At 45.6% G+C, this 72,089-nt stretch overlaps 1 protein-coding gene across 1 annotated transcript; it reads left to right on the top strand.

Moving 5' to 3' along the window:
* The first annotated feature begins 42,352 nt into the window (after positions 1-42,352).
* ZNF697 (zinc finger protein 697) lies at positions 42,353-68,471 on the top strand. Its single transcript, XM_042993898.1, has 3 exons — positions 42,353-42,394; positions 65,327-65,607; positions 66,988-68,471. Exons 2-3 carry the CDS (start codon positions 65,364-65,366, stop codon positions 68,406-68,408), a joined length of 1,665 nt encoding a protein of 554 aa, XP_042849832.1. The 5' UTR covers positions 42,353-42,394; positions 65,327-65,363; the 3' UTR covers positions 68,409-68,471.
* Positions 68,472-72,089: the final 3,618 nt, after the last annotated feature.

Raw genomic sequence — 72,089 nt, 5'->3', positions numbered from 1 at the left:
AAAATTTTTTTTTAACGTTTATTTATTTTTGAGACAGAGGCATGAACAGGGGAGGGTCAGAGAGAGGGAGACACAGAATCCAAAACAGGCTCCAGGCTCTGAGCTGTCAGCACAGAGCCCGACGCGGGGCTTGAACTCACGGACCTCGAGATCATGACCTGAGCCGAAGTCGGCCGCTTAACCGACTGAGCCACCCAGGCGCCCCACAAAATTAATTGATCATTTTAAAAGCGCTAGCTAAGTGTAATGCAGTAAAGCCTCACAATAATTCTAAGGAATAAGTGCCACTATTATTTGTGTTTTATAAATGATAGATTTGATACACATATTTATCCCAGCTTTACAATTTAGAGAGGTAAAATGACTTACCAAAAGTTACATGACAATAGGTTGTAAAGTTATGGTTACAGCATTTCCTTAAATCTCTAGTCAAACTTCTTTTTTAAGTTTATTTATTTATTGAGAGAGAGAGAGAGAGAGAGAGAAAGCACAAGCAGGGGAGAGGCAGAGAGAGAGAGAGAGAGAGAGAGAGAGAGAGAGAGAGAGAAAGAATCCCAAGCAGGCTCCACAGTCTCAGCTTGGAGCCCAACCTGGGGCTTGAACTCACAAACTGTGAGATGGTGACCTGAGCGGAAACCAAGAGTCAGACACTTAACCAACAGAGCCACACAGGCACCTCTGTAGTCAAACTTCTAATTGTGCTGTCCTTGCATCTTTCAAAATAAAATCAAAAGTCCTTCCTTCTCTAAAACATTACACTCAACTTAGAAACAATATGACAGGCTTTCATGTTATAGCTATTTTTTTTTTAAAGTAAACTCTACATCCAACGTGGGGCTCAAACTCATGACTCCAAGATCAAAAGTTGCATGCTCTATGGACAGATATATGGAGCACACTGATTGGATGGGGGGCCACCAAATGTGGGATGTCCCAATTGGGGTAGGAGGCTGGTGGTGCAGGCAGTGTTCACCCAAGGTAGAACAAAAGAGATAGAAGTTTTCTGAATACACTGCAAGGGAGGGGTGGGCAGGATTGCAAAGAGAGACCAGGTGGTGATGAAGAGCCACAGTTATAGGGTGGAGTGAGGGAGTATAGGGACCTATGGAAGTTCCCTTTCTTTGGTTATCTTAGGAACTGTGCCTGGTTGTAACTGGTCAGTTAAGGCCTATGACTATTTCAAAATGGGTCGCTTAATGAGCCTATTTGTATTCAGCTCGGTGGGGTGGTTGCTATGGGCCTTTTGGCCTTGCTCAAGTTTCCATGGCTCAAGCCTGTTGCCTAAAAGCAGCCTTTACAAGGCGCCCCTTGAATGTGTTGTGATTGTTGAGGACAGGCAGAAATCAGGATTCTATGTTGCCTGAGAAATTGTCCAAGGTATTGGTATTTACTGAGAAATGTGAATCTTGGTCTGAGAGGCAGAATTATGGCTCCCCAGACGTGTCCACATCCTAATGCCCACAACCTGGGACTACCTTCTGTGGCAAAAGAGGCTTTGCAGATGTGAATATGCTACAGAATTTGTGGTGGTGAGACGATCCTGGACTGTCTGGGTGGTATGATTTAATCCTGAGGGTCCTCACTGAGGGATGCAAGGGGGAGCCAAAGGAGAGAGAGGCCATGTGGAGGGAATCAGAGGCTGGAATGATGTGCTTTGAAAATGGGGGAGGGCCACAAGCCAGAAGTACAGGTAGCCTCTAGAAACTGGAAAAGGCAGGGACCCGGGTTCTGCCCTAAGAGCTTCTGGGAGCAACCAGCCCTGCTGACACCTTGACCTTAGGCCTGTGAAACTGATTTCTGTCTTTGGAACTCCAGAACTCCAAGAGAATAAATGTGCGTCCCTTTAAGCCACCGATTTTGTGATGATTTGTTAAGCAGCAGTAGAAATCTAATACACTTGGAAATCACGCTAAATGAAAAGAACAAATTTTCATCCAGACAGAGAGATTAAGCAGCGGTGAAGCAAAAAGAAATTTGAGAAGACAAGAAGGGTAAAAGGAACATTAATGGACCCCTCCCTACCTTGCCTCTTATTAGCCAAGGAATTTACACTAAAACAAACAAAGAAACAAAAATCCTGGGTAGCCCTTACTTAGTTAAGCCTAAAATGAGACAGGATGGATGGGGTGGGAGGACTCTCTCCCCTTCTCCTCCATACTCCTCCTTGAGCATCTATTTCCAGGATGGCTGGTGGATAAAGGACGCCTAAGGGCAGAGATGAAAGAGACAGGAAATGAAGGACAAGGTGCTGTCCATCCCCAACCAGTTCAAGGGTTGAATTGTGAGCCATTGGAGAGCAGGGCGTGCCGAGCATCACTCTAATGCCTCGGGGACCTTTGGCTGCATCACTGGCAGAGATGCCGTCCCTGGAGCACCAGCGGAAGGAGGCAAGCGCAGACAGTAGTGTAGACAAGGGGGCAAGAACCAGAGAATTCAGCCTCTCCACGTTAGTGTAGTGTAAGAACATGGAAGCTACATCTAAATCAAAGAATCTTCTGCGGCTTCAGGTGCGGTCCTCCGATGCGCCTTTGAAGATGCAAGCACAGTGACCAATTTCTAGAGAAGGTGCGGTTTGATCCTTCAAGGGTCTTAGGGACTGGGTAGGGAGGGCACCCAGGCACTGTCACTCCTTTAATGATTGCCATGAAGGTAGGCGTGGGCACCAAAGACAAAATGGGCATCTCTGAGTAGGCACCAGACAGCAAGCTTCATCCCATTTCGTCTCCTGTCATTACCAAAATGAATCAGAGACCCGGGGAGGACAGAGCTGCTTTCCTGTAAATGCCATAGTCAACCTGGGCTGCTATAGCAAAATACTCCAGACTGGGTGGCTGACACAATATTTATTTCTTACAGTGCTGGAAGGTGAAAGTCCAAGATCAGGCTGTCAGTGTGGCTGGGTTCTGAAAGTCCTATTCCTGGTTTACAGGTGGCTACTTCCTTGCTAGTCCTCCCCTGGCAAAGAGAGAGAGCTCTGATCCCCTTAACCCCTTGTAAGCATACTGATCCAAGCATGAACACTCTGTCTCCATGACATCATTACAATCAAATTATCCCCCTCAAAGGCCTTATCTCCAAATGCCATCACTTTGGGGACTAGGGCTTCTATATATGGATTTTAGGAGGCCATAAACATTCAGTCTGTAGCACTCTCTAACACCTTAGCATTTCCCCCCCTACAAACACGAGCTCCAAGGTCAGGCTTCCTCAACATCTATCAAGCCCAATGGTCCATACTCGTATAGCACAGTGCACAGGAGATTCCAGAACACAAATATAGAGGAGGAGATGAGTTACAAATTCAAAGTGATTACACACCTATTACAAAGTGCTATGCAGGGTTGGCAATCTGAAGAAATGCAGGCGTAAATGAAATACAAGCTCTGTTCCCAAAGAAGTTTGTATTCTATTTGAGGAATCTGACATGGGGGGAAAAGGGGGCTAAATTTAGAGAAGGGCAGGGCAAGCTCGGCATCTGAATGGAGAGTGGAGCTCCACCATCAAAACTGCACATTTGGACACTGGTATCATGGGTCTACTTTGAAATCAGGAGCAAGGTCTCTTCATCCATTAGGCACTCCAGGCTCAGGGCCCAGGACCTGCGATGGTCCTAAAACAGTTCTCAGTGATAGTTCAAATGGAGTCTGCCATTTGAAGACTTAAACAAAATCATAACACTAGTCTTTCCTTTGACAAGCATTTATTGAGGGCTTCCTTATGAGTTATGGGAAACGTTGAGGATATGAAAACTAGTAAGGCATTATGTTATTATTATCGTTATTATTAAGTACCAAGAAAATGGAATGGCCCATATGTTTGGTGGTTTGCTCAGAGGTGGGCTAGTATTTCTGGAATATTTCATGGAATGGGTGGGCTGGGCCTTTAAAAAGGGATAGGATAGGATAGGATAGGATAGGATAGGCAGTAAAGAAGAGTGAACCTTTCCAAAGGGTTCTAAGCACAGGTGTGGAAGCAGCAATGCGTATTAGCGATTAGTGAAGGTGAAGGCAGGGAGAGTAGGGGACATTGGTCTGCCTGTAGTGGATGCCTTTTGTTGGAGAAGAAAGGAGATCAATTTGGAAAAGGAGGTTATGGAAAAACCTTTCATGTCGCAGAGGGGTTTTTAATTTAGAGATTGGCACAGGACTCAGGCTGTTGATAGGGAGGAAAAACAGACAAGCTAACTGGCAAATTCTAGAGTCAAGTCCATGATTATATCCTCATTAGCAATTTTCTCCAGCCATCTATATAACAAGTTATTAGACCGTGTATAATATATACACATAAGCACTTGTGTTTCTGTATTCTCCAGAAGGCAAACAGAGACTCTTAGGACATGAGACAGGCAGAGAAGGTATAACTGGCAATCCAATAATTAAAGTTGATAGACATTCAGGTTGGCCATATAGTGGCTATCGGATCTTTGATAAATCCCTTCTCTGTAGCTCATTGTCCGCGTCTGAAAACAGTTGTTGTGCACCTGTGCACGTGTCCTGAAAAAATAAAGTGAATGTGTTTTGAAAATAAGCATCCTTAACAACTGTTACTTGTTTTTACTGCTCAGTGATGAGAAAAAAGAGCCACTACTGTTCTGGGGGTGTTTGAAGGCTACCTACTTGATAAGAAAAAAGGCAAATATGTTCAAAGGTGACTGTTCATTTTCTGTTATTCTACAACCATTTTCATTGAACGTGTTTTCCTTATAGCCATTTTTTTTGATTGGCCTTTACTCCAGTGTCTCTCTTGACTTGCCCATCTGTACAAAGTTATAAGAATCACCTCAAATACAAGTCAAACAAACCAAAGAGTGAACCATATTGTGTAAATATTCACTTATTCCTCGGTGTATTTATGGTTCAATGAAAATATGCCACGAGCTATGCAAGCTAAGAGAGAATCTGCATCTTTTGGAGCTCACAGTGAGTGGCTCACGCAGTCACACAAATCAGCGACACTAATACAGAGCAATGTGGAAAGTGCTCTGGTAAAGGTGGTCTCAGATGCGCTAGTAGAAACCAGATCAGCTGCGGCACAGTTACGGCACTGGGCTGAGGAAGTCCCAGCACCGGGGACACTGAGCTGAATATCGAAAGCCTACAGGAACAATCCAGTAACTGTATCACACTTTGTACAGAGGAAATGGGATACCTAAAAGTTCCAGTGGGTGAGAAACAATGGCATGTTCTGGAAACTGCAAATCGATCAATAATATCAGAGCGTAGGATATGAGGAGGTGGTGATGTGAAATGAGGCAGGTGGATGGATACTGGCCAGGTCGGAAATAGCCCTGCAGTCAAGGAGGGTGCATATTATCCAAAAAGAAATAGGGAAGTCATAAAGGGATGGGGAGTTGATTAGACGGTGGGCTTTTATCTGGAATACGTCAAAGGGGTGCTAGGTATGGATGTGTGGACAGCATTCAGTTATGAACAACTGTGGAGCCTTAGATCCTGTTTGTCTTGTCTGGTCCTTTTACTTCTCTTATTGGCTACCGCTGCTGAATGTCTCTGGACCACTTCCATGTGGCAATCTTGTAACAAGAGCCTAGGGTGAGGAAAAAGAGAAATGAAGCCTGTGAATAAGTGAGGGAGCTCTACCACTGTCATCCAAATGACTCATGTGAAGGGGGTGGGCTGGATAGACTAAAATGGAAGCAGTTTGTGGGCAGCAGCATCTACCAAGTACCTGTTATTATTATTATACATATTTTGTGTCTAGAGCCTCTGGACAGAGAGATGATAACAGGTAGCATTTCTAGTCCATTTGAAAACTCAAAGGGCTATTATAAGTAAATCTGGCAAAACCATGTAGGGAGGCAGGAAGTTCTCTGCAACATCAGATACAGGTCTGTGAATCCTCTAGAATGGAGGGTTAGGTGCAGTCCTGAGTTTGATAGAGATGCATGGCAGAGACCTAAGAGACAGCCTATAAATCGGACTATTACCCAACCCCCTGAGGGTCAACAGAAGCCTACAAATAATTAATTCCAGAGAGTGGAAAAACTGGCTTGTGGAAGTGTGGGGGGGATATTAATAATGCTCTGTTTCTCCAGTGATCCTTTCCCTCAGGGGGAACAGGAGGGCTTGGCAAGCAGCCTCATCGCTCACAAACCCTGCTTCCGCTGGGGATGGCGAGATTGGGAGGCATCATTAGATATACCATCATACAGCAGTAGCAGTGAAAGGTGTAGACGGTCTTCCTCAGCCCACCTTAGGAAGTTAGGTCCATTCAACAATCAAGAAACATTTATAGAGTCTATACATGTCTGGCCCTTGGTAAGGGCTCAATAATGTCTCTGTTATTATAGCCCAGTGTCTAGTAAACGGTAAGTATCATGCAATGATTTATTGTTGGAGGGATCTAGAAATAATCTTACCACGCTCCCAGGCTAGAACTCCTGCTACTACATGTTCTTCCCCAGTCCCCTGCAGCAGATACTGCTAGCTGATAATCAATCCTGTTCTCCAGGGCACACAATTCTATAGGTACACAGACCAAAATTTTCCAGCCCTGTTGGATTTAGGTGTTGTCCCGCGACTGAAGTCTAGCAACAGAAAGCCAGCAGAATCGATGAGCGCCCATTCCAGTCCTGGCCCTTAAAACCAACCTCCTTCATGGTTCCACCTCTTGTAATGAGAGAGGAAGATGCTACAGAACATCCCCCTCCGCGAAAACAAGGATCAAGTCTGAACATAAGGCAAAAAGCAGCTACCTAAAGATATTAGAAAGGACTGGATAATGAAGAGTACACTCTTTGCTTATATCCAAAATATATAAAGAACTCATACATCTCAAAATTAAGGAGACAACTCAATTTTTTTTTAATGGGCAAAAGATTTGAACTGGTAGTTCACAAAATAAAACATCCAGATAGTCAAAAGGCAGATGAAAAGACGCTCAGCCAGTAGTTGCTAGGGCCATGCAAACGAAAACCAAGATTCTACTACACACCCGCTAGAATGGCTAAAGTTGAAAACACTCACAGTTCCAAGTATTGGTAAGGACATGGGGCAGCTAGAAATCTCAGGACTTATTGGTGAGAATGCAAGATGGCGCCACCATTTTAGTAAACAGTATAGCCATATTTTATAAACATAACCTTCCCCTATGACCCAGTGATCCCTCCCCGAGGTATTTCCACAGGAGAAGTGAAAATATGTGTACACACAAAGACATATATGCAAATCAGAGCAACATTATTCATAATAACTAAAACCTGGAACTCATTCTGATGTGCATCAACTGGCGAATGGATTAGCGAGTCACGGTGTGTCCATACAACGAAACACTGCTCAGCAGTAGAAAGAAATGATCTGCTAATACAATCATCAACATGGAGTGTGCTGAATAAAGGAAGCATGCCACAAAATAATACATAATGTATTCCATTTAAATGGAATTGAAGAACAGGCAAAATTTATCTTTACTGGCAGAAAGTCACCTGGGGCTAAGGGTTGGGAGGAGGGACCAGATATAAAGGGGCACCAGGAACTTTTTTGGGTGTTGGAAATATCTATACTTTTATTGTCACCGTGGTTATACATCGGTACACAATTACCAAAAACTCATCAAACTGTATCATTAAAATGGGTGAATTTGATTTTATGACACCTTCACATGAGCTTCTCTTTCCGACTTATTTGCTAGCTGAGGTCAGACAGGCTTGGGAAGCCATGTGCGGACAATGGTAAAGCCCACCACCCGGGTCCTTTAGTGAATAAGTGAGGCAGTCCCTCCCCTACTCCCCGCTGCTGACCAAGAATCCCACACTGGATGGTTCTATGAGTGAGAAATAAATGGTGGCAGTGTTACGCCTCTGAAATTTGGGGTATTACAGAAACTAGAATTTCCCTAACTAGTAGATCTCTAAAGCAAAACACAGTCAAGACCATTTAAATTTTCTTGCTGAATTCACCTTATTTATTCATTTATTTATTTTTAATATAATTTATTGTCAAGTTGGCTAACATACACTATGTACAGTGTGCTCTAGGTTTTGGGGGTAGATTCCCATGATTCATCGCTTACTTATAACACAATTCACCTTATTTAAACTGGAGAAAAAACCAGTAATAACCCAAATGTCCAAAACATGGGAACAATTAGGTAAATTATGGTATATTCATCTTATATAATACTTACTATATAACCACTTACATAATTACTTCAAGAACTATGTAGTAACCTGGATATACTCCCAAAATACTAAAGTGAAAAAAGGCAAAACCCAGGATTTTATCAATGTTATTGTATCAGGAAGCCCAGACACCAAATTATGTTCATCCAAGGCTTTAAACCTATTTAGTCCCGTCTGAAGGGACCCACATGGCGTATATCTATGCACATGGGACTGAGAACCTATTGAGTAAAACTCCATCATAAAGAGAAGAGACACGACTCAGGTAAGCTCAGCTCGGGCAGAGTTGGCAAAAAGAAAAGGGGATGATCAGAAATCCGTAGGTGTGAAAACAAGCGCAGTTTCACTAAAATCTTGCCGTTTGTACTGTCTCAGAGCCTGTGTCGCTGATTCTAACGCAGTGGGTTTGTCCATGGAGCAGAAACAAGTTAAATCATGCACTGAACCGGCCCTCCTTGGCGGCTGGAGGCAGAATGAAAAGGGAGGAGTCAGCCCCTCTCCTGAGGTTCCAGAACTTTCTGCAGCAGTTGCAGCAGCAGCAGCAGCAGCGGGAGACGTTACCAAGGGAGATGCTGAGAACTGGAGGAGAATTGGAGCTGGGTGCAAGATAGCTGGGAGGATTCCCTCCTGAGAACTCCAGAACTGGTGAGGAGGGGGGTTGAGGATTAGAACCGTTGCTGAATGAAATGGGGTGGAATCTTATTCCCAGTGTGGCCTGATGTTCACCCTCAGGCTGGACTCCCCTGTAGACACAGAAGATTTGTCTGTGTATGTTTGTGTTTGTGAGTATGTACGTTCTTTGTTGCATCTTTGTAAAAAAAAAAATAAGCAAACGTATGAATAGTGTGACACAGAACATATAAATTAAAGCATAGTGAAACAGTAAGATTATACATAATTTATCCTTTTTTTTTTATTCTGTTCATGTTACTATTGTCTTCATAGAACCTACAATGATACACATTTCCATCCTCCAGTTATTTGTCCTATAATTTCTTATTTTATTTTATTTTATTTTATTTTATTTTATTTTATTTTATTTATTTTATTTTATTTTATTTTATTTTAGAGAAAGCACGAGCAGGGGAGAGGGGCAGAGGGAGAGAGAGAGACAATCTTAAAGCAGGCTCCACACTAAGCGTGGAGCCCGACATAGGGCTCAAACCCACGACCTTGGGATCATGACCTAAGCTGAAATCAAGAGTCAGACACTCAACCGACTGAGCCACCCGGGTGCCCCTCTCCTATAATTTCTCAATAAATTATTCCTTCTGTTTTCATAGCATAGACATCAGAAGAACAGAAAGAAGAAGACATCAAGATCTCGGGCCAGCGTATATTCTTTTTTAAAAAAGTTTTAAATGTTTATTTTTGAGAGAGAGAGAGAGAGAGAGAGAGAGAGACACTATGAGTGGGGGAGGGGCAGAGAGAGAAGGAGACAGAATCCAAAGCAGGCTCCAGGCTCTGAGCTGTCAGCACAGAGCCCAACATGGGGCTCGAACTCACCCAACCGACTGAGCCACCCAGGCGCCCCTGACCAGTGTATATTCTAAAACAAACAGATCTAGTACAAAGGATATTTGGGACTTAACAAAAAAACAATTTTTATTTTAATTTTTTGCTTTCTGTTTATCATCTCATAGCAAGATTACTTTCTCTTGGAGTTTAATCATGGTCCTTTCTAACAGAAAGGGATCTTGTGCAGCAAACAAAGGGAGATTTCCCCGGGCCAGCAGCAACATTGTGAGTCAGCAAAGCTTAGAATTTATTACTTGGCATTTCCAGTCAGTTCTGAGGCCCTGGCTGACCAGGGCTCACCTTGATTGGTCACTAACACAAGTCTCATAGCTTAGTAGGAATGAAGGGCTGTCCGGACACCTGGAGATTCCGTGTGCTTTACCAATCCTACGCAGTCCAAGCTGCAGCAGAGAATTTCCTCATCATTCTTTCATGCATGCATGCATGCATGCATTCTTTGAGCATGTATTTATTTATTCACCCAACCTGTATTTCTGGGCCTGGCACTGTGTTAGATGACGGAGATAAACAGCTCAGGTAAGCAAATATTCCTGCGAAAATGGATATATGGAAACAATTAGGTATCAAAAGCATTTGCTGTTAGCGATGTGTACTGTGGCATACGGCTGACAGGTTAGCGCATCCCGCAGGGAGAAGAAGGGAGAGTGGGCTGCCTGCCACGAGGCTTACCAACTTTCTGGGCCGGGACAACCATGCTCACTATCTACCCCCACTGCTAAGCTGATGCTGCGTATTTAAGGTCTCTTCATGACAGCATCCGTCTCCAGGTACCAGTGTTTATATTATTAGGAAAGGCTAAGCTGTAGCAAAAGCCTCAAAACATAGTACTTCAACAAATGAAGTTTCTCTCATACGTGATGGTCCCCCAGTTGAGCAGTCCATGGGTCAGTGCTGTGCTCCACAAGGCCATCCAGGGTCTCCCCTTCCTTCCACCTTGTCGCTGTGCTATTTCCTTCGGTGCTTTCCTTGTTTTCACGATCGAAGGTGCTTTTCACGCAAGAACTCACCCCCAAACGATGTCCAAACTTTTCCACTACGAGTATACTGGTACACTTGTGAAGTATGTGTTAGAACAGAATAGCAGAGGGGCACCTGGGTGGCTCAGTGGGTTGAGCATCTGACTTCAGCTCAGATCATGATCTCACAGTTCCTGGGTTCAAGCCCCCTATCGGGCTCGGTGCTGACAGCTCAGAGCCCAGAGCCTGCTTTGGATTCTCTGTATCTCTCTCTCTCTCTCTCTCTCTCTCTCTCTCTCTCTGCCCCTTCCCTGCTCACACTCTGTGTCTCTTCAAAAATAAATAAACATTTAGGGCGCCTGGGTGGCTCAGTCAGTTGAACATCCAACTTCGGCTCAGGTCATGATCTCGGGGTTTATGAGTTTGAGCCCTGCATCGGGCTCTGTGCTGACAGCTCAGAGCCTGGAGCCTGCCTTGGATTCTCTGTCTCTTTCTCTCTGCCCCTCCCCTGCTCACACTCTGTCTCTCTCTCAAAAATAAATAAACATTTGGGGCGCCTGGGTGGCTCAGTCGGTTAAACGTCCGACTTCGGCTCAGGTCACGATATCGCGGTCCGTGAGTTCGAGCCCCGCGTCGGGCTCTGGGCTGATGGCTCAGAGCCTGGAGCCTGCTTCCGATTCTGTGTCTCCCTCTCTCTCTGCCCCTCCCCCTTCATGCTCTGTCTCCCTCTGTCTCAAAAATAAATAAAACGTTAAAAAAAATTAAAAAAAATAAACATTGAAAATAAATAAGTAAATAAATAAACATTAAAAACTTTCTTAAAAAAGAAAAGGATAACAGAAATGTATTAAATGTGTTATTTCTCTTTCAAAATAAGGGTATGAGAGCCATAGGTTATTTCTGGTTTCTAAGGGGACAGAGAGCTTGTAATAGATGTGTCGCCCTGGAGGGTGTTTGGGGATGAGGTTAACATTTAAATTGGTGAATCTTGACTGCTCAGACTGCCCACCAGAATGTGAGCGAACCTCGTATAATCAGCCTGTTCTTTTGAACGAAGAGACCAGTCTCCCCCAGCAAAAGGGAATCCTCTAGCAGACTGCCTGCAGATTTTACCTCCACCACGGGCTCTCCTGCTAGCTTTTGCACTGGAACTAGCATAGATTGTCCTGTGTCTCCAGTCTACCTGCCCACTCTGCTGATTTTGGACTTGTAAGTCTCCCCAATTTCATGAGCCAATTCATCATAATACATCTCTCTATACACACACACACACACACACACACACACACATCCAGTTGGTTCTGTTTCTCTGGAGGTCCCTGACTAGACAAATATAGAACCAGTGCTACTCTGTTTAATAACATGCTGGTTAACACAGAATCATTAAATCAGAATCTTTTCATGAGCACTGGGTGTTGTATGGAAACCTATTTGACAATAAATTTCATATATTTTAAAAAATAAAATAAAATAAAGTACATAAAAATAAAAATAAATCAGAATTTTTTCCTTCTTGACTCTTTTTTCCTTTTTCTTATTCTTTCTTTCTTCCTCTCCTCTTCCACTCTCCTCTTAGAAGTTCTCCCTCTTTCTCCAAGGCAATCCCTACTCCACCCATGGTTAACTAACGCTCAGTCTCCCAAACTTTTTTTTATTATTTTTAAAAATTTTTAGGTTTATTTATTTATTTATTGAGAGCACATGATGTGTGTGTGTGTGTGTGTGTGTGTGTGTGTGTGTGTGCGCGCGCGCGCGCGCACCAGCGGGGGAGGGGCAGAGAGAGAGAGGGAGACAGACAATCTCAAGCACGCTCCATGCTGACAGCTCCGAGCCCAGCTCAGGGCTCCATCCCAACCGTGAGAGCCTGACCTGAGCTGAAATCAAGAGTCAGACGTTCAACCGACTGAGCCACCAGGTGCCCCAGTCTTGCAAACTTCTTAAATCCTAGACACAAAGTAAGTATCAAACACCTTCGCTTCGTGTTACATACTTCATTCAACAGACACATCTTGAACTCTTACATAGTACAGGACCTCTACCATGAACAGGGGATAAAAACAAGAATTGAACATGGTTCTTGACCTTGAGAAACGCAAACTGGGATTAAGTAATATTTGGATTAGTCAAGCGTTTCTTTTTTACCCCCTTAAAAAGGGTATTCCCTTGGATTTCTATTGTGTGAGGCAAACAATGTTTTATTCCATTACCTTGTGAATTTTCCCAATTGCTTCTTCCCTTTGGTGTATTGACGCTTCGTCTTCATTCTTAGGCAGACACTTCAGATTCCAGAAACCAAGACCCAAATATATTAGGGACAAATCTCAATAGGTTCCCGGAGTCCTGTGGCTATCACCGCATGCCACCCCAGCACTGTCACCATTATAGACCATTTCTTGAGTACCTTCTTGTCCAAGAGATTTCATTTGGGACTCAGGATTCATATTGAGGTGGCCTGAGTCATAAATGTTTTCAGTTTCTTTATTTATATTTTAATACATACAGTGTTTATTATGTGCCAGACATTGTCATCGGCACTTTTATATGCAATCATTCGTTCGTTACTCATAACAATGCCATGAGGCGGGTACTAATATTTTCTATCACAGATTGGAGATTATATTAACCTCTCTATGAGGAATATAGAGATTTTAACACGTGCCCACGTCTTGCAGCTAACCTCATAGCAGAGTTGAGATTTAAACTCAGGGAGTCTACCTCCAAAGTTTATACTCACATCGAAAACACTACTATCTTTCTGCTAGCTTTGTGGAAAACAAACAAATGCATAAAACAAAACAAAAAAACTTCCCCACACTACAGACTTTCTGGTCTAGAATATGTTCAGTACTGACTTCCCATCCTGATATATATATATATATATATATATATATATATATATATATATAACCTGATATATATATTACCTGATATATATATAAATATTACCAACGATGGGCATGCCAGTGACATGGTTTGGGTTTTGCCTGGCTCTCTATCCCCTCGAAATCTCTGAGACGCCTTAGTAGATCCATTTGGTTCCCACTTGCAGACTCAGTTACATCCCTGACTCAGAGATGACTGATATGTAGGAAGAATGTAAGGTACTATAGAACCAAGGCTCACTGACTTAGAATCAAGTCAACCTACTGCTAGTCCTCTTGGGAACTTACACTTTTGTTTGAGGAGTACAGAAAAACCTTGGATTGTTCTGTGAGTGTTCCACAAGATGAGTAAACATTTCTAATAAATTTTAACTTGATAAACGAGCGATGTCTTGCAATACGAGTAGTAGGTGATGCTTAGCATCAGGTGATCACAACTGAGCCAATGGTTTTCTCTCTCTCTCTCTCTCTCTATCGCTCGCTGCGGATTGTGGGTGATCATCAATGCGATGTCACATTTCCGTGAAGTCCTCGAAAGGAGGCAAAAGCAACTGTCGTTGGGCAGGTTCCTTGCTAAAGTTGCACGAAAAGAAAAAGATTCCATTGTGCCAATAGACAGCAGTGATTCCATTAGTGATAGTGAAAGTCGCTCTACACAATAACCCTCTTCTCTCTGGTCTCCCTCACACCAGCCACGAAGGTTTTCAAAGGTAAGTGCAGGTTAGTTTTTTTTTCTTTATATTTTGCATTTTCTTTATTAGTTTGTATTATGTTACAGTACTGTAATGATTTTTACATGAATATTTTTGGGTTGCAGAAAAATCATCTGAGTTTCCATGATTTCTTATGGGGAAATTCGCTTTGATATACAAGTGCTTTGGATTACAGGCATGTTTCTGGAAGGAACTATGCTCACAAACCAAGGTTTTACTATATGTGCTTTCTCAAAATTGCCACTTCTACCATAACACTGGTGACTAGGGGTCTGTTTTATTTCCCTGTGTCTAATTTCCTGTCTTGGCTCCTAGCTTGGAATGCTAGTTCCTGTCTTACTTCTCCCAATCCTAGAGATTATAGTCCTGGCTTGACCTTCAGTTCCCTGGCTAGGTTCCTGATGCCACTTGATATCCTGTCAGGCTTCCTTGAGGTACTGCATTGCCCTCCCCCCACCCAACCCCCCCCCCCCCCCCATCCCCTGCCTGGTTACTTTCCTGATACGACTCCCAGGACAGCCTCATGGTACCTATTACTGAAGCCTATCCCAACATGGTAGAACAGTCAAGTTTGGGGGGTCTTAGCCTCCTGGTGAGCCCCTCATCAATGCTAACAGACCCCCAGTTCTGACCCTAACCCAGCCCTAATCCAGCTGAAGGAAGAGAGATACAGATAAATGGAGGAGACAGGACCCAAGCAAAAAGTCAGAAGTACGAATGCTTAGTGGTCAGATATGACCTTAATAGGCTATAACGACACAGGAAATTTTGTATGGTACAGGCCCTGAGTTAATAAGACAGTATAAAGTGTGTCTCGAGTCTTGGTTCAATTCTGTTGGAAGGTGTGATTGATGTATTTTGGGAGTTTATGGTTGACAGGCTACCTTCAAATTAAATTAGATCTATAGGCTCTGTGCGGTTGCCTTACTCCTCGTTCGCATAGCAGGGATTCGTAACCTGGGGTTCATGTATTCCTAGGCATCTATGAGCAGGCATTGGGAAATAGTATGACAGTATGCCTAGGAGTGTTTTCTTGAGGGAAGGCTAAGTTGTTTAGGTCAGATTCTCATAGGAACTTGTGACTGACAACTCTAGAAACTTTCCCACAACTACCAGCAATGCTGAGTGAAAGGGTCAGACATTTTCATTAACTTTTTCTTTCCACACTGAGTTCTCTAGAACTTCCAAGCCATGAATAAAGTGAAAACATGTAGTTTGAGTGAAACACATAGACAATTATATATGCACATTCTATGTAATATAGCCTGTGCATATGGAATATAATATACATATATAATTATACGTATACGTATATAATTGTACGTGCGTGTGTGTGTCGTGGGGTCTACATGCAACCCTGCTCTTTTTAAAGACCAATTGGCAAAGTGATTCACTAGCTTTAGCGCATGGTGCTTGATTGAAATTAATTTGACTAATTTGACAGCATCATAGGCTTCTAAGTTAATGAAAGCAGAAGTTTGAAAGACCGCACCCGGGGGAAAAGATCAGAATACAGAGGCTTGATCTAGTTCAGATGCACAAAACACAACATGCTGCAGAGATCTGTAGCAGAAAGAAACAGAGGAGACAGCTGGGTTTGGGTGGGGTTGGATTAGGGGGCAGGCCTGGGTTGCTCTGGAAGATATTTTACCTAAAGAGAAACACCTTGTTTTTTTTTCCTTAAAGCGAAGCTCATTGTCCTGAAACTTCAAAGACAGAGCACTCCCGACCTTGAGGTTCACACTGAGCCAGGATTATCAATTGACCTCATTTAAAAACCAGCCATGCATAGATGTGGGCGGAGGCCAGAGGCAGAAGAGTGAAAAGAAGCAGAGAGATCTTCTAGTTGCTGGGTCACTAACTACTGGCCAAAAACACACTTGGTTTTGGGCCCGCTGAGTGTTTCAAAAGTAACTTGAGCCAATATTGGAAAATTCAGGGATTTCACATGATAGTCAAGATTTCCTTTTCTTTTGAGAAGTCTGGAAACATTGCAGCGCCGGCCCTGTGTTCCCTTGGGGCCTCCTCATTGGCAGCTGTCCCTTCTAGAAGGGGAAGTGCCTGCACTCCCCTGGGGCCCACTGTCTGGAGGCTGGCAGTTGTGTTACTGGGGAATTGTGAGGGCAGAGCTGAAATGGCAGGGGCGAGTGAAATCACACAGGGAGAACTTGCGCCGCTGTGGCTTCTCATCACAGTGGGGGCCCCGTGTCCACTCTGTCAGAAATCGCCTGGAGTCCAGAACTCCCAGATTCCTGTGTGTGCCCAGGAGGCTGTCTGGGATCTCAGATGCTCTCTGGCCTGGAGCTGTTTTTTGTTTTTTGTTTTTTTTCCTTAGTGGCAGGCATTGCACTCACCCTTTACAACCAGAGTCCCTTATTCCTGCTTTTCAGCTCCTTCCACTACAGTTTCAGGCTTGACTCCAAATCTACTCCCAGCTCCTCATGGATCAATATTTATTCTTTCAACAATTTCTGGCTGCCTGTACTCTGTCAATTGCACACGGTGCTGAGGAATTGAAGACAAGTCTTAGCGCTACTGCGGAAGGAACTGAAAACGCAGACAAGAAGCTAACGTGACTGAAATCTTTGTGGGGAACACCAGAGCACGTCCGACTTGGTAACAGAAATCTGTCCACCAGATGGCGCTCAAGAGAGCCCAGTGTAACAAAACCACCCCGGGCATGGCGAGGGCGGGGCAAAATTTACCCTGTGGAAGAACATGGCACCATGACTTCCATTTCACGGTACTCTTATGTCCCATCAAGCCTCCAACGTTCCCCAACCCCCAGGATTCCGGGTGTGATGTTGGGACCGGGAGGAGCACCAGCTCCCACACGGCCGGCCCCTGCCCTGCCCACACTAATCTGAAGGCGGAGCCCTTTCCCAATGAGACCAGCAAAGAACTGCCCCGGCAGAGGGCAGGAAACACCTTTGGATAGGAAGGCTGATTGTCACCTGAGTTCATTAACCAGCTCCGCGGTGTCCTTTAGGAACAAGCCCAGTTTCTCCTCTTATAGCTGCTCTGGTCTTGGTCCCCATCTGCTCATCTGCTGTTTAATTTGATTAAATATATTGGTTGTTTTTTTTTAATGTGTCTATTCCAACCACTTAGAGCTTTTCAAAACGTTGGGTTTTTTTTTCTGATTATAATAAGCTCATTAAAAGAAATGCAAAGAGAAATTAATGACTTAGAAAGGGTCTAATACCTCTACATATAATTCAAGTCTTAGAGATACTCACTGTTGACAGTTTGGCACGTATTCCTCTAGAACAGGGTTTCTTACCCTTGGCACTATTTTTTGTTTGGAGGACTGCTGTGTGCCTTGTAGTGCATTTAGCAGCATCCCTGGTCTCTAACCACTGGCTGCCGGTAGTAACCCCACCACCGCCATCCAGTTCTGACAACCAAAAATGTATCCACGCATTGCAAAATGGCTTCCCACGATAACTGATTTCCTGCAACTTGATTAAAAAAAAAAAAAACAAAAAACTTAACGAACACATCTTAGTCAACCTTTCCATTTCAGAATACCTGGATCTACTATATTCTTTGATAAGAATAACTATAACAATAATAGCAATAATAATAGAGTGGGACTTAGTTGATTCTACCTGTGCTTCATACTAGCTTTGTGACCTTGGGCAAGTTTATTTGCCTCCTAAGTCCAGGCTCCCTCTTCTATAAAATGAAGGTAATGATAGTACCTACTTCATAAAAGTTGTTGTGGAATTTCGTTCATTAATGGCTGCAGGGTTTTAAAAGATTAAATCAGATTGTGCATGAAAAGCACTTCCACAGTCTACTACATAAGTAACATGCACTTACCTGATATGGGTATTGTTATCGAAAGAAACTATTGAATTATATTTGCCTTGCGTTTGGCCATTGTGCTTTCTGTTCTTACTCATTTTAACTCTTTTTTTTTTTTTTTTTTTTTTTAGTTTATTTCTTTGAGTTCTTTAGTGGATGTTATCCTTTGTAAATAGTAATTCTCCGTGTTCTCCTTTCTAAAGGAAATTTATTTTTGTGTCCTGTCTTCATGTATTAGCCAGGATCTTTCAAATGACGGTAATAATACAAGGGATAGTAGATATTACAATGGAATGACTTTCAGGAATTCACCTTGAATACAATGTGGGCTTTTGGTCTGAAGTTATGTTTTTTAAATCATTTTTAAAGAAGCATTTTTCTATGAGCCATTCCTTTTTGAAATAACATTTTATTTTTTTTAGGGAAGTTTTAGATTCACAGCAAAATTGAGCAGAAAGCACAAAGAGTTCCCATATAGCCCCTGCTCCCACACATGCACAGCCTGGCCCCCATCAACATCCCACACCAAAGCGGTACATTTGTTATAATCTTTGGACCTAAATTGAGACACCACTACCATTATCCCTCTTGTTATCATACCATCTATGAACGACAACTTTTGTACAGCCTTTATCAAGAATGGATATTTTATCAAATGCTGTTTTAGCATGAACTGAGTTCGTATGATTTTTTTCTTGACCTATTATTTATATGAATAGACTTTTTAATAGCACTTTGTCCTTGCCTCCTTGATATGAAACTGCTTTGTCATCATGATTTTTCCATTAGTGGTGGTGTCACATTTGATTCATTGGTACTTCGGGTGAGGATTTTCATATGACAGTTCATAAAATGGATTGGACTGTAAATTTTTATGGTGTTCTGTCTTGTCAGACCATGAAAAGTTCTCCCAAACACTCGAGCACCTTTCCTCTCAATTTGGGCTGGTCTTCTTTCTATTAAAAAGAACATTTTTTTTTTTTTTTCTGACAAACCATGAGTTTGTCCCTTTGAGGTTCAAAGAATATGTTCTGAGCTTTTCACGTCATTCTGGCAAACATTTGATGAAAGAATTGAGACCGATTATTTACAATTCTTCCAAAGAAAGAGAAGAGGTAGGAGTGCTTCCAAATCCTTCTATGGGGTGTTACCCTGATGAAATCAAAGACATCAAAAACTGCAGACCAACATCCTTTATGAATCTAGACACAAACACCCTCAATGAAATACTAGCAACGTGTAAAAATAATCATACACCACGACCAAGTATTCCCTTAGACACTAGGCTGATGCACCTCTTAGTAGTATGTGTTTGCCCTCTCTTCTGTCCACCACTGCCAGAGTGCACCAGCAGTGCAACATGGTCAGGACAGAATGTCGAGAGCTGTTGGAGGAGCAGAGGTCTGATTCAAGCTACTTCATCTAACATTTACCCTTGGAAGTCTTACCTGCCTACCCCTAACCTCATGAAGTACTTATCAGCTAGCGCTTGGTGCCCCACTGAATGCCATACACCCATCCATCCAAGATATCTATAACATTTTCACTTATTTGGTTTTTTTGTTTAATTTGAGAGAGAGTGAGAGCATGAGCGGGGAAGGGGGGCAGGGGCAGAGGGAAAGAGAGGGAATCTCAAGCAGGCTCCAAGCTCAGTGCGGAGCCCAACATGAGGCTCAACCCCACGACCCTGGGTTCATGACCTAAGCCGAAACCAAGAGTCAGATGCTCCACGGACTGAGTCACCCAGGCACCCCCTGTAAGATTTTCTTATACGTATTTGTCCACAGGTCTGTGTTTCCCTTCGCAATGTAATGACTGTAAACAGTTGGCATCTTCAGCATCTGGCACAAAGTGGAAGCTTAAAACATTTGTGGAATGAACACACTTGTGAGTGAAGTGACATAGCCCAGGGAAAGTTGGACGGGGAAGTCTGGAAGGGCCTAGAACACCAGTAGAACCACTAGTTGGAAGCAGGGGTGGGGGACCTGCTCCAGGTGCTGGGAGAAGGGTCTGTGAGGGAAAACACACTCAGTCAAGTGACAGGCGCTAGTCCGAATAAATGATGGGCATCGTGAGGTCTCAGCAAAACATACAGAGTGTCTCCAGAGGAGGAGGAGAGTTGTCAGGAGTTTGAGAGCGGGACTAGCCAAGGATTCCCACGCGCGATACCAGGAAGCTCAGCCAAGGGGAAACGTCGTCTTGCACCCCACCCCCCCCAGCATCACACAGGTGCTTAATGAATTTTTCTGAGGGAATAACTAGTCCCTGCCCTCCAGAGACTTGTAGTCTGATTGGGGTCTGTCGTACACCATCTATGACATTAACAGCTGGGAAGAGGCCGTCTCTCAGATAACCGCTGGGTAACCGTGTCCCTAGTTGGCTTCCCCACAGCCAAACCCACCCTTCCCCGTCAGACTTTGTGATACCTCAGTGATTTTGAGGAAAATCCTAGTAACAACATACTTCTTAAATGTTTTTCAGGTAACCTCTTTTCCATTTCATTTCATTTCATTTCATTTCATTTCAATTTCATTTCATCTCATTTCATTTCAATTTCATGTGCTTCCTCTCTAACATGGTCATGGGTTTTGCTCACAGTTTCTTTTTCACTGATTTTAATTCCAGGATAGCTAACATACAATATTATATTAGTTTCAGGTGTATAATATAGTGATTCAACACTTCCATATATCACCCTGTGAGTGCCCTCCTTAATCTAATCCCCATCACCTATTTCCCCCACCCCCACCCCTTCCCTCTGGTAATCAATGGTTTTTTCTCTATAGTTGATAGGTGGCTTCTTGGTTTCTCTCTCTCTCTCTTTTCCCCTTTCCTCTTTTACTTTGTTTCTTTCTTCTTTTTTAAGGTTCATTTATTTTTGAGTGACAGAAAGAGAGAGACAGAGCATGAGCAGGAGAAGGGCAGAGAGAGAGGGAGACAAGATCCGAAGCAGGCTCCAGGCTCTGAGCTGTCAGCACAGAGCCCAATGCGGGGCTTGAACTCATGAACTGTGAGACCATGACCTGAGCCGAAGTTGGACGCTTAACCAACTGAGCCACCCAGGCGCCCCCATTTCGTTTCTTAAATTCTACATGTGAGTGAAATCGTATGGTATTTATTTTTCTCTGCCTGACTTATTTAGCTTAGCATTACACTCTCTAGTTCCATCCATGTTGTTGCAAATGGCAAGATTTCATTCTTTCTATGGCTGAATAATATTCACTTGAATGCTTGTGTGTGTGTATATATATGTATATGCATACATATGTATATATATACATATGTATATATATGTGTATACACACACACACACACACATGCATACATATACATACCACACCCTCTTTATCCATTCATCTATCCAAGGATGCTTGGGCTGCTTCCATAATTTGGCTATTGTAGATAATGCTGCTACAAACATCAGGGTCCATATATGCCTTTGAATTAGGGTTTTTGTTTTTTGTTTTTTGGTTTTTTTCGGTAAATACCTAGTAGTGCGATTGCTGGATTGCAGGGTATTCTCTTTTTAACTTTTTGAGGACCCTCCACACTGTTTTCCAGAGTGGCTGCACCAGTTTGCACCCCCAGCAGTGCAAGAAGGTTCCTTTTTCTCCACCTCCTCACTAACACTTGTTTTTGCTTGCAGTTTCTTAACTGTCCCTGTTACTAGCCGGAAGAGTGAAGCCCATTCTGCACAAATGCAGAAATATGGTTTCGGATTATTTAAAAAAAAAAAACCCCACATTATTTTTAGGCCGCATCTCCTCTCAATCTTGTCAATGCTCTAATATACCAGCCCAAGTACACTAATACTTTGGAGACAACTAAGTCAATAATTAATGTAAAGGCAAAAGCAGTTTGGCAGAATTCAAACTCCCTAGGCCAAAGGTGGTAACAAACAGAGAAAGCCAAACATGCACACTTTATATATTTATCTCTAGAGCAGAGACTCATGAAATGCCCATGCCACTCCAGATTTGTTTTGTTGTCTGTAATTTGGTCCTAAAAGATGCTTTCCACTTAAATTAACACAGCTGTCCCCAGAGAAATGGTCTTTGAGAAAACAGCCTTCCCTTTCAAGATCAATTACAAGGAAAGCCTTGCGGTTCTCCAACTACTACCGGTTGCAGGTCTCCAGAAATAATCTTCTCTGTCGTGAGATGTGTCGGCTAAATGAAAGGTCCATATGTTACGCCATAGTAGCCAAACATGTGAAGAGATGATGTGCGCTCTAGTAAAAGTGTTAGTATGGAGACTTACTGCAGATGTCTTCTTAAAAAACCAGTTCAGGGGGCGCCTGGATGGCTCAGTCAGTTAAGTGTCCAACTTCGGCTCAGGTCATGATCTCGCGGTTCATGAGTTTGAGCCCCACGTCTGGCTCTGTGCTGACACTCTGAGCCTGGAGGCTGCTTCGGATTCTGTGTCTCCCCCTCTCTCTGCCCTTCCCCTGCTTGTGCTCTATCTCTCTGTCTCTGTCTCTCTCTCTCAAGAATAAATAAACATTAAAAATTTTTCAAATAATAAAAATTAAAACCCAGTTCAGGAAGGAAAGGGAAAGTTCTTCCTCACATCTTACAACAAAGCCACCCTTACATCTGCCTTTGGTTTTGTTCGCTTTTGGTTTTGCTATCGCATTCAGGAAGTGAAAGAGCCTAAAGCCTCAAAAACAAAGAAATGCTTTCTCTATAAGCCAAATCTTTTACAAGCATCCTCAGAAAGAGAGAATCTCAGAAAGAGAGAATCATTTGGATCTTTATAGTGAGGACTCCATTTGGCCAAATTCAAGAAAAATCTTCTTTTTTAAAATTTTTTAACATTTATTTATTATTTAGAGACAAAGAGACACAGAGCATGAGCACGGGAGGGGCAGAGAGAGGGGGGGAAATACAGAATCCGAAGCAGGCTCCAGGCTCTGAGCTGTCAGCACGGAGCCCGACGCGGGGCTCGAACTCACAGACCTCGAGATCATGACCCGAGCCAAAGTCAGATGCTTAACCGACTGAGCCACCCTGGTGCCCCTCAGGAAAAATGTTAATAACTGGGAGGTGTAGCCCAGGGAATCTGCCAGATGTGAATATGAAACGAACAGTTTTATGTATACTTCACACCCACCAGAATGGCCAAAATGAAACAAAAACAAAAACCGTGCTGTGAAAGATACAAAGCAATTGGAACTCTCAAACATCATTTGGGAGCGTGTCAATTGCATGACCACCTTGGAAAACTGGGCGGTATCTTCAAAGGCTGAGCATACCTCCATGCCCTAGCAGCCACTCTTAGGTGAATACTCTGCAGGAACGCATCATATATTTACCAAAACGCACGTAGTAGAAAGACTGTGGCAACACTATTCATAAGAGAGCCTTCAACTGGAAATAACACAAATGCCTGGCAGAAGTAGAATGAATAAATAAACAGTAGTATATTTGTAACGAAATCCTATACAGCAATGACAATAAATAAGCCACAACCTCCATGTAACAACACGGATGAACCCGATAAACACACTGTTGAGTGAGAAAGAAGGCAAAACAAAAGAGTTATAGGCATTTCCATTTATATAAAACTCAAGAACAGACAAAATTAATGTATGGTGTTAGAAGTGAGGACAGTGGTTACCCTCAGGAGGGGGGCAGAGGCAGGAGGGGGCACAAGGTGGGCTTCTGGGATGGTAATAACGTTTTGCTTCCTAATCCGGATTCTGGCTGTGCAGATGTGTTCTGTTTGGGAAAATTCTCTGAGCTGTGGAATGGACTTCAATGGACAGCTTATCCCTCTGAGATTTCCAGAAGTGAGAACATCACCGCATATATAGTCAGAGTCCCTGCTGCCCCTCTCCTCTGTTGTCCACTGTCACTTTGATCACTTCTGGGTCCTGGTCTTGCCACTGCTGTCCTTCTCTGGACATCTTGTTCTCTCTCTTCCAGTCTTCTGTGCTCTCTTCTCTCTGGCAAGGTCATCCACACATTCAGTTCCTTGGGGAAGACCCCCCACAGCTGCCCTCTGTGAGCCCTTGGAGACACAACCCTAGTATTTCTGCCACAGCTCTCAGGACTCACAGGTACCCTGGCAACGATGGGTGACTGGGACAAGGGGTAGAAATAACTGTTCTACATTATGCCTGGAATCGGTGCCCCATATGCTATTGCTCAGAACCCATGTTAGAAATTTCTAGAAACACTTCTTTATTCGAGGTCATTTGCTCTCTATGGGCCAGAGCCCCTACCATTCTGCCTCCCTGAGGGTTCTCTCGTTCACTAGATAGCTTATATGTTTCTGAACCCCACTTACAGACAAGGATCTACTTCCTTCCAACCAGGAAGGTAACCAACTCATCCTAATGTGCCCAAAATTTTCCCAGTTTTAACACTGGAAGTCCCAAGTCCCCAAAGCCTCCCCAGTCCCAAGCAAACCGGGATGATTGGTGACCCTATAAACCTGGCTTCTGGGACCCAGAATGGGCCCCACTAGACACAGCTGGACATCTGTTTTAATTTGCCCCTGATTATCTACAGCAGTTAAGAAGTTGATCCAGCTTCTGGTGCCTGGATGGCTTAGTCAGTTAAGCATCTGACTCGGTTTTGGCTCAGGTCATGATCTCACAACTTCATGGGTTCGAGCTCTGCATCGGGCTTCGTGCTGTCAGTGCAGAACTTGCTTGGGATTCTCTCTCTCTCTTCTTCTTCTTTCTCTGCCCCTCCCCTACTCACACTGTCTCTGTATTTCTCAAAATAAAATAAATAAATAAATAAATAAATAAATAAATAAATAAATAAATAAATAGCTTATCTACCCAGAACACACACAAGTCCTTTAGAAGACACTGTTGTTTATCTCTAGATGCAAACCTACTGGCTAGACCTTGACAAGAAAATTGAGAAACCGAGAATTAAAAACCCTTGGGCCACAGTCAATTGAAGAGTCTGTCCTAAATCTGGCAGACCCAATTCTTCCTGGCCCGCATGAAACATGTCTCGCCAATTCTTGAGGAATCTGGAGCTGGAGAGTTTGCTGGCTTTCCAGACCAGGTCACATGCATAAAGGCAAAACTTATAGAGAAAGTGAGCCAAATGATCAGAAACTGAGCCACAGATCATCACCAAAGAGAGGAAATTGGATGTTGTTTATGGAGAGCCTGAGCTTCCTGGAGATCCATCTGGAAAAATCCTGGGATCAAGTGGAAAGCCCAAATCTTTACAATGGGTATCAACCAAGCAGAGAAAATTCTCATTTCATCAGCTGCAGAGTGAAGTAAACAAGAGGTTGAATTGGCTAAAGTGAATTCAACTAGGAGACCCATTGTCGTTAGACAAAGCTGAAGAATCAAACACATCCAGGTGAGGAACAGTCTGAAGTCACGGTACTCTTCACCAAAAACAAAAACAACACCATCCCTCCCCACAAAAAAACATAAAATACTGTTCTATTAAATGTTTGCTACTGGAGTACTTTCGTGCTGATAACTAGATTTTTGGTGTAAGTGAAAGATAAACAATTATGGATAGAATTGAGAAGTTTCCCATTAACTTAATTTTTTTCCGGGGAAATGACACCATTTGGTTCAAAGTCAGTTGAAAAAACCTCCCTGTTTATGGGAAAAAGTAGGAGCCGAATTTGAGAACCACTACTCTAAGGAACAAGTAAGGCTCTTGGGATTTGTACTTCAACTTGCTTCACATATCTTTTTTTTTCTTTTCTTTTTTCAGACCTGTTTTGTTAAGTTAAACATTTCCCATCACAATCTTGAGTCTGCTCTTCATTTACCCTGCAAATCCTATTATTCCAAGTTCAAAGATGAATCACATGTGCAATTTATTGAGATTTTACTGTATGGAACAAAATCTGAGTTCTCTTCCTTTAACATGGTCCTGTTTGCTTCTTGCCTCTCTTGCTTCTAGTTCTTTCCTGGGTGACTACCTGGGGACTTGAGAGTGACCATATATACTCTGCAATGCAGGGACTTTGTCCCATAGTGAACAAACCTCACTCAGCAACTAAGGAAGTGACTTATTGTCAAGGAAGGAAGGAAGGGGATAATGAGCCAGCTGCAAATGAGTGTCTCTTGACTCCAACTGATAACTTGGGTAAAGAACCATTAGGTTCTTTTGTGTAGTTTGGCTTATCAGTTGGAAGACTGCTCTGCCTATAGCATATCAAGCTCAGTTAGAACTCTTTTGCAGTGAAATAGGTTTCAGTGAGGTGAACTGATGGTTTCTTAATGTAGTTCAATTTGTTACGGTGTTAGCAATCGGTACGACTGTTGTGGGGGGAGGGGGGGGACGCAAATCTGCCACTATGTACCCTGCTAAGCCTCTTCTGTGTCTACCCCGAGCACCTAACCTCTCTCTCTACTGTTTCACCTCATGAAGTGTGACCTTAGCCCAGTCCCTAACCACCTCTTTTTCAATTTCCTGGAGTAAAATCATCCCACAACACAGTTGCCGATCAATGAGGTCATATGTGAGGGGACTTGTAAAGAGTAGACTGCTTACAAGATATTTTCATGCTGGTTTAATCCCAGTTGGAAAAGTCAAACAGAATCCACTGGTTCTCTAAATCTCCATCAGGGGGCACCCGTTCATTCCATATTCTCTATGCAGCTCCATGGCAAGAAAAGGGAGGGTACTGCTTCCTGTCCTCTCAGCCTAGATGTTGGGACATGGCTATCATGTGTGATTATGACCAGAAAGATCCCTTTTCTTTACACTCTTCGCAAATAATACCCTACGTACTTTATTAGTTACGAAGTCCATTTTTATGGGAAAATATGGTCAGCGCTGCAGAAAAACAAGTGATGAAGAATATTATGCATATGTATCAACTACATCAGAGTGTGGCAATGGGGGTACAAGACACTTTGGCGGGAGGCAAAAGTAACTGACAGATGTGGGAACGGTTCTTTAAAGTCTATCTTGTTCTGGATGTTTTACAGATATTATGTCACTTAATCCTCCATAAGGGGCTAGCAAACTATGACCCACAAGTCAAATTTGTTTGGCTGACTGTTTTTGTACGTAAAATTTTATTGGATCATGGCCACAATCATTTGTTTACGTATTGCTATGTGTCTTCACTGTATGAGAGCAGTGACCATATGGCGTTGATTGTCTAAACTATTCACAATCTGGCTCATAACAGAAAGGGTTTGCTGACTGCTGCACTACAATCACGTGCCAAGGGCATTACTTGCATTTTGCTGATGAATAAATGGAAACTCAGAAAAATTAAGTAACTAGCCAAAGTCATACTGCTAGTGAATGAAACAGCTAGACTCTGACTCAGAGGCACCTTTCTTTCCAAATCCCTGGCTCTTTCTGCCCTAAGTGTACAACAGCTTCCAGTTTATCAAGTGCCACATAGGCTTGGTGTTTTATCATGGGGAATCTTACGTATTACAATGAGATCAAACTGCTTTGCATTGTTTTCAAGAATCTGTACACTCTAATTTCAGCTTGCCTCTCCCGCCTCACTCCTGTTCCTGCCCTGCTGAGCGGAGCCAGACTGGAACTGGTGCTTTCACTGCTCCCAAACACGCCTTTCGCTTCCTCACTCCATGCCCCCATTTTTTTGATGCCACTGCCTCCAGGTAAATACCCTCCCTCTCTCTTCAGATCCGGCCTCCAGGAATTCTGCCCTGAGCGCCCATCTAGACGTGATCTCTCCCTCCTCCATCCTGGAGAGTGGTTCTCCTTCCTGTTGATCTAGCATTTATCATAGGCGGCCTTGGATGATCTTTTAGATATGAACATCTTATCTTCACAGGAGTTTGTAAACTTCCTGAGTATGAGGACTGTGCATACCCCCTCCCCTCCCCATCCCCCCTCCACACTCTGGTAGACTGTCATTTATGTGAAAACCATGTAATGACAGGTCCATTTGACGGATGAGCATTCTTGCATGGAAACAAACTGCTCACCCTTCCACAACTCAGCACGCAACTGAAAGCACAATACTGGCATCTGGAAACGGGATGTAAAATGTGATAAAATGAAGAAAACCGGGGGAAAGAGTGCAAAGAAATAAGCATCTTTCCCTTATTTTTCAAATCTAGGACTGCATTATTAGATTTCCCTTCAGGTGCCTTTCCTAGGACGGCACAGTCATTAGCAGCCTGAGATCTGGAGTCAGACCTGGGTTTGAGATCTGACTCTTTTACTTACCAGCTCTGTGACCTTGGGCAAATTACTGAGCCTCTCTGAGCATCAGTGTCCTCACATTTACGATAGAAAAAGTAGTCACGCCTAATTGGTTTGTTGGGGGGAGTAAATGAGGAGATACATTTACACCTCTTAGCACAGTCTCTGGCACACAGGAAGCTCCTTTTTTTTTTTTTTTAATGTTTACTCATTTTTTTTTTTTTTTTTGAGACAGAGAGAGAGCATGAGCAGGGGAGAGGCAGAGAGAGAGGGAGACACAGAATCTGAAGCAGGCTCCAGGCTCTGAGTTGTCAGCATAGAACCCGACACGGGGCTCAAACCCACGAATCGTGAGATCATGACCTGAGCTGAAGTTGGACACTTAACCAACTGAGCCACCTGGGCGCCCCAAGGATGCTCTTAATAATCACCACCCATCATTTCTCCAAAGCTCTGTCCCTAGGTGGGTATCAGATGTAAACATTTAGGACCGACTGGCCCCTGTCCGCCTACTTCTATGCATTAACCATCCTTCCTGACCGGGTCGTCCAACACCACCACAAAGTAGCCACCATGATCAGAGGGGTTACCAAGAAAGCAGATGATGAAGACTCTGCCCACAGCACCTGTCTTTTGACAGAGACACCGGAAGCAGAAAAACATATATGTCACCTCACCCCTTCTCTCCAAACACCATTTACAGCAGAGGCGAGGTCAAACTGGAGACAGAGTTGAGAAATAGTCATGTGTCCTAGTCTGCTAGTGTAATGCCTCAGGGTCTCCTGGGCGGGAGACTGTCTTTGGTAACAATCGGTTTCTTCCTCTGCCCCCTCCAAGAGAATCGGTCACTCATTTTTGCTCCGTTGGTACCTTGGGGCTGCAGGTTAGTCCCGCCCACCTATTCCTTTCTTCCTTACGCTTCCTGTGCTGTTTATCAGTCCAGAACATACTGAGTTTTCAGATTTAAACACTGACTCTACTGTAGGTTGCAAAAATGTGGTTGATGTAAGCAATATACAGATGGAGAAGCCACTGGCATTAACCATGGGCATTTAATCCAGCCCGATCCACCAACTCTGGCTTCAGAGCTCCTGTGTCTTTCCCTCTCTACTTGGTCAATTTTTCTTTTCTTTTTTTTTTTTAAGTTTATTTATGCATTTTGAGAGAGAGCATGCAAGTGGGGGAAGGGCAGAGAGAGAGAGAGAGAGAGAATCCCAAGCAGGCTCCGCACACTCAGTGCAGAGACCGACATGGGACTCGAACCCATGAATGGTGAGATCATGACCTGAGTCAAAGTCGGATGCTCAAGCGACTGAGCCACCCAGGTGCCCCAGTCAGACGATTTTTCAATATGGTCCTTGGATACATCTGGTGTTTTGTGGTGACTGCGAGATTTTACCCCTGGCTTCTAGTTAAAACTGCATTCTATATGTAGCTGTCTGAATTCTTAGAATAGTTATTCCCCTGGTTTCCATGCCTTCAAAAACCCTTCACATGATCTTGAACTGGAGCCTCCAGCCTGGAACAAACCCTTGTTCTGATCTTCCAGCATCTTTACATGGAGTCAACCCAAATATCCCAATAGATATATCTAAGGACGCAGTCCCAATTAACTGTCCACCTCCTGCCTGGTGCTGGATTCTACTCACCCTCTAAAAAAAAAAAAAAAAGTCTTGACATAAGATGTAATAACTCTCCATAACTCCTCTGTTTATTTTTAATGGGTACGCAGGTTGACTGGTTCCTTTTTCAGCTGACCTTTTAAAGCTGTTAAACTGGTTTGTTTATATTCAGCAGCCAAAGCAAATGACCATGAGTAAAACCTCACAGGGGAAAAAAAAATGTGCAGTATTTTATCTTTAGAGTTACAGATCATGTTCCAGGCAGGAGAGCATGTGGGTACAATCAAAGCACCTAAGATACAGCCATACTGGGACAGAATTCCCATTTCATGGGCTGGTGTGGGTAATCTCTATAAATGATTGTAAGTGTTAATGATTAAAGCAACGATTAAAGAGTCCATTGGTAATGGACTAAGTGCCTCTGGGAGCAGCCAGAAAAAACAGAAGTCTGTACGAGAATCCTGGAGTAGTAGAGGGAAACAAAGTTAGCAAAGTAAGAGAGAGAGTGTAGATTAAGTCCTGGACCAGACAAGACTGGCTGAGAGTAATCAGGAAGCGAACCCAGGAACTAAGTGCAGCCGGACTACTAACTATAGGACCAGGGAACGTCTACTTTGGGAAGCAAGACCAGGACCAGGAAGAGGCTTAGTGGAGTTTGGAGGAGAGCTCACAAGGCCAGGGGCAGGCTCAGCCTTAGCTCCACTCTGAGAAAATCTGAACTCTGCACCTGCTCCAGGCCATGACAGTGTGGCTGCTGAGTACTTCCTCTGAGTTCGATAGAAGAGAAGGGGGGGGGCTGCACCCCTACAGGTGCTTCTGAACCTACTCTGTGCACAGTAGGCACTCAGTGCACAGTAGGCACTCAGGCACTCAGTGCAAGGGCACTCAGTGGGAGAGGTGGATGAAGATAAACGTGAGGCAAGATTCCTGCCCCCAAGCTCTGAGTCTAGTTGGGGAGACAGAACCAACAATTTGCACAAAACATCTCATGCACCAGGGTAAACAGTATAAAATAGAATGCAGTCCATCAATAGATGAATGGATAAGAAGATGTGGTGTATGCATACGAATGGAATGTTACTTGGCCATAACAAGAATGAGGTCTTGCCATTTACAACAACGTGCAACACGGATGGAGCTAGAGGGGATTATGCTAAGCAAAAGAGGTCAGTAAGAGAAAGAAAAATACCATATGATTTCATTTTTATGTGGAATCTAAAAAACGAAGCAAATCGGGGGCATCTGGGTGGCTCAGGTCATGATCTCACAGTTCGTGAGTTCGAGCCCCGCATCAGGCCTGTGCTGACAGCTAAGAGCCTGGAGCCTGCTTCCGATTCTGTGTCTCCCTCTCTCTCTGCCCCTCCCCTGCTCACGCTCTCTCTCTCTCTCTCTCAAAAATAAATAAACATTAAAAGAAAGAAAAAACACAACAAACAAAAAACCAAACAAACTCTAAAATACAGAGAACAAACTGGTTGTTGCCAGAGGGGAAGTGGGTGGGGGGATGGGTGAAAAAGGTGAAGAGAATTAAGAAGTATGAACTTTGAGTTCTAAAATAAACAGGTAGCGGGGGATAAAAAGTCCAGCACAAGGAATATAGTCAATAATTTGTGATAACGTATGGTGACAGGTGGCGACTACATTTGTCACGGTGAGCATCAAGTAATGTACAGAACTGTTGCATCAACATGTTGTGCACCTGAAACTATACAACATTTTATGTTGGTTATACTTCGGTCTTAAAAAATCGGAATAAAATAGAGTTCGAATGTTCTGTGGCGCAATCTACCAGGACTCTAGGTGTTCCGGGTGGGAAATAGGAGAGTGGAAGGAGCAAAAAATTTGGAGTGAAAAACAGACTGTAGGGTAAAAGAACTGAGCCTCAGTCAACAAATTGAGGCCTGGAAGGCAGATAGATGTGGCCCCGGGATCATTTGACTTCCCTTCAAACTCATATTCTTTAATAAGGACAGCTGGTGATGATCAGTTCCATTAAGAAAAATCAAATCCCAGGGCTCCTGGGTGGCTCAGTCGGTTAAGCATCCGACTCTTGATTTCATGATCATCAGGTCATTATCTCATGGTTCGTGAGTTCGAGCACCACGTTAGGCTCTGCACCGGCAGTTCAGAGCCTACTTGGGATTCTCTTTCTCTCCGTCTCTCTCTGCCCCTCCCCGCTTGTTCGCTCTCTCTCAAAATAAATAAACTTTAAAAAAAAGAAAAAAAAAGAAAAAATCAAATCTCTCTTTATGATCAAAGAAAGGGATTTATTTTATGTGCTAACTATCGCAGAATATTTTACTTATTTGGAATTATCTTTTGTTCGACAGTTTTTCCAGCACCCGTAACTGGAAAGCATTAGTCATTCACACTCACAAAGGCAGAGATAACTTACTTGGAGATAGCTGCAAATCTTGTTCAAGATATGTTTCCTAAGAAAATATTTTTCTTAAATCACTGGGAGAGTAGCAAGACCACTCACGGTATGTGAAAAGTGGCTTTTAATATTTAATCTAAATACCTTATTGTTCTAATTCCTTAATAGCAATGTACTCACACTTCTCTTGTATAATGAGTATATTTTTTACGTGTCCTTTCTGTTGTTTACTTATTGGCCTCGATACCCATAAAACAGCACATTGCTACAATCTGTTCTCTCTTCAGTTTTCATTTCCCACTACATGCGTCCATGGGAACATGAAGGGATTAAAAATTATATTTAAAAAGATCTCTTATTCTCTGTGCTTTGTCTTACACTGGTTTCAGAATTCGGCTGCCAGCTTCAGGTCTTCTTGGGATTGGGACCAGACTCCAATTACACCAAGAAACGTGCATGTATGTATGTATCACAGAAAAATCTCAACTAAGCTAAATCCACAGACCTAGGAGTCTGTGTTTTTTTTTATTTTTATCCAAGGACACTTACTTCTTGAGTGAGAATAGAAACAATTTACATTTCCTCACTTGTGTTGAGAGTGTTGGTGGAAATCTGATGTAAATGGCACTGAATCTCTGATGAATTCCTGGGGTGTTTCAGTGGCTCCATGGATTGCAGCCTGGGGCAGCTGACCCTCCTCTCCTGGTCCTTATTTTGTCACCACGCTGATGTCATGGAAACTCCAAAGCTCAGTTCCCTCACCTGCATGGAGATAGTATCTATAGCGTCTACCTCATAGGGTCACTCGAAGCTTGGACGAGGTAATGAATGTGAAAACATTTTTGTACGTTGGACAATGTTGGCTTTTTCTAGGCTGTTATCTCGTGAGAGGGGGAGAATGCTAGATTGCTCAAGAAATACTCCAGGAGAATCCGGACCCACAGTACTTCTTGGCTTGTCTAACACTCCTCTTGAACCCATGGTTCAGAATACATAAGTGACTGGAATACTATTGGAAAGAGCAATGTCCTGGAAGGGTGTGAGTCTAGGTCACATCCCCAGTACCGCACTGCAGGGAGTTGTATGAATGTGGGCAAATCGCTTACCCTCTTTAGTTTCTTCATCTGTAAGATGAGATGTTTGGACCAAAAAGACTTCGTATATTCTACAAATATGGAAAACCGTGGTTTCAGGCTTCTAAGATACTCAAGATTTGCTGAAATGTACATAGTGCAAGCTCATGGACACGTTTTCTTCACTGAGGTGTCCTCTGGTGTCATATACTAGGCCTGACATAATAGTAGGTGCTCAATAAATACATGTTGAATTTAAGAATGACCATTCAATTGTAGTAGTAACTGATTTGTAGGGATTGTTTTATAGTTATTTTTTTTTTAATTTTTTTTAATGTTTATTTTTGAGACAGAGAGAGACAGAGCATGAACAGGGGAGGGGCAGAGAGAGAGGGAGACACAGAATCTGAAATGGGCTCCAGGCTCTGAGCTGTCAGCACAGAGCCCGACGCAGGGCTCGAACTCACAGACCGTGAGATCATGACCTAAGCCGAAGTCGGACGCTTAACCGACTGAGCCACCCAGGCACCCCTGTTTTATAGTTATTTTAATGCAATTCTATTTCTTTCAACAAAGATAAATGGTTAAATATGTAACTTCATGTAGTTAATAAGAAATACTTTCCTGGGGCGCCTGGCTGGCTCAGTCAGTTAAGCATCTGACGTTGGCTGAGGTCATGATCTCATGGCTAGTGAGATCCCCGTGTCAGGCTCTGGGCTGACAGCTCTGAACCTAGAGCCTGCTTCCGATTCTCTGTCTCCCTCTCTCTCTGCCCCTCCCCTGCTCGTGCTCTGTCTCTGTCTCTCCCAAAAAATAAATAAACATTAAAAAAAAAAAAAGAAATACTTTTCTAAGACATTAAATGAATCCACAAATCCCAAAAATGATTCCAATTTTGGCTTGGAAAAAAAGTCATCATGTCTTGAAAGGGATACAATATTTAAACTCGGGAGTTTCTGGAACCATTGCCTTATCTACGTGCTTTCTTCTACCACTAAATGCTGAAATCTAAAATGGCTGACTTAACTTTTATTCCTCCCCACCCCCACCTTCATTCCCTCATCCTGGCCTCTTTCGGCCTTCCAGGATATTCTGCAATGGGTGCCAAGTTCTTTCTGGGCTCTGCTTCTTTGTGCTTAGGATATCTTTGACCCAGAATCACATCCCTCCTTTCCTCTGTCACCTGGCTAACTCCTACTGCCCCTGTCAAGCTCGGCTTGAAGCTTTTCCAGAAAATGGTTCCTGACCCCTACAACTGGATTAGGTGAACATTTCTCTAATGCAGTGTGTCTGTATCATGTCATTTATCACGCTAGATTGTCATTAGGCTGTTAAAGTGAATGGGATAAGTCACAGACACAGGAGCTGTGCTGCTGGGGCTCCAAGCCCAGTAGCAGGGTGAGATGGGGGTTGTCCAGATAATTAAATGATTGACGGATTCCTATATGGAAGAACAAAGCTTGTCACACAGTGTCATATAATGCTTGCTGATTCTAGTGTTAAATATTATTATCTGTTTGGTCAGCTCAAGCCCATAAACTTCAGAGTAGGAACCATATTTTATTTACTGTGGTATCCTAGCACTAGTAATGCTCTGTCAATATTTGTTGAATGAATGGATTTTTCTTTTCTGTTTCATTAAAGCCGTATTGGGGGACCCTCTTGCTTGATCACAGATGTTAGACCTAGTAATGAAGCCACAAGGATCAAAGAGAAAAGGTGATGTGTGGGTGGGGGGTACTTGTCAAGTGGACTGAAGGTTTAATGCGATCATATTCAGAATAGGGAAAAGTTTTACTAACACTTTTGTAAAAGCTGTAACTGGTGGTAAATTACAGGAAAATGAGATGGCGACGGAAGTGATCACTGATGTTGAGTGTAGACATGAAAAAATAAAGCGGTTTAACCCCACATCTTTGGTTTTTTTTTTTAATTACTATTATTTTTTTTAATGCTTTCTTTATTTTTGAGACAGAGAGAGACACAGCATGAACAAGGGAGGGGCAGAGAGAGAGGAAGACACAGAATCTGAAGCAGGCTCCGGGCTCTGAGCTGTCAGCACAGAGCCCGTCGCGGGGCTCGAACTCACGAACCGCGAGATCATGACCTGAGCCGAAGTGAGACGCTTAACCGACTGAGCCACCCAGGCGCCCCCCCCGTCCCCCCCACATCTTCATTCAACCTATAAGGACTGAGCCATTTTCTTTTCAATGTCTACCCTTTCAGATGTTCTCTTTTATCCAGTCTGTCTCATCCCCCCAGTGCTGTGTCCTGTCCACACTCTTTCATGTAGCTCATACTGTCATTCAGGACCTGGGCCCACAACTAATTAATTTTCTGGCCTGTGGCACTCTGCGGGAACATCCTGGACCCCGCCCCCCCCCGCCCCCCTCCCCCCTCTCCCCCCCCTCCCTAGTTTTTCTGGAGTACAGAAGTGACCGAAATCTATACCTTGGTCTATATTAACCTAATTTTTCCTGTGACTCACAACTTATTTTCCTCCTCTCCCCACCCTTGAGGGGTAAGAGCTTCCAGGCTATTTGGAGCCCAGCAAGGAACCAAAGTCTTGTGCTCATGCTAGGGGAAACGCTTGTAGGAGGCAGACCATTTTAGAGCTAGCCCTCAGCCAAGTTAATCCCCACGAAAGCATCCCCCTTCTCCTCCCTCTACTTCCTTTAATCCTTTAAACACTCTCACTTTTCCCATCCCCAAATTCTCCTCCAGGAAATAAGACAGTCTTCAACATTTGAATACTTTACTCTTTAATGAGATATTCATTTTTACACATTATGCTTTAATAGAAAGCTTACTAAAAAAAAAAAGTAAGAGAAGTTGCCCACAAGTGAACATTAAATGCTCCTCACAGATGCTTAAAACATATTTCTTTATTGGATGCTTTCACCAAGCACCTTTTGAGCTCTTGCTGTAAAAGCTGAGTGCTGTGCTAGTCTCTTGGGACAGAACTGTGAATCAGACAGACACAGACTCTGTACTCACAGAGTTTCCACTCTAGCTGTAGGAGAGAAACAAAACACAGGAGAACAATGTCTATTAAAGTGGTTCAAACATGAAGGAAAAAGGACTGAGAGAAAGAAGCGGAGTCCACTGTAGATGGAAGGCTCTGAGAAGGTCTCCACACGGAGGTGGCAGTTAGGTTTAGTGTGGGAAGTATCCATCCACAAAGAGATTGGGACTGAAGGTGGAAAGCTGGTTCTGAGAAGAGAAGGGAGATCGGCCCTGATGAGGGAATACAAGTTTTTAAGCTTGACAAGAAGCAGCGAAAGGCCACCCGCAAACGAAACAAAAATCTAAGGACAAAAAACTAAGCTGCATGTGACCTATTAGTAAATAAACCAAGTTCCACAAGAAGTGTAAGAGTTGAAAATCTTTTTTTTTTTTCAGTTAATTGATTTTTCAGCAAAAGTACCAATACAAAGGTGAGAACATGGCTGATCTCGCCCAAGTCAGGCATTGACGGATCCTTAACGTTTCGGGTCATTTCAACCCTGGAAGGTGGTTAGTTTCCCACACACAGTCCTAACCAGCCTGGATGATGGAATTAGAGAGCCGGCAGGGGCAACTACAGGCACCTCCTGAGAAAAAGAACACACGTCACTGACGTGCTGTCCAGGTAGTACATTCTTGTCTGCTGCTCACCTCCCTCTTTCTTGAAAAACACCAGGAGCCACACTGTAAAGCATTCAAAATCTCCGCGTTTAGTTACAACTGTATCTGTTGAAGAGGTAGACGTCCAATTCAATTAGATAAATAAACAAACACAGGGATGGTTGGGGCTATTTAATCGTTCATATGACTGACAAGTGGGATAGGTTAGGAATGGCTGGATTTAAGAATTCAGATAAACTTCTTTTACTTTCTCTGTCTTTCCCTCCACTCCGCTCTTTTCTCTGTTTTGATGCCACATCCAGGCTACAGCTTCCAGCTTCCAACAGCTTCAGATTTATGTGGTCTTTTCAATTAGCGGCTCCAATGGAGAAAGAGGGCTTCTTCTACATTAGCTTCAGGCTCAGTTGCCCATCCTGAACCCATCACTGGTCTATGAGATGTGGGAGCACTGCTGGGCCCGCTGGGTTACAGACCTACCCCCCCCTCCCCCACCGGGAGCCACAAGACAAAGAGGTAGAGGTGGGGAAGGTGAAAGGCTCTTCCAGGCAAGACTAAAGTTGAGGGAGGGACAGCTTCTCAGAAGTCAAATGAGGGCATTGTTATAAGTGGAAATGCAAGCTGAGCCATCAAAAAATAATAGCCATGCCTTGGCTTCTCTTCTTCCATACACATGATTTTTAAAACGTCCCCACTTAATAGCATGTAATTGTTATGCACACGCATGAAAATGTACTCGCCCACAGTCCAGAGGGAGAGAACTTGACTTTAGGTCTGGCTCCTGGTCCCTGACCTTTAAGTGATTTCTATTCTTTCTCATAGCTCATGGTGAAACTACAAATTTGATGATTCCCCACACAGTCGCTGTAAAGTGGCAGAAGGAAAAACAGGCTAACTTTTACTGGAAAACAAAGGCAAGGGGAAAATAATAAGCAGGGAGATTGTCCTACAGGATGCATTCAATTCTGCTAATTAGAAGTAGCAAGGATTACCTGCCAGGAAAGGAATGGAGTTCTTGAAACAATGTAGCTATCGCCACTTTAACTCTCCCAGAAACATTCTCATGATTTTCATCCATGACCACAACTGTGATGGCAACTGAGGACGGTTTCCCTTCTCGGGACTGAACTGCTTTGGCCACCGACTTGCTGGTGTCCCTCAGCAGTGTGGAGCTCATCTACACTCTGAACCCTGGCCTGGAGCTGTCTGTCTTTTAAGGAAACACCTTAGGGTTGATTCACTTTCCAGGCTTCAGTTTAACGGGCCAACTTGACCTCTGCCTAGGGGCGATTGGAAACAATTAACTGGGATTGAAGACGACTGACAGGTTGGCCTCTCGATACAAGGCCAGGCTGTATCCTAGCGGTGAGCTCTTTTAATGGGGGTGACCTGCTTTAGAGCTGTCATTCAGCTGTAATTATTAATAGCACCCCTCACCACATTCCAAACTGTCCCATTTTGGATGATAAATTATACAGTCACCCTACTTAAAATGAGGTTAAGCCTTTTCTTCCTCAGGCAGGGAGGGAACAGCAGGAAGAGTTTGATGCGGACCCTGTACAGTCTTTTTACCATGATCTGAGTTTTTTGCCCTCCTGCCTTTGCTGTTACTCTGGAAAGGGCAGAGAATTTCATGTTTCCAACCTGGCATGGCTCGATATATCTGACTCTTGACCATTTGGATTTGCTGGCTAGAGTCAGAAAGAACGTCTTTACCCAGGCTCTAATTTCTTCCTCCCTGCTTCCACTGAGGCCAGTTTCAACACTAGCATATCTGGTTCTTCAGAATATTTATAAACACTGCAAACAGTCCAAACCTTCTAAAATGCTGTCATTTGTCAATCAAGACCTCTACAAGCCCACCCTTGAAATGCCGAGGGCTGGAGATGGAGACCTTTGAATTCAGCGTTTTGGCTACCGTATCACAAGGATTTCCAATTCCCCAGCCTGGTACCGAGGGTCCTTTCATGTGTCACCCTTCCTCAATTTAGCCAGGTGCACATTTAACGATCTGCACTGCAACACTCCACACTCAATGGTATAGACCTCTCTTGGCTGCAAGAGATAGAACTTCACTCAAAATAGCTTAAGCCCAAAAGGGAATGTTTTGGCTCATCTAACAAAAAGAAAATCTAGGGTTATCTTGGCTTCAGGCATGATCAAACAGTATCACAAGGATTTGCTTGTGCATGCGTTCTCTCTGTCTCTCTCTGTCTCTGTCTCTGTCTCTCTCGCACACCACCCCTCCCTCTTTCTCAACTCTGCATCCTCTAGTAGCTTATCCTCTATACAGCAATGGAGCAGATTAGCTGGTTGGTGTTGATTACGTACCCATCACTGGAGTGCAGGAGGACATGGGCTCTGCCCTTCTCTAAACCATAAGGATTAAGGTGAAAAGGGGATTATTTCCCCAAAGGTGCTGTTACCAAAAAAAAAAAAAAAAGAAGGCGGGGGGGGTGGTAGGGAATGGATGCTTGTGAGGGTAAGAAAACAACAGATGTCCACCTTATACTTGAAAGCTTAAAACGTGTAGGCAAATGTCTCCTGGTTCAATTCCCCCTTTGAAAGGTGAGGCTGAGAATAGTTAACTATTCTATCTTAAAGTGAAGGGTGGGGGGAAGGCAAGGGTAAAATATTTGCTTAATTAAAAAATTAAATCCACACACTTAAAAGTTGAGACTTTTCTGAAGTTGCTGCATGCCTTTGGAACCCGTTGTGGAGTCGGAAAACTTGACATCCAGCCTGTAGCAGTGGGGAGCCCTGGTTTCCCTCCCCTCACTCCCTATTACCTCCCCAGAGGACTAGAAGGGCGGGGGAGGATGCATGACGAGGGAGAAAGGAATGTCATTTCTGCCTGGTCTCAGACTTTGCTGATCTTAGCTGGGAATGTGCAATTTATTAATTTCCATCTCAACATCTTCAGCAATGATATGTAACAGGAATTAGTTAATTCAGCAAGTATTTGTTGAATGCCTGATCTCTTATCCTTTCTCCCTCCTGTCTTCACCCTCTGCCTCTCTCCTAGTCCTTTCCCATCAGCATTTAAACATCCCCAAGGAGCTGTCATCTTAAAAACTAAACAAATACAAAGCCCACAAACAGAAACTGCCTTCCCCTTAGACCCTTCTCCCTTCCCAGCTACCACTTCTTTATAACCAGATTTCACACACTGAGAGTCCCTAGGTACTATTTGCATTTCCTGGCCTCTCTTGTTCCCTCCTCTGGCCACTGCTGTCCCACTCCTGATCTTGCTGGAACAAAAGAGTTTATGGAAAGAGCACCACTCTCTAAGAACAAAACCTCGGTGTTATGGCTTTGTCATAGCACTAGAATACTAGATGGTAATTGTCTGTGTGATGTCAACTTGAGTATGAACTTCCTGAGAGTTAAGACAGAGTTTGCAGTTAGTCAATATCTTATGGCTGAATGTTAACATACGTCTATTGTAGGTATGGTGACTAGCATGTAGGGAGCATTACACAGATCTCTTTTGAAGCAACTAATTAACCTGGGTTGGCAACAAAAGAGAAGGGCAGGTTTGATATGGGATGGAGAGGAGCGAAATTTTAGGGATCTTGAGCTAACTTAGAAATGTAGGAGGAGAATGAGGAGAGTGTGCTATATTAGAAGGAAGGCAGAAAATAGCTTCACCGAGGGCGTAGCAGGCAACGTTAAATGCCACAGGGAAGTTTCATCTTTTCAAGTTGAACACTACGAGGGGTCGCTGGATTTGCCAAATGATGATCAATTATCTGTTTTTCCCCTTGGTGGTAGTGGAGGGGGCAATTTCAGGGGGATGTTACCAGATTGCAAACCTTTAGGAAGCTGTAATTTATAGGGTCTGGCAAATGCGAGGATTGCAGTGAATGCAGCAGGAAGCTTGGGGAGGTACGTGATCCTATCTGCACACTTGTCACAATTTCTACACCTGAAATGGATTCAGCCCATGTTATCCCTGTGGTCAAGTGTTCCGAGAGAAAGAGAACGACAGCAGAAAAGAAAAGTGAATGCACTTTTCTTTTTTTATTTTTATTAAAAAAAATTTTTTTTAACGTTTATTTATTTTTGAGACAGAAAGAGACAGAGCATGAACGGGGGAGGGTCAGAGAGAGGGAGACACAGAATCTGAAACAGGCTCCAGGCTCTGAGCTGTCAGCACAGAGCCCGACGCGGGGCTCGAACTCACGAACCAGGAGATCATGACCTGAGCCAAAGTCGGACGCTTAACCGACCGAGCCACCCAGGCGCCCCATGAATGCACTTTTCTTAAAGTACACGGAGACCCCGGTGCAGTTGTTGTAATTCGTGTGCATCTGAAATGTGAAAGGCCAAGTGGATACACAGGGTGATTATGACCTTCTGATTACCTTTCAAACACACTTCAGAGCATGCTAGAACTCTTCCTTTCCTAGCTCGGTTCATCCCATGCTTCTCACTCCCCTGAAGAGAGAACACAACTTTTCATCATTCAGTCTCCAAGTGGCCCTTCCTTGATTTTTCCCACGAGGTCCCGGATATACAGTTCCAGAACTAGACAGGACTTTGTGGAGGATGTTGTAGACTCTGGATAGGCTGCAAGTGGAGTTCTCCGTCCCGAAGCCCCCTCCACAGACGGCCATAGTGGGCACTGCGTCTGTTTGTAGGACCCAGGATACTGACTCCTAAAGGTGAACGAGTAGAAATTCCAGCAGCACACGGGGTTTTTACTTGTCTTGGGGCTAATTCACATAATTTGTTTTCAATCGCTTAACTTAATTACTTTTCTTGAAAAGATGCCCGGGACAACGCCAACGTCGGAGGGAGCAAAGTCACCGGGTCAGGATCTGGAAACAATCAGCTCTCACGGTCCGAGGGATGAAGCGCCAAGATCTTAAGGAACCTGCATTCCTGGTGAGCAGTCAAATTCTTTTAATCCGCTCCCAGCAGGATTCCAGCGGTTTAAAAGACACAAGGAAAAGGAAAAAGAAAATCTGTTGCAAACACAAGTCAATCCGCAGCGAACCCACCCGAAACTTCCTCCTCTCCGAAGAAAAGGCCGCTCCCGCCCCAGAGCGCTCCCGCGTGTACCGCGACGGCTAGGCGGCGGACCACGGCTTAGGGGACCGCAGCCTTGGCGGCGAGCGCGGACCGGGGCGCGCGGGGCGGGGCGCGGGGCGCAGGGCGGGGCGGGGCTCAGGGAGCGACGGCCCCGCCGCTCCCTGTCCCGGAGCGCCGCGGGAAGGAGCGAGCGCCGGCGCTCGCGTGCCGGGTCCCCCTCCGGCCGGGGCAGCCTCCCGGGCGCCCGCCGCCGTGGTGGCAGGAAGTCCCCGGGAACTACAAATCGAGGCATGCTGGGAACATTCCCCTGCTCCTCCCAGGAAATGTCCTTTGTCCAGCCCTACAGGAAGCCCCAGTGAGGAGTCAGCCGGGCGGGCGGCCAGTCTGCCAGCCAAGCCCGCGGCCGCCGCCGCTGCAGCACAAGGGCAGACGCGCCGCGCGCGGGGCTCCGGCCGGGGCGCGCGCTGCCCTCGCTCCTCGCCGCGCAGGTAGGAGCGTGGCCGCGGCTGGGCTCACGGCCGCCTGGGGATGGGGCTGACCAGGACCCGAGCCGGTCGCCGCGGGGATGGGCTGTGCGCCGGTGAGCGGGTGGCGGAGCGGCTGGGCGAAGTTGTGCCGCGCGCACCGGACCGCTGTCCGCTCCCCCGGGGCGCAGAGGCCCCGCGCGCGTGGCGGGGTGGGGGGAGGCTCTGCCCGCCCCCCCCCCCCCCCCCCCGAGCCCAAGCTGAGCTCGCTCCGGGATCTGTGGCGAGGGGCGGGGAGGAGGCGGCCGAGACGCGAGGGAGGAGGCAGCGCTGCGAGAGCTGGTGGGACCGTCCCGCCGACCACCGAAGGGGGCATCCGAGACCCTCGGAAAAACGAAGCCCGGGGAGGAGCTTGGAAGGCAAGGAGAAGGTGAAGGGCTTTGTGTGCAGCTGCGGACAGGGACCGAGTGTGCTTCCCTCCCCTTGTCTGTCTGCGCCCCCAGCCCCACTCGAGGCCGGAGGAGTGGGGGTGGGGCACTCCAAGGAGGGGCAGCGGGTCATCTTGGGTCCTTGCGAAACGCGTTCCTTCTCTTCCCTCTCCCATCAGCCGACTCCCATCAGCGGCTTGGGCTGCCATCAGACTGGGCAGATGGCACAATAAGGATGAGTGGGTGGGGAGATGGGCAGCAGCTCGCCGTCCCGGAGGGTCGCCGTTTAGCTCCGGTGGGCTTCCCAACCCCCGATGTCCATGTGTGCCCGTGGGCGGGTAGCCGGGCGAAGCTGACGCGCTCACCCGAGGATAATGGTGTGAGTGGAGGCATGGGGTGAGGCGCGTGTTGGGAGGACCGGGCGAGTAGGAGGTGGAGGGGGCGCTGGGTGTACCTAACGGCCAGTGCACATTACGGCCAGGCTTCCAGAATCGGGTTACCACTTCCTCTGGGACTTTCCACGATTTTCCTTTTTCCTAACTGTCCCCCTCCCCCCCAGTAATGAATCACCCACCCCTTACTACAAGAGCGCCGGGCTGGATTCAATTTGGTCGTGTGTGCCTCCCTGCTTTTATAGCGGGCCTATGCGTCCTTTACCTGTGGGGTGACGCGGGTACGCTGCATCCCCTCTGGCGTTATCCTCGTCCCCGGGGGACTGCGGGTGTGGTGAAGGCGGTTGAATGGTGGCTAGCAAGTTAATAGTCTTCGGGGAGCAAGTTAATAGTCATCCATCCATAGTGATGGATGAGGTGGGCAACTTTGAACGCGGCCCAAGTGCTACTGCTGTATCGGAGCTCACTTGCCTAAGGGACCTCGGTTTCTCCTTTTACCCCTTCCCGTCTTTTTTTTTTTTTTTTTTGTAAATTCTGTATCCAAATGGTTCCCTCCTCTCTTAACAAACCAACATATGGATATTAGTTAACGTGGAATGTATTTTAAGAGCCAAATGAACCTGTAAAAATGCCACTTGGTGGTGAGACAGGAGCAGCCAAGGCTCCTGGTGAGAAAGATGTGTGGAGGCACAGAGCGCAGCCCTGTTTATAGAGGGTTTGTAGGGGGAACAGACTCTTCACGCTGGTGTCTGTAGGAGAGGTGAAGCGTCTGAAGGGAAGAATGGAGCTGGGAAAAACCCAGTTGTCCAGGCTGAGGGCATGGGGATGGCGGATAAAGCGGAAAGGTATGTTTCCGATAAAGCGGAAAGGTATGTTCGTTTGGAAGACGATCTCGAGTGGGAACATTTTGGCAGTGTGTGTGTGTGTATGTGTGCATGTGCACATGTATGTGTGTGTTGGCGGTAGAGGTGTTGTTGGCGGAGAATTGATGTCAGAAGTTCAGCCTGTTCCCCAGCAGAATAAGGTGGCGCCAAGAGTGAACCAAAGTCATAAATGGGAAGCCAGGCCACCCTTTGCCTTATGCACAAAGTAAAACGTTGATGGCCTTCAAAAACCACTGGGATTGAGGAGGGGAATGGAGACAAATCAGACTGAGGCAAAGCGGCTGATGCAGCTGCAGTGGGGCGGGAAGGCTGACCTCACTGGAGGCTGTGTGACTAAGGCTGATAAAGTTGCACCACATTTCCTCTCCCTCCCCGCAGAAAGCTTTGGATTTCCTCAAAATCTACATGTTTGCCTAATTTTTAGCATCCATTTAAGGGAAGGAGGAAGGGTAAAAGTTGAGTATAAAGATGATAAATTAAGACAAAGATACTCCTAGCTCATGTAGAGTGGGGAAAAAACCCCTCACAAAACTGCAGTGCCATTTAAGAGGTCTGGAGCCTGAAGCTATGCCAGTGTTATGTGGGCTTTTTTTTTTTTTTTTTTTTTCCAAACATAGGCTTCACACCCAGTGTGGAGCCCAGTGCCGGGCTTGAACTCACAACCCTGAGATCAAGACCTGAGCTAAGAGTCCGAGGCTTAACCGACTGAGCCACCCTGGCGCCTTTGTGGGCTTTTCTTTGTATCTAAGATGCTGCTTCTTTTCCTTCTTTTTTGCCTTTTTTTTTTTAAACCCCCCTTATCAGGTTTCTTAGCACCACATACTATGTAGTGGTAATGTGATCAATAAAGGTATGTCCTTAGTTTGGCATTCAAAACCCTTCACACTCACCTTGATCCTCCATTGGATCCAGAGCACCCCAAATTACCTACCCATTCTTGCAGCAAACAGTGCCCGTTCCCAGATGCCACAGATATCCTTCCACCAGTGTGTCTCCACCGGGTTCAACTCCATGCTTGTTAGGCATCCCGGCACTGCCTCTGATTATTTTCTGCAAATCCTAGCCCAACTGATGGAGCACTCTTCTGGAAGTCTTCCCAGACTTCCCAGTCAGAATTCATCTCATCCCCGTGGTACTTTGTATCTTTTGGATGACTCACACCTCTGGTCTGTCTTGAGATAGCTGGATGTTCATATTTCTCCCCATCAAACTGTAACCCCCTTGAGGGCAGTGGTCACTCTACCCTGTGCTTTACCTAGCAGTGCAAAACAGGTGTTTATTTGAAAAGCATGAGTAAATGAGGAGTGAGTGAAAGAATGCATATGTCTTTGTTTTAAACATCTATGTATTTGAGAGAAAGAGGGAGAAAGTGGGGGGGGGGAGAAACAGAAAGAGGGAGACAGAGCATCTGAAGCAGGCTCTGCAGAGTCCACTTTGGGACTCGAACTCAGAACCAGGAGATCATGACCTGAGCTGAAATCAAGAGCCAGTCGCTTAACCGGCTGAGCCACCTAGGGGTCCCAAGAATGCATATGTCTTAATTTATCTCTTTTCTACAAAAAAGGGGATGAAGCCTTTCCCATAGACCTGTGAGGATTCATTGCAATTGTGAACCTAAAGCATCTGGTGCGTAATAGTCTGGAACTTTTCCTTTTGCTCCTGGATTAAAAGGCCCTAGAAGGATCTATCACCAAGTCTAGTACAAAGACATTCATTAGAAGTTTGTTGAGTAGGTTCTTTGCCAGCCTACGTTTTCAGACTCTTATAGACAGGGTGCAGAATGGATTAATCCCAGGTGAATAATCAGTGACTTTCTGGCTGGCTCCTGGACGGAAGGAGGTAACTGTTCCCCCTCAATTTTGTGAGGATGAGATGTGCTTTCTAGAAAGCAGCACCACAGAGGCTCTCCTGCTGTTTGGAGTGAAGCCACTGACGTCTGTCATGTTGCTTTGATTTTTTTTTTCTAACTTTTTAATGTTTATTTTTGAGAGAGAGAGAGAGACAGAGTGTGAGTGGGGGAGGAGCAGAGAAAGAGGGAGACACAGAAACTGAAGCAGGCTCCAGGCTCTGAGCTGTCAGCACAGAACCTGACACAGGGTTTGAACCTACAAACCGCAAGATCATGACCTGAACCGAAGTCGGACGCTTAACCCACTGAGCCACCCAGGCGCCCCATGTTGCTTTGATTTTTACAGCCCAAGCCGTCTGCCAGGATTAAAACGTAGTATATACAAGTACAAGGCAGATCAGACTCTCAGATTTTCCTCCAAGACACTGCAATTTTGTCGCCCCTCACTTAGCTCTAACCGGACAGCTTTTCATGCTTGCTTTTCCCTTGATCACAGCAACAGTTACAGTTATTGAACACCTGTGTAGCAACTATCGCACTAGATAATTTCCGTGCATTGCCTCCATCTGATGACTTACCTATTATGATCTCCATTCAAAAACGGAGGAAATGGGAGCTCAGAGGGAAGTTAAAGTAACTTGCTTCAAGTCCCAGATTCCGATCTGGAGGTAGACTGGAATTTGGCTCTCTGACTCCCAACCCTGGTCAGAAAAGGTGGATCTTTCCTCACTCTGGGAGAAAACTGCTAGATCTCTCTTCCTTCTTCCTTCACTTCCCAAATTTCCTGCCAGCAACACTGGGTTTTAAGTTCGTGCTAGTGGATCTCATTCTGAGAGGTACTGGTTTTTCATAAATTCATTATTCTTATGCCCTTAAACTCCCAGGGCCATCAGCTGGAAAGCTCAGGTTCAGAATCCCTAATAAGACCCTGTAGCACAGAACTGTGCCTCGAATCCTTTTCCCCTCTCTCCCAGCCTATCTGAATTCTTTCTATTCCTCCCTCCGGGCCAAGTCTTACCCCTTCCAAGCAGCCTTTCTTGACACTCCAGGTTACACTCAGCCTCTCCTCTAATTTTCTGCATTGTCTGAAATACCTGAAGGTCAGCGTCTTCCTAATGAAAGCAAACCTGAATAAGCCCCACAGTGGAGGGAATATTTGCGTATTCCCTGCGCATGGTGGAACCATGTGTCCAGAACACAACCCAGCGTGGGGTGGCCCTTCAGGAACTGAGCTGAGTCGACCGTAAATTGGTAATGACTGAAAATGCAAAAATGTAGGCATGAAACATTATTTGCATGTTGACAGTTTGGAAGAGAGGTCACTGGGATCATGTTCTTGGTTAATCTTCATCCCTTTCACGTGACTGCCGCAAGAAATAAACACCTTCTGGAAATATGCCAGAGCCGACCCCTGTACTGCTGAGTTTCATGAGCTTGACTGACATCACTGATAAATGATTATGGTGTTTTATGGATAATGGGGTAGCATGGGCGGGGCCATTGCTTCAGTACCTCCCCCCTTGATGTCATGCCCGCCTTCTCCCGTAATCTTATAGGAAGGGCCTTTTTATTGCACATCTGAGAAAATCACAAGTTTCCCTGCTCCTACAGATATGTTTGGGCCGGGGAAGGTAAGGCTGGGGTGAGGAAGGAAGAGCGTTTGTTTGTTTTTACCTCTGAGAGCAGCATCACTTGTGTGGGGTATGGATTTGGACTTTATTGCGTCCTGTATTGATGGGGATGGTAAAAAAGATCAGCGGCCTCTCCTCTTCGGGTGGAAAAGGCTTTTACTCACCACAAGATCGCATTCATCCCTGAGACCCACTGTGCCTCCTTTTTCCCTGACCTCAAGGCTGCACAGCACTTTGGAAGCCTGGGTATAAACACAGTGTGCTGTGGGGTGGTTTTAAGCACATGAATCATTTTAAGGCAACTAGTATAGTTCTTGGGATGCCTGCCTTTGTTCGGCAGTCACTCACTGCGCATCTGTAGGCCAGCAAGTTTTCCAGCGAGGTGTGTGGCTGGACCACATGTGAGTCTTCAAGTTTCCCTTCCTGCAAAGGGTCAAGTATGCATCCTGTACGTGCTGTAATTTGCTAAACTACGTGTAGTTAGGGGGAAAGATCCTACCTGTTTCAGAGAGGCATTTTAGGTATATATTGTCTCCTGAGAACTTTATTAGAATCTTACCATGAGTTAGAAAACAGGAACCATTCTTTCTGGTTTTTATTAATCAGAAATGTGTCACTTTTATCTCAGTGCTGTGCACATTCATGTGGTTAGCATATCTTTGGTGCTTGACAACACTAAGGCAAAGCACTATTGGAAGAACCCATTTCCAGTTGTTGACCCCCCCCCCACCCTCCCGCCTGCCCCCACCCCACCCAACACCTAGGAACCTTTGTGTATTTCAAAGAATCACTCTTTTTTCTAGTCTTTTTTATTTTTTTAAATTTATTTTGAGAGAGAGAGAGAGCAAGCAGAGAAAGAGGGAGCCAGAGAATCCCAAGCAGGCTCCACACTGTCAGTGCAGAGCCTGATGCGGGGCTCAAACTCACGTACCATGAGATCATGACCTCAGCTCAAGTCAACAGTTGGGCGTTTAACTGACTGAGCTACCCAGGCGCCCCTTTTTTCTCTTTTTAAAATAATCTCTCGGGCAGGTATTGACAATAATTTCTGGTAGTAGTAGGTGGTTTTGAAAGCAGTGATTTTTCATTAGAACGTAACCTCCACAAAGCAGAACCCAGTATAATGGGTAGCACATGGTAAGTGTTCAGTAACAATTTGTTGAGTGAATGGATGTGTTATCTTTTAAAGTATTTCATTTTGATTCTTTCCTAATATGATGGCATTGCCAATTTCCTACCGTGTGATGTGGCAAAGTGTCCATGCTTAAATGTTATATAAGCAGAGGAAATATAGATTGTTTTTTTTACAAGATGGCCTTTATTTTTTAGAAAGGTTGGGCACAAGGTAGAGAGTTCCAGAGTGGCCTCCTGCCCCTACATATGCACAGCCTCCCCATTATCAGCATCGCATACCAGAGCAGTATGTTTGTTAAAAATCCATGAACCTGTATTGACACATCATTATCACCCAAAGTCCACAGTACACGTTAGCATTTGCTCTTGGTGTTGTACATTCCAGGAGTTTTGGCAAATGTATAATGACATGTATCCACCGTTTTAACATCATGCTGAATAGTTTCACTGCCCTAGAACGTCCTCTGTATCTGCCTGTTCATCCCTTTCTCCCCTCTAACTCCTGGCAAACACTGATCTTTTTACCATCTCCATAGTTCACCTTTTCAAGAATGTCGTATAGTTGGAGTCATACGGTATGTAGCCTTTTCAGATTGACTTCTTTCACTTAGTAATGGGCACTTAGTTCCCCCCATGGCTTTTCATGACTTGATAGCTCATTTCTTATTACCTCTGAATAATATTCTGTTTTCTGGACGTGCCACAGTTTATCCATCTGTTGAAGGACACCTTGGTTGTTTCCAAGTTTTGGTGATTATGATTAAAGCTGCTGTAAACCTCCATATGCAGGGTTTTATGTGTGGATGTTAAGTTTTCAACTCATTTGCATAAACACCAAGGAGTGAGAATGTCGGATTGTGTGGTATGAAAGGCTCAGTTTTATAAAAGCTGCCCATCTCTCTTCCCAAGTGGCTGTACCATTTTGCGTTCTTATCAGCGCTAAGAGAGAGTTCTTGTTCCTCTGCATCATCACCAGCGTTTGATGTTGTCAGTGTTCTGAATTTTTTGCCATTCTAATAAATGTGTAGTAGTGTGTTGTTTTAAACTGTAGATCCCTGGTGACGTATCATGTTGAACACCTTTTCATAGGCTTATTTGCCATCTGTAGATCTTTGGTGAGGTGTCTGTTTAGAACTGTTGCCCATTTTTATTTTATTTACTTTAAATTTTTTAAAAGAATTTTTAAAAAGTTTTTATTTATTTATTTTGAGAGAGAAAGCTCAAATGGGGAAGGAACAGAGAGAGAGAGAGAGAGAGAGAGAGAGAATCCCAAGCAGGCTCTGTATTGTCAGCGCCAACCCCAATGCGAGGCTCGAACTCAGGAATCGCAAGATCATGACCTGAGCTGAAGTTGGACATTTAATGGACTGAGCCACCCAGGTGCCCCTGTTGCCCATTTTTAAATCAAGTAGTTCATTTTCTTGTTGTTAAGTTTTAAGGGTTCTTTGTGTGTTTTGGATAACAGGCCTATATGTGATGTGTCTTTTGCAAATATTTGCTCCCAGTCTGTGGCTTGCCTTCTCATTCTCTTGATATATTTTTATATACATGAACTTTTCTTGTTTTTCTCCTTTTGGTGAGTGTACGTGTGCCATATCTATTTTAATGCAAACCCAGCTTACCCCAGAAGTGAGAAATCTCATGTAAAATAAACCTGCAGAAATGTTCCCTCACTTCTTTTTTTTTTTTTTTTTTTTAATAAGGTGAATGTCAATTGAATTTTACTAGACTGTGACCTCAGCCTGGACTAGCTCAGAAGCAGTTGCTATAAGAACTCCCTTTATTTCTTCCCTGCTCCCAACTAGGTACTTGTATGTATTGATCAAACTGGTAGTTTGGTAAATATTTCTGGTCACCTACTTCCTGTAGAGCATGGACCTTTTTACACACTTCTTGAAGAGCCTCTGTTTGTCCATAGCTTAATTCTGGACTCTTGAGGAAAAGGGGTTTCTAGGCTGATGATTGTATGCAGGTGAGAGATAACAAGACTATAGTAGAAAATGAAAAAACACAAACCCCCTGCAAACGGCCACAGAAGAAGCTTTGGTCTGAACAGACACTTACAATGTTAAATAGACGTTTTCCCCCGTATTTGATTGTGTTTCCTGATGTGCCTCCCCGCTGACCCCCTCCCCAACCAAGCAACTTCTAACGGATGATTGTTAGTCTTTTTCATTCATCATTTAACTTCTGTTCATTCTGGTCCTGCTTTTCCTCCAGGGGTGAGCAGAGAAGCAGCTGTCCCGTCACATTGGCAAGAGTCTAGTAGCATTTCCCACCACGAACACAGACACAGCTGTGTGCCACCTCTGTCCTTTGCAGAGCTGAACTGAGTGTTTAAAGCTTAGAGTGGAGGGGAGGACTCCGACAGGACAATCGGATGCAAACAAGGGTGCTGGCATTTGGCCAAGGGATGAGGGTTCTTTTTCTAGAACATTCTAACTTCTGAAGCTAATCGCCACTTTCTATCATGTCTACTTATTTAGCAGGATAATTAAGCAGGCCTGGCTCTTGGTGCTGACAGGTTATTGGATCCTGTTCGGAGAGCTAGGTAGTTTCCATGGCTCTGCCTTACCTGATGTGATCTTGGCCACATCACTAGATTTCCTGGTCTTGTTAGTCCTTCCTTTTGGGACTGAGGGAGAGAAATAAGACACCTAATTTTATGCATTTTAAGAAATAATTTGAGGGCTCATTATTGGGGGGGGCATGGATAACCAAAGTGAGTAAATCAACGTGTTCCCTGTAGGAGCTGGCAGTCGGGAGCTGGTAGGGAGGGAGAGAAAACGAATACGATACAAATTATTGTAATTTTAAAACCGACAGTATTTTAAAAACTAACAAGAGACAGAAGAAGATAAGGAAAAGTACCTTAAAGAGTCATACAAAGCGAAACAATAGTAATTCTCTCTGAGCATTTAACAATAATCCTATAGGGTACATATACTTATTGTACCCATTTTGTAGATGATGAAGCCAAGGCTCCAAGAGATAGAGCAACTTGTTTAAGGTTCTAGAGCTAGAGGCTGGATTCATACAGGTGGCGTGGCTCCAGCATCTGAGCTTTTATTACTTCCTACCAGGAAATGCATCATGCTGTTTCTTGAGGAATAGCATGGCAAGAGAGGAAAAACACAGGGTGCCTTCTGGGAGGCTTAAAGCATCAGGGTTTTGCCTGGGGTTAGCCGATTAGAGGTCAGGGAGGGGTAAGAGAATCTTAGGCTACATTGTTGAAGACGGAGTTTATGCTTCTCTGAAGACTATGGCAGAGTCTGTCAGGGTTCTGAGCTCCAAATGGAGTGGTAAGTATGTTTTAAGATCAATCCAGCAGGTGGTATGTAGGTGCGTGTAACTGGTAAGAGTGTGTATTGCAGTGATCTCGGCCACAGAAAAAAAAGAGGAAAGAAATAAAAGGAAGGGCTCCGAAACTGATTTGACTGAAAGGGGTGAGGAAGGGTCAGACTCCAGGGTTTTGAGCCTGATGAGTAAGAACAGAGAGGCATGGACAGAAATCGGTACTGTGAGGAACTGATTTGTAACAAAGATTTGGGAGAAGAGCTACTGTTTTTTGGTGGAAATTCATTTAGTCTTCACAACAGCCTTTCAAGGTCACTTGTTTTTCTCATTGCAAAGACAAGGAAACTCTGTCTCAAGGAGGTAAGTAACTGTCCTGGGGGATACACTATGTAAGAGGCAAACCACCGTTTGAAACCAGGTCTGTTGATGCCTCCTGTCCTGTGTCCCGTGTGATGTTCAGGGCAGTGGTATTAATGCTCCTCGGTGTGATGCTTGGTGCATCATTAGAAACGTGGATCTGGAGTGCACATCAGGGGTTGGGGTAAGAGGTTCAAATACTGAGGTCTCTGGGCAGAGGTGTTTCTCTAAAATTAGGGAAAGGGGCTAGATGATTGAGAGGTGAGAGAGAAGAAAGTGTAGACAAGAACCTTGAAGGCTGACTTGTTTGAGGGGTTCAGAAGAGGAGACAAGGTGGGGCACCTGGGTGGCTCAGTCGGTTAAGCACCCGACTTGACCTCAGCTCAGGTCCTGCTTGATCTTATGGTTGGTGAGATAGAGTCCAGGGTTGGGCTCTGCACTGACAGCCAGAGCCTGCTTGCGATCCTTCTCTCCCTTTCTCTGCCCCTCCCCTGCTCTCTCTCTCAAAATAGATAAACTTAAAAAAATTTAAAAAATAAAGAGAAGCCAAGGTGGTAAGTGCTCAGGAGGACTGGGACAGTGTAATATGAAACTCAGGAAGGAGAGAATTTCCATGGGACGTGTCTCAGCAGGATTTCTGCAGTCATTTACTGAATCCCTGTTACATATACAAGCACTTTGCGGTGTTGATGGTGTTAACCTTAAACACAAAGGTCAGTTACTTTACCAGTAAAATGGGTTTATTTGGGAAAAACGGAATTGTAACTTGAGACATGCAAGCTTTGGCAAAAGCATAGGCGTGCCCAGCAAGCAAAGGAGAGGAACATTATTTTATGGAGAAGAAGGAGGAAGTGGAAAGAGGTTGTTTTTAATGCAAGTCCAGTGGAGACAAGCCCAAGTCTGGGCTGCTGACCTTCCCATTGGCTGAGTTGCAGGGTAGTTGATTTCTTGCAGGAGATATAATGTACATCTTTTCCTATTGGGGTCTGTGATTGGAGGTTCTTGCTTTAATTGACTTGAGTAGTAAAGGCCGTTTCTCTTAGCCTCTCCTTCTACCATCCAGACTCCACTTTAGTGAGGTTTCCTTTTATTAATTTGCACAATGGCAAGATCATAGGAGAAGAGACCACTGGATTTGGAAGCTCAGAAATTATAGCTGGTACTGATGTAAGCCTAACTCTCTAAATGTTAGCTATTAATACTATCTGCTGGGATGGCTCACACCTGGGAAGCCTGTGGTTCCCTGGGGAACTGATGTGTGTGGTGATGAAGCACTTTATCAGGTCTCACTGGCACAGACCCCTCCTTTTCCCAGGAGGCACTGCAGAAGGGGATGTAATATAGTTTGATCGTTGGTTTGGGGCATTTAAAAAACAGTAATGTGAAGAAAAAGTGCCCCTTCATAGAGTTTCATAATTTGGTAGAAAAATATCTTTTAAAATTCTTGTTAGAATGGAGTGAGGGGCGCCTGGGTGGCTCAGTCAGTTGAGCGTCCGACTTCGGCTCAGGTCATGATCTCGAGGTCCGTGAGTTCGAGCCCCGAGTCGGGCTCTGTGCTGACAGCTCAGAGCCTGGAGCCTGCTTTGGATTCTGCATCTCCCTCTCCTGCTCTCTCTCTTTCTCTCTCTCTCTCTCTCTCTCATGATGACTTTTCTTTCAGATGCTGTACCAAGGACTTGGAATTATTAACTGTTTACCATAACACTCCATTAACCCAAAGCTAACTCAAATGATTGCTTTCTTTCCTAGCCAACAAGATGTCTGTTTTCTCTAAGAAAAACAGTTAAATCAGAGACCCTTTTTAAGCATCGCACGAAGATAAGTTTGAAGAACACTGTCTGAAGGAAAAATAATTAAAATCAAAATAGAAAAGAAGCAATTAGCAGGAGTCTGGAAGAGAACAGGAAAAATAGGAGGAAGGTAGCATCTGTGATGTGCTGTGTCAGTAGAGCCAGAGCACACCCTGCAAATACGACTGAGCCGGCTGGGGAGTGCACTGCAGGGCACATGGAGCTTGAAAGGAATCCCATAACCTGGAGGGCGGTCCCATTTCTACCACCAGCTCCCCACCTTTGTGAATTCAAACAAGCCACTTATTTTCCCTAGTCCTCATTTTCCTCATCAGTAAAAGGAGGGATCCTTTAAAGACATTTTCAGCCAAAAAAAATCGTGCTACTGGCTCGTCATCTGTGGATATTGTCTCTTCGGCAAAATTTAGCTTGTGGTTGGTCTGTTTCTGCATCATCTCCCACACAGAGCATGCCAAGCTATTATAGCAGGAGCAAGAAGATGTAAGAGGAAGGAGGGTGAATCTGAGAAACTGTATTGGTGGTGATGGGACATGTCGGATGAGCGTGCCTGGAACACTTTTTTACTCGCCATGAAGTGTGAGCCAGGATTCCTTATACTGCGGAGTTTTGTGTTCCTCCTAGAATCCTTTTTTTTCACCTGGGTATTTCCAAGTTATTATTTCCAGGCAGGATGACTCTGTGAGCACTTTGAAGATTTGTTAGGAATGAGTTGGCGACTTTGGCCAGATTTTTAGTTCTTTTTCCTTGGAGAAAAGGAGGATTAGCTAACAAAGCATTTTGCGTCCTGGGTAGGTAATGGCTTGATTAATGTGCTTTGACTCACTGCCCAAGTAAGCAGCTGATGGGAGCTATAAACCCAGGGTCAAACTTGTATAAATTAGCTACATCCCAGAGAGGCAGTGTGTTGGAGTCTTGAAGAGCAACTTAAGTCCCTCTTAGTGCACCTGCCGTGTAACACAAGTGATTAGGAAGCGAGAAGCAGGTGAGCTAAGTGAGATCCAGGGAGGCCCAGATCATCAGTGTGAGTGTTTCAGCCAAGCACTGTCGGCTGCGTGGGGTAGAATAGAAGGGGGATTGGAACAAAAGTTGCGATGTCAGTGATTGAAGCTCGTGTCTGCCCTTAACTGGTACACTCATGGGTAATTCACTTAACCTTTCTGAGTCCCAAGGCTTATGCTTCTGTAAAATGGTGCTGGACGAGACCAGCAGATTCTCCTCTTGCCGGCTGCCTCGTTCTGCTCTGTCATCAGCTGACGTTTGTGTCTGTGCTGCCGCCTGATTTGGGATCTACTGTCAGCACCTTCTCTTCTCCACCAACCCACCAAAACATCCCGTGGCGTGTGGGGGTGCAGTGGGCTCTTACACCTCTTCCCCCAGACCACTGTGGACTTCTGAAACACTGTGATAGGCAATGTATTATGGGTCCTCCGTAGTAGTGGTTTATAACAGGGTTTGGTTTTGTTTGCCATAAATTCTTTCAGAGTCCAAGGGAAAGCCATGGGCCTTCTCAGCAGAAGAAAGTTTCTACAGACACATTCACATAAGACTGCAGGGAGTTCATGGACTCCGAAGGCTCTCAGGCTAAGAACCCACGCCCAAGAAAAATACCATTATTCTGCTTCCAAGCTTGTAGAGGATGCTGTTCTCTCCAGGAAATGCTAGGGGCCGAAGGTAAAGGGGACATTAGGAAACCCTGAGCCTCACGACTGGCTTGGGGACTGTGGTATTGAAGCAGTGAATGAGCTTGGATGCCACAGTCTCCTTGTTGAGACAAATGCACCACTTCCTGGATGACAGCTGTGTCCTGTGACCAGTTCTGTGTCCCCTTCGCTAAAACGGACAATGTCTGTGAGCTTTTGGTTTCCAGCCTGAAGTGGGAACGTAATACCGTCTAGCTGCTCTCTCTGTGATACGGTGTGAGTAAATTTGCATGGCATTTCTCCGAGAAGGACACTCTCTAAATGTAACAGTTCTCAGCTTGGGCTAGTAAAGTAATTCTGTCCCTGCCAGGGTTCATCTCCTGGAGATCACATTTTCATACGTCACGAGTATATTAGCTTCCTTTTCACCGACACGCACCCTGACCTTTTTCATCCCCTCAGAAGATCGTTCTGGGGACGACCAGTTACCAATGTACTCAGTCTGTTGGATGCTCGTGTCATTTTGTCATTTTGGCTTTTCCGGGGATAAAGCATTCCTCTGGCCGAGTTGTCAGGACCGTGTCCCCTGTCAGGTTGGTCTCCCCTTGGTCTTGGGTGTAAAGTGGCTGAACTAACAATAAGCACCAGCTATGGCAAGATTGTTTTTTGAGTTCCTTGGAAATATAAGAGGTGATGAAAGTGGAAACAGTTTTCTGATGCTATTTTGTGTAGAACAGCTATTCTATCATAAGAAGAAGAAAAAAAAAGCTCAAAACATCAAAGTTAAGTTCCTTTTGTCTCTCCCCTACTGCCTCTCTCCCCAGTTCTCAGGGGCTCTATTCAATATTGAGCATCGTAATCAGTCCCGATTTGGCATACTTCGTAAAAGCAGGCTAATCCGTTTGTGGAAGTCACTGATTTTTTAATTACAGTCGGTTCAGCGTTTGAATGAATATAATCAGCCTTACGTTTCAGAAACAAAACGTATGTTTTCCATTTTACAACTTTTTATTAGTAGCTTTCCTGGCAAACACAAAGTAAGTAGAGCAGTGTGGTAACACCGCATATACCGCTCTGCTTCAGCAGTCAGCTGTGATCACTGAAAGGGCGTCTTATTTTTTCTGCATCTCTGCCCACTCCCCTGTATCCTGGACATTTCATTTCAAGTGAAGCAAATTCCAGACATACCATTTCACCTGTAAATACTCCATTATGAATATATTAAAGCTGTAAGAGCTCTTTGTAAATTTATTCCCAATACCAACACCTTAAAAAAAAAAACAAAACACAAGTAAGTTTCTTACTCTCAAATATCTAATCAGCATTCATGAGTTCCCAGTTGTGTTATAATTTGTTTCTGTACCTTAGTTGACTTGGGATTCAAGTAAGGTCTGAACGCTGGTGTTGGTTGAGACATCTCAAGTCTTTTGACTTGGCGGTTTCCTTCTTGCGTATCATTCTTGCTATTTTTGTCATTGTTGGTAAAGAAACTGGATCATATGTCTCCCATAGTTCCTATGATCTGGGCTTTGCTGACAATGTTATTCTTATTTTTTTAATGTTTATTTGTTTTTGAGAGAAAGAGAACAGAGTGCAAGTGGGGGAGGGGCAGAGAGAGAGGGAGACACAGAATCCCAAGCAGGCTCCAGGCTTCGAGCTGTCAGCACAGAGTCTGATGCGGGGCTGGAACCCACGAACCGCGAGATCATGACCTGAGCCGAAGTCGGATGCCCAACTGACTGAGCCACCCAGGCGCCCCTGATAATGTTATTTTTAAGGAAATAGGAGTCATGCAAGTATGTGATTTTTAAAAACATGTTTTTCAGCCTATGTAACATCTCACTCTGTGCTGAAGACCGTGCAGCTCTAGAGTTTGCAGTTTAATTAGGCAGGAAAATTGAAGCATCAGGAGATGTCTCTACATTTTTCTTCTTGCTTTCTCTGTTGGAAGACGCCTTGGCAAATTGTATGCAGTGGTGTCACTTGCCCACTGCTGAAACGAATGGGGCTGGAACACGCCAGCCCATCTTCATCGGCAACGCCAAACAGTTATTTTGGGCAGAGAATGGGGAGAGCAGTTTTTCCTGTTGAATCTGTAAGTGGGAAACTGGGGTGATTGAATGTATACATCAACCCCTTGGTCCCAGTGTTCCTCTCTCGCTGTCTGCATTCTCTTGAGGACTGTTCATTCCAGTGGAAATAGGATCACAGAATCATCTGCGGGGGGGGGGGGGGGGGGGGGGGGGGGGGGGGGGGGGGGGGGGGGAAAGACTTCCTGGAGTCACCTGGCCCCATCCGGTAACCTTAACCAGGATTCCAGCATCAGCTCTCCAGAACAAAGCTGTTTGTTAACAATTTCCGCAGCCCACATTCGCCCACCATGCCTTCTAAGTCTGCTTTCTCCCTCGTCCTTCAGCAAAACAGATTATTAAATTGCGTCTCTCTCTGCAGTGGGAGTGTGTGCCTGTAAACATATGTGTGTGTCTGTGTAGCTCTTCAGTTAAGATTAATTTTGATTCTTCCCTGTTGTCCTGTATGGTGCCTACACCCAGAGACCCTGTTCAACTATCTGTATATAGGAATGATTTTTTATAAAAAAGAACATGTTTTTAATGGGTGAATTTTGACTTACAATGGGATTATTGTGGACTTTTTTTTTTTAAAGCTGTCGTGTGTTACGATTAATTTTATGCATCAACTTGGCTGAACCAATAGGTACACAGATACTTGATCTAACATTCTGAGTGTTTCTGTGACAGAATTTTGGGATGAGATTAACATTTAAATTGGTAGATTTCAAGTGCCTGGGTGGCTCAGTTAGTTAGGCATCTGATTTCGGCTCAGGTCATGATCTCACAGTTTGTGAGTTCAGGCCCCATGTCGGGCTCTGTGCTGACAGCTCAGAGCCTGGAATCTGCTGCAGATTCTGTGCCTCCTTCTCTCTATGCCCCTCCCCTGCTCACTCTCTCTACCTCTCTCTCAAAAATAAAATAAACATTTAAAAAAAAAAAAAAACAAACCTGAAGGCTTATACCTTTAAATGGGTAGATTTTGAGTAAAGCAGATTGCCCTCCATAATATGGATGGGCCTCATCCAATCAGCTGAAGGCCTGAACAGATTTCCCTGAGTAAGGAGGACTTCTCCAGCAGATGTGCCTTTGGACTGGAACTGTAGCATCATCTTTTCTGGATCTCCAGTGTGCTGACCCACCCTGTAGATTTTGGACTTACTAGTCTCCAAAATGGGTCAATCCCTTATAGTAACTCTCTTTCTATATACACATCCTGTTGGTTTTGTTTCCCTGGAGAATGCTGACAAATGGTGTTGTGGGGGTGGCGGAGTGGGGGGAGGACAAGTAAGTATATGCCCTGGGTTTATCTGGCTGGCTGTATTTGAAGTGGTGTTTTCTATTAAAGAGATGGGAAGGTCATTGGAGAGGCCATCAGAAAAAAATGAGATTCTCCTGGCCATAACCCTTCCAGCAAACTTTCAATTTTTGACCTCGTCTGTTTCCCTTTCTGAGCCTCACTTTCCTGTCTGTAAAGGAGTTTGAGCTAAGGGGTTTCCAGCTCTAGGATTCCATGAAATACAGGTGTGGAGCATTTGAGCCAGCTGTTGACGAGGTATCTGAAGACAGTTCTGAGGACTTACCAAGTGCAAGATAAGAAAAGAGCCTGAGGCTGTGTACCAGATAGTGGTCGTGGTACAATGCCAAGCAGAGTGGAGGAAAAATATGAACAGAGGGGATACTCTGTGCATCAGGTAGGACATTCGAATCGGTTAAACATAAACCATGGACGAGTAAATGCCTGCCTGAGAATCTACCTTTTGCGACTTCTCGTCTGATGGCGGATGGTCTAATTTTGAGGGCGCTTAGAATCTGTCTCTGAATTGCAGTCATCCTTATTTTTTGCAGCAGGAGTAGGGTGTTGGTGAAGGCTTGACAGCTGTGACAAGCTGAGGCCCCTCTGGCCAAACTGAGGGGCCCCAGCACAACCAACAGACAGGAAATGCCTGACTCCAAGGACATTCATGCTATTCTTGACTAAAGAGATTGGAAGGCGTCTCAGACTAGCTCTGACCACTGGGGTTGTGAATTGATTTCTCTGTGGCCTTGGTTTAAGCCTTTCTCTTTTTTTCAACCCGGGCTTCCCCCTCCAGGTTAAAAGAAAAAAAAAAAAAAAAGCAGTAACCACAAGGAGGAAACCGTGTTATTTTAGCTTCTCCTGTCTGGACAGTACTTGGTACTTAGCTGCAGTCATCTTCTGGCTTTCTGTGGGAAATGAATGTTCACCTCATGTGGCAGCCTGCCACTCAGGAGGGTTGGCGTTTTGGGTTGGGCAGTCTGGGTGTGTGACTGGGGAAGTCAGCTGCACCCTTTGGATACGGACACCTTGTCCCGGATCACCGGAGGCATCTGTGCAAATGTGGTGGGGTGGATTTCTTTGCCCTTGCCTTCTTGCTGACCGCAGGCTCTCCCTCAAGGCGGCAGGACCCTGCTGGCCATATCCCCTGAGAGGCTAGTGCTAGTTGACTGTTTACTCAGTTGGTGCTGAGGACTGACAAATGATTAACCCCCTGGAATCCCTGGTTAGACCCCAGTTATGGTCATGAGTTCAGCCTTTTGGACCGCAGACTTCAGATTGTTTTTCCAGCATTCTCCCCCCGTCTGGGTGTCTTGGCCCTGCCTCTGCTATGGAAACCCTCCCCAGGGAGCGAGTGGTGTGCAGGGGGCGTGGGAAGTGAAGGCTGGAGGCCTCGGACCGGACCGCCGCGGGGGAGGCGGGGAGGCCGGCCAGCCCGCGGGGAGGTAAGGAAGGCACCCTCCAGAGGACTGGGGGACAGGAAAGGCGCTGCAGCCTGGAGGAGGCGGAGTGGGAGCTGCTCCTGGCCCTCCGCCCAGCCGCTTCCTTCCCCTGACATGACAGCCCCGCTGCCCTGGCCCCTGGCCACCTGGCAATGGCCATGGCACATGACTCCCCCGCCCGCTGGACCTGGGAGGGGGAGGTCTGTGCGCAGGCCAGCCCCCTCCGCCTGCCCAGGGCCCCTGGGGGGCCGCGCACTCCCCCAGGTTCCTGGGGCTCAGGGCTCAGCACCTGCCAGCACTCCTCCTCCCCCCCCCCCCCCCCCGTTGGGGTCCCCCCAAGGCAGGGGTCCAGTCCGAGTCCTTACTCCACCTAGGAGCTGTGTCACCTGGAGCTCATCTGCTGAGCCTCGGCATTCTTGACACATAGAACAGGGTGGGTGACCCTCCATGTCTGCTTTGCGGGATCATGGGATTATTGGAGTCAAATGAGCTGCATCGCCCAGCAGGAGATGTCTCACCGCAGGTGCCTGGGAGCACCTCGCTCCGCTCCACCCCACCTGCCCTGGCCCGCGGTGGCATGACCCTGTGCCATCCGTGCCAGATGCCCTGGAGAAAGACAGCCAGTGCTTGATCTTTCAGGAAGGTGAGGGAGAGGGGTGCGCTTGTCTGCCCCCCCCCCCCACTCCCGGGAAGTTCCCTCAACTCTGTGAAGTGGTGGGCCTCTTGCTTTTGGAGAGGGCTAGGTTTGCATAGAGCCCCAGAGGGGGCCTCTGGGAAAATGTGCCAGTAAACTCCGGGTAAATTCTAATTTCTGTCTGTGCTACTGGCCTCACTTCCTCTTCCCCCAGCCCATTCCCTCCTTTCCCTCCTTCCCAACATCCTTTATCCCATTTACTTCTACTCTGTAGCATTATCCTCAAATTGATGTGATCAGTCTTTGAAATGGGGTCGAGTTTGTGTGGAAGGCACATGAGCATTTTCATAGTGACTTTATAGGGTAACGAACATTAACCTTTTTTGAGTGGGGAGGTTTGGGGTAGGAGTAGAGGACATGAAAATATTGCAGGTTCTAAAAGCTAGGATTTGAGCAGCCTTGGCCAAGTTGACTGATCCCATCCTGAAGTGATCTGCACCCAAGAGACAGGTGTGGGGGGAGGGGGTGGGCATTTGGGGAGTTAACCGCTTGCTGTGCTAGTTGAGGAAACAGGCTGCAGCTGAAAATGTCTAACGAAGCTGACAGGGGTGCCTCGTTGGATTAACTCTCCCGTGTACCGTATGGCAAGCTAGAAGAGGACTCAGGTACATTCAGACCCAGCCTGGCTCCAGAGGGGGCAGATACTTAAAGTCACACAGCACAGTGGCTGTGCTGGCCAAAAACCTGGGCTCTTCCCCATTGCTGCTAGTGCAATGATCAGAAATAGATGCAGAATTAATCTTGTCTGCCTGACTGCTCCCACCATTACCTGTTTGGTTCCCCCCACCCCACCCTACCCTTAAACTTCTAACTCTTCTGCCTGGGAGGAGGCTGTCCCTTACACACAGTGGAAGTCAGGGTTTACTGAGCCATGCACCTCATTCAGCTTCCTTATACATTCTGAATACAGGATCCCTTCTTAACATCCCCAAACCAATATGGAACTGAATCTTCTTCCCTCACCCCTGCTCCCCCAAGCAGCTAGTGTCCATAGGGTGGGCTGTTCATTAATAGAGCCTTTAGTTGCCAGGCCAAAGGAAGCTCTGCTTGTAAGACTATACCATTTATTACGTCTCTATGCCTACGGCTTTTACAAATCTTATAGGATATAAGGAACAAATCTAACAGGCCAGGCGGTACCATGCTTGTTCTTACGGGTGCAGAATCTGAGGATGAGCAAGGTTAAGTAACTTGCACTAGCAGAGTAGTGGACGGAGAGGAGAGGATTTGAGCCTCGGGCAGTCTAGCCGCACATCTGTCACGGGGCCCTGCTACCCATTCATTATCCACCCCTTGGCCTTGCCCAAGAAAACACGTTGCTAGCTTTTATTTTGAGAATGAATGGGAAAGGAGTTGGAACAAAAAGTGCTTACAGCACTATTGATGGACACTTCAGTTATACCGCAGTGTTTAGATAACGGGTCTAAAGATGAAGTCCTCTCTAGATGGAGACAGACACAACTTCTGTCCTTGTCTTTTTGTGGTTTTTAAAATAATTGTAGTCTTTCCTTTAATGTGTTTTGTCACATTAGAGACAAAGTTGGCTTTTTTGCTGATAAAAAAAAATGTATCTTTAGTGTAGAAAATACAGATGTTCACAAAAAGGAAGAGTGACCCCAAGTGACACACTAGGCTTCTGGCTAAGAAGATGGGCCCTGGAATTCTCTACTGAGGGGCTCAAATCTCTGTGGTGCCCCCGATGACTTATATGACCTTGAGCTAGTCACAGTTTCTGTGCCTGTATCTTTGTCTCTGGAGTTGAAGATCATACCCTTCATCATTGGGTTAAGATTAAATGATGCACAACCCTTACAAGTGGCCAAGAGATGGCTGATTAGCAGCTCAATAAATAATGTTCTGGTTTTCCCCTCTGAACCTGTATATGTGTGAGTAGATATACATATACTAGTATGCATATACTAATAAATGAGATTTTTTTTTTAAAGAGCAGCTAGTTTTCACCTAACAATATATCATGACTGCTTTTCCTTACTTCTAAATAGCCTTCTCTGTTATTTGATGGCTGCCTGGGACCCCATGATGTGAGGGCATGAATGGAACTGAATCCATGCAGATTTCCAGATCTGCTCTAACATTCATGCACTTGCAAATAAATCTGAGTAGATATTGCACCATGAGTGGTGTCGCTCTAGGTGCCAGGAGCTTCCCACCCTTTTTAGAGCACACCTAATCTTCCCTGTCCTGGTGCAAATGAGGATCTGGGCATGTTCCCTTCGGGAGCTCAGAACTTTCTTCATTCTGAGTGTGGCAGCTGTGAACTTCTATATTCCAGCCCCATCTGGGGAACTCAGCCTCTGCCTCTCTTCCTTTCTCCCGCTTAAATCTATACAAACTATGTTTCTTTGCTTAGTATCTCTGGTAGGAATTATCTCTTGGTTCCTGAGAAATCGCAAATCAGAAAGTACTCTCATTCTGTGTTTGCTCTGAGGTACTCAGAAGGTCTTGTGTCCTTTTTAAAAGGGTTTAGAGGTGAAATGCTAAGCTTCAGCTCAGCAGGGAGCCTGATGTGGGGCTCAATCCCATAACCCTGGGGGCTGAAATCAAGAGTCAGACGCTCAACTGAGCCACCCAGGCATCCCAGAACCTGCATTTTGAACTGTATATATTCTAAAGGAGCTCAGCAACATTCCTGGACACTGCTGACTGAACATCCTCAGACAAAGCCGTTTTCTTATGATGTTTAAGGGACAGGCATGAGTTTTCACTCTAATCTAGGGAATATATCCTCACCTTTGAGAAAGGATAGAATTTGCTACTTAGGGCAGCGAATCTGCCAAAATTATGGTGGTGCCCCTGTGTCTGAGGTATGCTGGAAATGGCATCAGGACTTCAAGAGAAATAATCTGTGTATTTCATATTAAAAATAGAAATGACAGGTATATTCTCATGAGGATCAATTTGTAAAAAACTCAAGAGTTATCAATTCCTCTCTACAGTGTTTTCCAAAGCACTTTTGTTAATGTTTCCTTTGGACATCCTCCCTGGAAGAAAGGCTAAGTAGCGTTGTCCTCCTTGCACTGATGAGGACACTAAGACAGTAAGACAGGTGAACTGACTTGCCTTGGGCCTTGGAGTAAGGCTGGCAAGAGCCTACAGAACCAGGGTTGCCTTGGGGAAGTCCTCTCAATAGAGGCAGGAAAAGCTCCCAGCCAAGGAAAGAGCATCTTGCTAGTTCAGATGCTGCTGAGGCATGGAAAGAGCTGGACACTTCAGAGTCTCAGTTCAAGATCTTTGCTGCCTTGAGCTGAGCTGTAGGAGTGATGGATGGCAGGAGCCCATTAGTTTTGGCTCAACTGCTCAGTCTTGGCAAGGGGTCTTTAAACCTGATGTCTAACAAAAGGTTTAGGAATCCGATGTCATTTTCTTCCTGCAGTTCACATGTTGGCCTGTTCTGTAGCGGGGTTACCAACTGTGTGAGGGTCATGTTCCTGTTAAGGGCTTTCTACAATTAAAGTATATTATATAAGGCAAAAGATGTAATGAGGCTATAGAGATGGCTTCTAATATAGAGGGTCCCTGCATCTGCCTCCACCCCTAGCTGACCTGCTACAGCTTGAATTATCTTGACTCACTGCTCGTAGGAGAGCGGTAGGTCCTCATTGGTTTAATGAGGTTTTCCTGCTTAGAAGTTAGTCTAAGGCTAACAGGGTCTTCTTTTTGAGCTTTATGTTTTCTCAGCTGAAAACTGGGTGCAGCCACCATGAAGGCTAAAAAGCCATGTTGAAAGAATAATCCACTTCAGATACGGAAGCAGATTAACCTGTATCCAGCGGGAGTCGGCATGTTAGCCTCAGAGTGCCACTGTTCCTACACAACCCAGACCAGCCTCCTTTGCACTCAGTTCTGTGCATCTTAAAATGAGAGGTGGAGCAGAGATTTGCCATCTGGGGCATGGAACTCTACACGTTTTCTTGGACTGTGCCACTGATTTTCATGGAAATCCAAGCCAGATATGGTGAGGGCAGGAGGCCAGACTGACGTGACCTTTATCTGTGTTTTGTCTGGAACAGGGGTCCCTGGTCCCGTCCCTTGTCCTGTTCTTCCCGGATGGAACAAGAAGATAAACAGGGTGTGTGTGAAGCCCAGGACTCAGAAGACGAGGGGATGGGCTCTGATTTTGAGAACTCTGAAGACAGGGAACGGGACCCAGAAGAAACGGGAATGGGCTCTAATCCACAGGATGCACTCAAGAGACAAGACCACCCAGAGCCAAAGATGGGCTCCAACCCACAGGATGCAGCTCTAGGAAGGGACCCAGAGGCGAGGGAACTGGTGTCTGACATCTGCCCAGGTGAGGACGAAGCTGGCATTTCCTTGGAAGTTGTCCCACTCACCATCATTTCTAGCTCCTCTAGAGTTAGAACCAGGGGTGGCATTCGTTGCGGGAGAGTCCTTTAGTGGACACCATTAAACAGATTCGGTGCCACTGAAAGCCTGAGGAACAGCCTTTTCTTGAGTCCAGCTTGAGGTGGGCTGTAACTGGTTAACACGGGTGAAGAGGGTAACTCACTGGCGCGGCACTTTACAGTATGCAGAACACTGCTATAAATGAACACCTGGAACCACACGAGAGGGAACACAGCTAGGATCAGAACCTACCTCATCAGGGTGTTGGGAGAGTTCAGATGAGTTGTGCATAAAAACTTAGCACAGCTCTGAGCAAACAAAGCATCCAGGTGTTTACAGTTACAGTCATCATCTTTGTTTGTAGATAAGTAAACTCAGTGGTAAGTGACTACCCAGGTGCATGTGGATAATGCCCAGAGGGCTCAAGGCCTCTGCTAAGTCCCTTGCTACTCCTGACCTGGAAAGAGTAAGTGCTGGCCCTCCATCCACCTCCTTGGCTCCACCTTTGGGCATTCATTGCTTCATACCGCCCTGTGCGTGCCTGGGGGATAGAAGTGAACTCAAATACCTTATGGCCAAGACTGTGGAGTTACATTCCTTCCCCTGTGACACATCCTGGACTTCCTGCTGCCCTCCCCTGCGGTGTGCACAAGCACGTGGTCTTTTCATATCCTAGTAAGCTTCCGGAGTGCCCTCTGCTTAGAGATGGCCACCAGAGACGGACAGGTGTGCGTTTTGAGTCGGTCTCTAAGCTCTGGGCCCTGCGCTCACTCCCCCTGCCCGGACTAAATAGTAAAGCCCTTAAGTTGGGGTTGGTTGTTGTTCCACCCCAACAAATTATAAAAATCAGCCCATTACCTGGTTAGGACAGGTGGTCTTTTCTTGTGGTTGGCTGGACTGGTCTTGTCTTTGGAGGCCAGGGCCTGGAAACGCATTGGGAGCTGCTAGAGTGAGCCAATCTGTCCCTAGATCCCACAGAGCCCCACCTGCTCAGACTTGACCATTTCAAGCCGACTGTCAGGCCTTCAGATGTGTACCATGGGTGGGGCCTGGGCCCAGAGACAGCTGCTGGAAGAACTGGCCCCCCAAGGGAACAGGTGAGTGAGCCTTTCCCAGGTTTCAGAGCCCACTCTCAGGTAGGCCTTCCCCAGGAGGTACCAGGTGGGAAAGAGGCTGGAATCGTGGGGGCCCTGGAGAGATAGGCTTGAGAGTATCTGGGGAAGGGGATCACTCCGTGGCCCACACTCTAAGAGGCTGGCCTCCTCTAGGTTTACCTTTGAGCGCCAAGTATGGTCACCCCCCACTGCCACCTTTTCTGTTGCAGAGGGGCTGCTGACTGAGGAAGAAGGGGCTGCTCTCCGCGAGGAAGAAGATTACCCATCTGGTGTAGCTGAGATGGCGATGTTCCCGGGACTGTCTGAGTCGGACAGCATTTCCCGCAGCCCCCGGGAAGAGGAGGAGGAGGAGGAGAGCGCTGGGGAGAACCCGCTAGACGAAGAGGAGCAGCCGCCCCCTCCCATGCTTCCCTGGCGGCGGCACCTCTCCCTGGGGAGTCGGCACCGGAGCGACAAGCCTGCCCACCGCCGCTTCCGCCGGCTCCACCATCCCATGGCCATGGACCTCGGGGAGCTCGACAGCCTGATGGCCAGCATCATGGACGCGCCCACCATCTGCCCCGACTGCGGGGAGAGCTTCAGCCCCGGCGCCGCCTTCCTGCAGCACCAGCGCATCCACCGCCTGGCCGAGGCCGCCGCCGCCGCCAGCCTGGAGCCCTTCGGCTTCGCCGGCGAGTGCGGCGCGGTAGTGGGGATGGTGGGCGTGGGCGTGGGCGTGGCGGGGGGCTTTGGGGCGGGGCCCGCGCTGGCCCGGCCCCCGCGCGAGAAGCCCTTCCGCTGCGGGGAGTGCGGCAAGGGCTTCAGCCGCAACACCTACCTGACCAATCACCTGCGCCTGCACACGGGCGAGCGGCCCAACCTGTGCGCCGACTGCGGCAAGAGCTTCAGCTGGCGCGCCGACCTGCTCAAGCATCGGCGCCTGCACACGGGCGAGAAGCCCTACCCCTGCCCCGAGTGTGGCGAGGCCTTCAGCCTCAGCTCGCACCTGCTGAGCCACCGGCGCGCGCACGCGGCGGCCAGCGGCGCGGGGGCGGCAGCGCTGCGGCCCTTCGCCTGCGGCGAGTGCGGCAAGGGCTTCGTGCGCCGTTCGCACCTGGCCAACCACCAGCGCATCCACACAGGTGAGAAGCCGCACGGCTGCGGCGAGTGCGGCAAGCGCTTCAGCTGGCGCTCGGACCTGGTGAAGCACCAGCGCGTGCACACGGGCGAGAAGCCCTACATGTGCTCCGAATGCGGCGAGACCTTCAGCGTCAGCTCGCACCTCTTCACGCACAAGCGCACGCACTCTGGCGAGCGGCCCTACGTGTGCCGCGAGTGCGGCAAGGGCTTCGGGCGCAACTCGCACCTGGTGAACCACCTGCGCGTGCACACGGGCGAGAAGCCCTTCCGCTGCGGCCAGTGTGAGAAGCGATTCAGCGACTTCTCGACGCTCACGCAGCACCAGCGCACGCACACGGGCGAGAAGCCCTACACGTGCATCGAGTGCGGCAAGAGCTTCATCCAGAGCTCGCACCTGATCCGCCACCGCCGCATCCACACCGGCAACAAGCCGCACAAGTGTGCGGGCTGCGGCAAGGGCTTCCGCTACAAAACGCACCTCGCGCAACACCAGAAGCTGCACCTGTGTTAGGGCTGGGCCGCAGGGAGGCTGCCCTGGGGGTGGGGTGGGGGGAGCATGCGGGGGAATAGATGTTCTGGGGATAGGCCATGTAGAAAGAAATGGGAAGGGGCGGGAGGGGCAATCGGAGAGTGACGGGGGAGTCTTTTGGTGTTAGGGGGTCTTGAAGGGGAGGGTTGACTAAGCGTTGTTTGGGGGTGTTATATTTTGCCTGCCTCCTCCCCCAGGAGGGCACGCTTGGGGGAGATGTGCTTGAGCGCGAAGACTTCTTCAGGTGCACGCAGTAGGGGGTGAAGAGCACAGGGGCGGGGTGGGGGGGAGCAGGCGCTTTGAGGACCTTGAAGAAGGGGGGGCGGGGTGGGGGAGTGAACAGGATGGCAGGCAATAGGGTAGGTAGGGTGATGATGGCCTGTGAAAATCGGGAGAGGGCGTGGTTAGAGTGAGGATTATGGGATAAAAGGACGGTATGAATAATTCTATCCTGGTCTCACCAGGCGTTAAGTCAGTGTTGGAACCCTGCCCCCCCCCCCCCCCAACAGCTGTAGTCCCATGAAAAGTAGACGAAACCTTGTCGATCCTATGGGGGAGGATATTTTATATATTCTTCCCTTCTTTTCTCTGAGCCACAGTTAGCTGCTATTTTGAGGCATCCAGGAGAAACTGGGCAGGAAAGCTACACACTCTGTTTTCAAACGCAACACTGAAGTTTAGAAATGCGTTCGTAACTGGTTTTAAGATGACCTGGGTAAGCTTGGTCCTGCCCCTGGCTCTTTATTACTTCCTTTAAAATAGTCTAGCTCCATGCTAGGTCAAGGTGGTCCATGTGGAAGTCCGGTGTGTGCCAAGCCGGGTATTTGAGGTCTCACTTGTGAGATTCTAAGTGCAGGAAAATGAAACAGTCCCGGCTGTGTGTGACTTTCCCTTTCCCAGGTCAACATGATGCTTGTTTCAGACCAGTGACCTGCTACAGAAGTCAACCAGCTCAGAGTTTTGCTAGCCTTACATCAGAAATCCGGGAAAGCAAATGGTCACATGTTGGGGTACAAGGCTTCTTTGTCTCATTTGCCTTCACTCTGTATCCAGTGCACCCCTCCCACCTTGGTAGTAATGGAGGAGGGAATAGAACAGCCACCTCTATCCATTTTGATACGGGCTTTTGGTCTGAGTAGAAATTTCTTTTTGTTACACAGGGAGGCACAGTAGAAAGCTTAAGGCTTTACACCTGGAGGGCACAAGCAGGGAGAGGTGTAAATGCAACATTGCCAAATAGCACAAGCAATGAATGTTTTCTGGTTGTTATATGAATGCCAAAACAGCACTTTTATATTTGTAAAGTGCTTTATGCTTTTTAATGATTGTTAGTTGTTTCTCACATCTTTGTGAGGTAGATCAGTATTATGATCGTAGGGAAGGCCTGGGGACAAGAGTACAGCAGGCTGTTCTGAAGAGAGGCTGATGACCGTAGGGATAGGTACGGCCTGACCTTTTGTGCTCTCCAGCTCAGCTGCTAGAAGACAACCTGTCATGATTTATGTAATAAAGACACTGAAAATTCTTCTGCTTTATGGAAAACTTAAGGCTAGTCTAGAAGGGCCAAAGATGTCCTTGTTGACAAAGCTGGTCTTTGTCACTCAATTAGGGTGTCTTAGGTTTGTTGTATTTCTAGTAGGGCTGTAGTTAGATGACTGTTAAACAGATTTCGGTTACCTGTGCTGAAAATCCCGCCCCTGGTTTAGCCTCTAGAAGTTAGAGTTGTGGAAAGCAGTGTTGTTTTCCTCACCAGTGATCGTGAGTTGTCCTGTACCTTTCATGGAAGCATCTTCACAAGCTGTTGGACGCACTTGAAGGAGAAGAAGAAAAATTGCAAGATTGTTTTTATGGTTTTAGCAAAGTTTCTGTGGATGCTGGTATTTTATACTTGATCAGTTGTGTTTTAGCCAAGAACCTCTTTGGGGACTGTAGGAAAGCATGTTTCTGTCCTTATGAAAACACTTTCTTAAAAAAGTCTTGAGACTTCTGGGCTTAATGTAATGCCTGTCGATCTTGCCCTCTTAATCAGTTTATTGTCGCTTACAAATGCAAATAATACAGATTTTCAAAAGATAGATAATTTTGGAAGACACTAATTCTTTATTTTCTTTTAGTACTCGACAGCACTATGAGCAAAGTAAATGTGCATTATTTATTCTGACTCTTTACTCTGAATACTAAGTGTGTAGGACTCCTCTGAAAAGAATATAGCCGATTTGTAGGTAATCGTATTCCTTTGTGTGTGTGGTTTTTGTTTTTTGTTTTTTTTTCCATGTACATCTACCTCTTCCAGCCGTTTTAAGTTCTCTCAAGTTCGTGCCTATGAAATCTCATCTAATTTTTGATTATTCGGGGATTGATCCTCCACTTTATGGGTTATTTGGTGTTTTGCTGCCACTGCACAGTCATCTATATTAGCTAGGTTATGTATGGATGGCTTTCAAGAAAGAGGTCAACAGGGAAAGGAGATTGAAGCTAATATAAAATAACTTAGTGGCAGCGGAAATCTTTGGATTTCATTGACCTCTCTTGGGTGCCATGGATAAGAGAGTCAGCTACTCCTTCTGTATCCCTTTTGTGAGCAAATCCCTTAGCAGAAGAAAACAGTCCAGCCACCAACACCCCCACTCTCATGGTGCATTTAAAACGTGATTCCACTCTTATAATTCTTCAGGGAACAGAGCTGCATTAGGTGACTCGAAATGCAGTCAGGAGATTGTTTCTCGTATTTAGTTTGAGAATTGTTTTTCTTCAGCCAGAGCTTGTTAACTGTGGTTCACCCTTAAAAGTGTTACTTTGAAGATTCCTTCCATCAACTCATTAATGATGGCGGAGGCAAGTGTATCATTTGTTTCCTGGGGAGTTTGGTCAAGTACAGGCTGCTCTTTACTTGGCGAAGCCAGGAGCAGTTTAAATAGGTTAAATGGCTTGACGAAATCTTGAGTTCTGAGTTGGAAAGAGAAGATGAAAAGTTAACCCCTTGAGCCGTGTGGTCTCTTCAGGATCAAGAGCCTTGTACATATGTGAAAAGTACAGATTAAGAACCTGTGTTCATAGACAATCTGAACTGTGTTTCTGAAGTTTGTGCACATTTTCCTTCACTGTAATGTTATTTTACAGCTGTTTGTTAAAATAGTGAATAATTTAATGATCCTGAAAATAACAGTTTTTGTGTGTGTGCTTGTATATGTGAGAACTGCCTTATTTTCAGGTTGTTTTATTTAATGATGGTTCCTTGGACAGCATTCTGGTGTTCAGCCACCAATATGGAATATTTGTCATTAAATCCATATCAGTCTTTCCCCATGTCATTCTTTTCTTCTTTGTCATCCATTGAATGTCACTCAGATCAGTATATGGAAGCTATGTTGGTAGAACAGGGGTCAGCAAACTACCAAACCTAGGCTGCCTCTTTTTGCAAGTAAAAATTTTTGGGTGACAGTCATATCCATACAACCTTGATTACAGATTGTCTGTGGCTGCTTTTGCTCTACAACAGCAAGGTTGAGTCTTTGTCACAGAGGCTGTGTGGCCCACAATCCTAAAATATTTACTCTCTGGATCTTTACAGACAAACTTTGCTGACTCCTGTGTTATTAGAATGTTCAGGTGGATCCTAGATCATCCTGGAACTGGCTGATGTCCAAATACTCTGCCCATTTT

Source organism: Panthera tigris, chromosome C1 (assembly GCF_018350195.1).
Source record: "Panthera tigris isolate Pti1 chromosome C1, P.tigris_Pti1_mat1.1, whole genome shotgun sequence".
Classification (NCBI taxonomy): domain Eukaryota; kingdom Metazoa; phylum Chordata; class Mammalia; order Carnivora; family Felidae; genus Panthera; species Panthera tigris.
Note: the sequence above shows the minus strand (reverse complement) of the source record. Positions and strands in the feature narration are given on the sequence as shown.

Excerpts from the sequence above, each read along its gene's own strand:
- ZNF697 (XM_042993898.1), top strand. The coding sequence starts at position 65,364 with ATGGAACAAGAAGATAAACAGGGTGTGTGTGAAGCCCAGGACTCAGAA. Across the intron at positions 65,608-66,987 it reads GGTGTCTGACATCTGCCCAG|AGGGGCTGCTGACTGAGGAA; the intron begins GTGAGGACGAAG and ends TTTCTGTTGCAG.